This window comes from Hemibagrus wyckioides, linkage group LG13 (assembly GCF_019097595.1).
Source record: "Hemibagrus wyckioides isolate EC202008001 linkage group LG13, SWU_Hwy_1.0, whole genome shotgun sequence".
NCBI lineage: Eukaryota > Metazoa > Chordata > Actinopteri > Siluriformes > Bagridae > Hemibagrus > Hemibagrus wyckioides.
The window spans coordinates 24449804-24521892 of NC_080722.1; the positions used below are offsets into that span (position 1 = coordinate 24449804).

Genomic DNA, 72089 nt, shown 5'->3' on the forward strand with positions numbered 1-72089 from the left:
CAGGGTGAGTCTATAATAATGGGAACTACTTGAAATATTGGAAACCGTACACATAATTACCCTCTCAGATACACATATTCTTACATAAGGTCATGCGATTGGACAAAATATTATCAGTTGTATTCTTCTTCTTCTTCTTCTTCTTCTTCTTCTTATTATTATTATTATTATTATTATTAAGGAACCTACACATTTTTACATCCCCACATTCTAGGCACATGCATACACACCATAAACACTATGCTGTAGCACTATACCTAATGGATTAGTAAGGATGTTAATTATTAAATTGTCAAATTGTTAAATATTCATTTAGAATTATTCTTCACCATCCCCATTTTATCTTTTTTCCACTGCAAACTCTCCATTATCTCTCGTCTTTCCATTGCTCCTCTTTCTCTTCCCTTCCTCCCCTCTGTGACATTAAGTTTAAACTTGACACTGATGTTGACTCACTGTGTCACCTACTCTCTCTCTCTCTCTCTCTCTCTCTCTCTCTCTCTCTATCCTACTCTTGCTGCGAGGACATAAGTGCCCGCAGACGCAATTCTCTCTGGAGCCCCCCCCTCCATCTCACTCTCTTCCACTCCGTCTAACTCTCTCCATCTCTCTCTCTCTCTCTCTCTCTACCGTTTTTTACCCTGCTATCCACCCTCTATCTTACAAACATACAGTCCATTGTCAACAAACAGAAGAAGCGGGATAAAACTCCTGTGTTCTATGAAGAGCAATGACTTTGGCATCAGGTTACATGACGTCCTGTGCATAAATTGACATTTGGTGAGTTTGTTTTAACTTCATTTGTATTTTTTTCTGTCATCGAAGGAGCGTGTAGAATTTTGTATCCGTATCGTCAGAGAAAACCGAAAGTGGAGACACAAAAGCAGAACAATTTTAAAGAAGACCTTTGGACCTGGGTTAAAGACCATAATGGCATGCACACCCTTATTTTTACAATTAGTTGCTTCCAGGATTTTTGTGTTTATTCCCATAATGATAATAATTTATAATTACTTTAAAACAAGCATTAGATAGATGAATAAGGTTACATTTTTTCAGTCTTCTAAAATCTACTTAAATAACTACTCTCTATTAAAAAACTTAAATCTTTTTTTAATAGATTTAGACACATATTCACATTTGACTTATATTTAAGCTCCTAAATGTGGCCGAGCCCTACAGTTGTGCCCTACATTATCACTTTGTCTTTCTAATGCAGTGCACTTAACAACACTAGTGTTTGCACTGTGTATAAGCGTACAACACTCGAGGATTCTTTCTGTTCATGTCACACACTCCAGCTTTCGCTGTCAGGATGATGCTAATTCTTTTTAATGCCAAACGTGTAGATTCGTGCCTCTCTCTCTCTCTCTCTCTCTCTCTCTCTCTCTCTCTCTTTCTCTCACGATCCTCAATAGTTAGAGGTCAAGAGTTGCTTATATGTTTATCTCTATTTCTTTCTAGATTAAAAAGCCTAGTGTATGATGTTTGAGAAGTTAACCATGCTGAATTTACAAAGTAGTTCGAACTGGAACATGCCTAGTGACTGGTACCATCAGCAAAACACTGCTGCCAGCCATCACAGCACAGGTGACTTTACTTGCCATATTTGAGTCTGAATGTATTGTAGCACAAGGTGCAATGTTTGCACAACCATGAACAAGAGCTTTTATGTAATACATTATACTGGCTAATTTTGCGCATCCATCATCTGGGTATGTATTATTTTCTGGTTTGCAGTGGTTCAATTCTTCTTCTTCTTCTTCTTCTTCTTCTTCTTCTTCCTAATAGTAGTAGTACAAGTTTATTTTAATTTAAAACTTTCTCAAACACAATGTGACTCAAGAAATTCACCATACAGTTTACGATTTCTTAAATGATCTGAATTTAATAAGAAGAGTATATTTTCCGTATATTTAAGGCCTCTTTCACCTTAAACGATGTATAACTAATTGAGACTGTCCTATGAAATAAAATAAACAATACTAATTATGCATCATTTCATTTGATGAATTTGGTGATACAAACTAAATCTCTTGCTGGTAGTGTCTGATGGCTGCATGGTGGACACAGACCCCGGGATGGGGACAGGAGGAGGAAGAGTACAGATGGAGAGGGACGACGGTGAAGAATCGCAGCTGCGGCTGCAGCTGAAGAGGAAACTGCAGAGGAACAGGACCAGCTTTACTCAGGAGCAGATTGAGGCTCTGGAGAAAGGTACTGTAGATATACTGTGGGTCAAGTTAATATTCTGTTCACTACTTGATTTTAATTTTAATACACATATTATTCTCATATAAATGATCAGTACAGACAAAACCTGGAACTATAGAAGTATATGATTTTATATGTATGGACTTTTTGAGGTGTCTTTATAATAGCTGACATTATTTCAACGTTGGTGTGGTGTACTGCAATGGCCTTTCAGTGTAGAATGATCTCTGTAGAAAGATCAGGCTACTGATACACTGGATCTACTAAAGGGCATATGCATATGCATAAGACCCATGTGCTTGGGGAACTTGCATTCAGAACAGTTTCCTAGACTGTTAGATTCCAGTTCTCATTTGGGAATTCAGGCTGATGGGTCAGACCCACAGGCATAGATGTCCTGGCCAGTGCCAAATGTTGTCATCTGAGAGTGTTTCACTGACTACTAGTGAAAACAGCAATGGAAACCAAGGTCTTGTTGGCCATTGTGCAACCAAAAACAGGATTCTGGAGAAAAAGCAGACTGAGAGCCACAAGTAACAGTGAGTTGACTTGGCACTGGTGAAAAACTCTACTTTGTCTCGTCAAACCTGTCCAAGATCTGGTGCAGGTGCCAGACGAGTAGGTCTCAGACATGAATGGGCTTATTTGAGGAAAGGTGGAACTGCTTGTCCATATTCTACTGTGATGGCTGAAATAGTTCACTTTCTTATCTTTAGCTGAATGGATTAGCATTTAAGGGGCATCTGTGATATCTGAAAACTGGCTAAAAGAATTTAGAGCCGAATGCACCACCTACATGTCTGCAATGTCTACATTGCCAGCATGGTTTGGGTTCCTGTCCCTGAGGCTCAAGTCCACAGTGTTTGGGGTCCAGCCATAGACTTATAATCTACTTCTGGAATGCATCTGAAACTCCAGAAGCTATAGAGCATTCACCAGTCCTAGCATCCTCAATGCCATTGCACATGGCTGAAAATTATTGAGAAGCATAATAATATCCACCATACTTTATGGGTAAAGAAGTGGCTACCATTTTTAGTGAATCTAGCCACATGGTGTTCATGGTGTTAGACCCAGTGCTGTAACATGCACAAAAGGGACACAATCCAAACATTGTAATATTCTGAATCTAAATATAACAATATACTGATACCAATCACCATCAACGGCACCATGAAATCACCTGTGTTGTTAGGGTGAGGCTGAAGAGCAGGATTTTGATTTGATTGCCTCCTCTTGGAGCAGCATGGATGCATCAGTGATGTAATTGAAAGCCAGGGAGTGGTGTTTGCAGCTGTGTCTCATCACCAGCCTATGCCCTTCAAGTGAGGCATAGCGCACTGTGCCATAGTGCAAATCAGGTGCTGTGCAAAGGAATGTGTTTTTGTCATGGCCACAGTCTAGACGTAGCATCCTCACAGTCCTCTGATAAGGGACGAGAAAGATTCCTGAGCACTGAACTATTTAAAAATACATGATCCAGTATCAACTCCGGGATCTTTGATTTTAGCAGAGCAATACCTGCTGCCATGTTTCAGTTCCTGCAGAATGCTGTTCCTAGTTTAAACACCCAGTGAAATGGACATCCTTCGTAAGGGCATTCATTTCAAAAGTTTAACAAGTTTTGGCTAGACATGTCAAGTCAAGAAGTTTTTTTTTTTAAATTGTAATTTCGATCATATATAGCTGGTGAAGTACACAATGAAATAAAAACACTGATCATCCAGGATCTCCAGTGCTACATAAAGACATAAAGCTACCTAAAACAACAAGGAGCTATAGACTAGTATGGAGTAGAATCCACGTCAAGTGCATGTTTTCAGAAGCAAAGGAAAAGAAACTAGAAAGCAGAATTCAGAAGGAATATTTTTCTCACAATTTAGAAGAAAGTGTCTCTTTAATTGGACAAGAATCACTTGTTTTAATAAAGATAAAAAGAGTCTGCCTTTTAAGTCATGTCCTGGTGCTGAATGTGACTCAAGGTTGGTGCTGAATGTGAGCATACTATAGAGGAACCTCGTCATAGTAGAAAGCATTGAAAGATTACATGCAGCTTTGTAGGGCACCAGGGCATAACGGCTACATGTATAGCTCCATATCGAGTTCATGTAGTCTGACGTGTACAGACAAGAAGGAAGAGTAAAAGATTGCTACCTTACATGACTGTTGTTGATTTTGTGGGAAGATCATATGGCATGTTTGCACATGTGCATGAGGAGGTTACCAGATGTTTCACATCACTGAGGAAATATCCACCCAAATCACACCTAGTGAGTGTGTCAAAAGATTATTGAAACTCTTTGATAGATTGACCCAAACAGCGATAAGGGATGAGGTAAGCAGAGACATCTCTAATGGTCAGTCTGATCTAGTGTGGTCTCAGTGCCTTTATGTGCTTTAAAAGGCAAATCTACAGAGGTAGAGCGACATCTAGTGACGATAAAGAGAGTTTGAACCAGTAAGTTCTAAATATTAGACAAGAGGTGGCAAATCTGTCCCTCCCATGGGCATGTTCTTCAGTGTTCTTGGCTTTACCTTTATAATAAAGTTCTTGCTGATACTAAGAAGTTTGATTCCTTGTTTATCCTCAGACCTACTTAGGAGACAAGATATTAGAAACTATTAAATAGAAATGCTCATGTCATGCTCACTTGACTTAGTGATATATAATATCAGGGCTCATATGTAAATTCTGCAAGAAAGAAATCAACCAGCATGATAACCTCATAATATTATTAGCTTACGAATACAATAGAACAATTTGCGATGCTAAAATCAGATTTTTTCAAATTACAAACGATCATCCATGCATAACATAATACAACTAGCTTGTGAACATGTGCAGGAAGTAAGGTTCTTCAGCTTTCTTGGTCAACTTGTTCATCAATTTTGACCAGAAATGTTCTCAGCTACCAGAAACATGAAACACGAAAAGTTTTCACAGATATAATTCATTATTCATAGTTCATGTTTGAACATCAGAAACTTGACATGTTTATCAGACAAATATGGAATCGTGGCCTTCTGACAGTTTAATATGTTTAATACCTGGATAGCATTTATAACTTTTGTAATGTGGGATTTATTTCTATTTATTTTTATTCATGGGATTTTTATTTATTTATTTATTTATTTATTTATTTATTTATTTATTTAAATAGATACACAATTTATTCATTTTAAGATAAATTCAAGTTAATGTGATTTTTGTAGCTTTCGTTCTCCACTCATGGTCTACACGTCTCTCATCACTGGATCATGATGTTCTCACTCTGCACATGTTTTTTCCGAGTTGAACTCTTCCTTTTCTGGCTGCAAACACACATTAGTATAAAAGCTGTCTTTGTTTAAAATATAGATTTTTATAGAAATATAGAAGTATTTTTTTATTATTATAACCTGGCTTTCACTCTCTTGATGTTACTTCTGATAAAAATGCAGTATTTTGATGATCATCCAGGAAGATTTACAGCAACTCTCAGTAATGGATAACTGTGGCTTTGGTCTTTGTAGCGTACCTTAGGTCTGTTCTTAAGTTCAACAATGTTAGACTAGAAGTGTTTTTAGAAAGTCATTTTTAAATCCACTAGATGCCTGAGGGTGTGCTGTGGTATCTGGCACCAGGATGTTAGCAGCAGATCCTTTAAATCCTGTAAGTTGTGACGTGGGGCCTCCATGGATCGGACTTGTTTGTCCTGCACATCCCACAGATCCTGGATTGGATTGAGATCTGGGGAATTTGGAGGCCAAGTCAACACCTCAAACTGGTTGTTGTGGTCAACAAACTATTCCTGAACCGTTTCTGCTTTGTGTCATGGCACATTATTCTGCTGAAAGAGGCCACAGCCATCAGGGAATACCGTTTCCACAAAAGGGTGTACATGGTCTGCAACAATGCTTAGGTATGTGGTACGTGTCAAAGTAACATCCACATGGATGGCAGGACCCAAGGTTTCCGAGCAGAACATTGACCAAAGCCTGACACTGCCTCTGCCAACTCGCCTTCTTCCCATAGTGCATCCTGGTGCCATGTGTTCCCCAGGTAAGAGACGCACAAGCACCCGGCCATCTGATCCAGTGGTCTAGCCATCACAATTTGGCCCTTCGTCAAACTCACTCAAATCCTTACACTTGTCCATTTTTCCTGCTTCTAACATCAACTTTGAGGACAAAATGTTGACTTGCTGTCTAATATATCCCCCCCACTAACAGGTGCCATGATGAGGAGATCATCAGTCTTATTCACTTCACCTCTCACTGCTCAGGATGTTATTCCTGATCAGTGTATTACTCTCATATGTGTTTTAATCTGGATTTTGTCAGCTCTTCTGTCTGACCTTATTTCAATCTTTAATATCTTTCCTTCTGCAGAATTCGAGAGAACACACTACCCTGACGTCTTTGCACGAGAACGTCTAGCAAATAAAATCGACCTCCCAGAAGCACGGATCCAAGTATGAACTTGCATTAACCCTGGTCTTTATGATCATTTCTGTGTTATGGTAATGAAATCAGGCTTTAACAATGCATAAATGTTAAAGGCTGAAGTAAAACTGGAACCATTGTAGAATTAAGTAGAATAATGATATGGATGCAGTATAAATATGTACCACATTTAGAGATCAATAAAAATAAATTTAAAATATTTAAAGGCTGCTTTGAGACACTGTCCATTGTTCAAAGTGCTATACAAATAAAGTTGAATTGAATCGAATTTAACTTTGCTTCTAAAACATAAATGATAGCTCTTAAGTCTCATGTGCCACATTTGTGTGTCTCTCCACATCATGATCGACTGACAGGTGTGGTTTTCCAATCGAAGAGCCAAATGGAGACGAGAAGAGAAGCTGCGTAACCAGAGGAAATCTGGAGGCGGGACATCGTGCTCCCAAACACACACTCCGCTTAGCACTTCCTTTAACTCAGCCCTCTATCAGCAGCACAGTAACAGTGCAGGTGTGTATTCTTACAACCTTAAATGAATCCCTTTCAGAAGGGTCAAGGTCACAGTTGGTCCAAAGCCTATCCTAGGAATATATGGGGCATGTAGCGGGAATATACCCTGGATGGGTGCACACACACACACACACACACACACACACACACACACACACACACACACACAATTTTAGGTTTTATGATGTCCATCTAGATAGATGCATATAGATGCAAAACGATGCTAGATCTAACACCTAAAAATGTTAATAATGTATTTTATTTCTTGTGTGTGTGTGTGTATGTGTGTGTATGTGTTCGTAGGCTCTATGATCAATCAAAGTGAAACAACTCTCCCTAGTTACAGTTCACTCTCTGTCTATTCTGGAGTACAGGTAATGTTTATTTTATTTTATTTTATTTTATTTTATTTTATTTTATTTTATTTTATTTTATTTTATTTTATCTAATTTTCTTTTCTTTTCTTTTATTCTATAGCACATAATGTATTTTTTTTTTATCACTATAACATGTTCAAACATATCAAATTCCAAAAATGATTAAGTTTGGGAATAATAATATAGTGAAGAGTCCCTGCCACATTTAAACATCTTTACAAGAGAAGAAATAAATACACTGAGCATGCAGTATTGCATTTCCGTAGAGAAATGACATCTTTAATGCTTTCTCAGGATCCTAGAAAGCTCTTAGAGTTCCTATTTGATTTCTCAGAAATGTGAATTGCATTTTAAAAACAAATCGGAGCTGGAAGAGCTGTCTAGGATTTGGAGAAAAGGACATCATGTTACTCGTGTAGTTTCTGATGCACATGTGATTATTTGATTAGAGGAAGCTCACAATAACACTTGCGAAATTATTCTCGAGTGTACAAACAAATCACAACACAGAATCAGTGTTTAAGCAGATTTTGCATATGTTACTCTTTAAAAAGTAAGGATATGTGTTTACACTGTAACTGAATGTGGCATGGACTGTGCTCTCTAAATTAGTTTGAAGGCAAAATATTCTGTTTATTGAGCATGTTTTTGTTCCTACCTTTTTTTGGTGTTTAAAAATGCTGCCCTCCTGTGGTTCCAGCAACAAAAGACTCCAGACACCAAACTAACACTAAACTAATACTTTATTTACTAAAATAAATGATAAACCTATTAAAGTACTCAGTGTTCCTCTGTCAAAATGAATCTCATTCTTAAAAACAACTTTTTTCCCTCTACCCCACTCTCCTTTCCTTAATATTCACTCCGGTTATGTTTTATCGTGAATTTCTGTTTTATGGCATGAATTTGAATTGTCTGGTCAGTCGGCCCCCTCATACCCTTGCATGCTGCCCCCTTCCCCTTCTGCCCCGCAATCCTTTGAGCCTTCTTCTTACCCCTCCCCCCACCTCCCAGGCCCGCCTCCCGGAAACACCAGCACAGGTAAGATCCTCCCCACTTTTACGTATGGCTATCATATATACAAGTATTAAAATTGACTGTTTCTTTTGTTTCACCATTACATTTCTAAAACTGAATGAAACTGTCAAATTTCCATTAAAAGTGGAACAACATTAAGACTGATTCCAAAAGTATTTGGCTGTATTAATATAATTCACATAACAAACCATGTCATATCATATATAAAGTCCCCTCCAAAAGTATTGGAATAGCAAAGCCATGCATTTTGCTCATTGTTAGACATTTGGGTTTGAGATCTACCGATAGATGGGAATTTCTGCTTTGATTTCATGATATTCACATCTAGATGTGTTAAACAAATTGGAACATTACCTAGATGGTGGAAGACCCCTCCATTCTTTAGGTGAGCGAGAGTATTGGAACAGATTGTTATTTGGTTGCATTTGCCTTACTTACAGTAACTGCATCAAACTGACATCACCAGACTGTTGCATGCTTTTTTTGGGATGCTTTTCCCGCAGCTTTGTTAGGTGTTTTTCTGGGGAAGTTTCTCTCTTCGGTGGAGATGAAGGAGATGAAAGACTGTGTTGAGGTCTGGCGATTGACTTGGCCAATCTCAGACCTTCCAGCTATTCCAATCCTTGGTTGTATTGGCAGCATGTTTGACTCATCCTTGAATCAGTCTAGCTGCAAAATAAAGTTTCTCTAAATTAGACTGGATGCATTTCTCTGTAAATCATCATCTGATAAAATGAGTTCCATCATCAATAAAGATTAGCGAGTCTGTTCCAGAAGCATCCATGCCAGCCCAAGCCACCATGCGTCACTGAACAGCCTGTTTGGGATCTTGCTCAGATCCTTTCGTCCTCCACACTTTGGCATTTCCATCACTGTGGTAGAGGTTCTTGGTTCCTGACCTTTAGTGGCTCAGATCTGTACGTCTTTGTGAATTCCAGTCTGGTTTTCTGTTTCTTACTGCTGATGAGAGCTTTGCATCTTGCCTTATGTTCTCAATAATTCTTCTTGAAACGGTGGGTTGTGATTCCTTTACTACTGCTCTGTGGAGATTGTTGGTGATGTCATGGACTTGTTATGGGGATTTTCCTTTACAGCTCTCACAATATTTCATTCTGAAATCCTGAAATCCTGGGGTGAACTGTTCAGTGTCTAGTACACCAGTGTTTTTTTTTTTTTAGGACTCTCCAAATTGTTGTATTGGTTATGTCCAATGCTTGTGCAATGGCTTGGTTTTCCTCACATCTCAGCTTCAAAATGGTTTGCTTTTCTCCTATACATATTGTTTTGATGAAGTACTGAAGCAAAGAGTGTTTTGTATGTCAATATAAAGCTTTCTTAAGCTATATTCACACATACAGTGATTTTATGGCTGTGAATCTCCAGTCACTATACTTATGAAGTCTCAAGTAGGTGATCCTATTACTGGTTGCCATAGTAATAACCTTTCTCAATGGGTGACAAATTAGAAAACAAATGAGTTTTCTTGCTGCTAAAATGAAGGGAGTGAAATTTAGTGTCTGTATATACAGTTCAGCAGTGTATATCTGCATCATACTAATACAGTGGAACCTCGGCATTGGAATTTATTCTGTTCTGGAGGCGAGTTCTTAAGGTGAAAATGTGTATTGCAAAACGAATTTTCCAATAAGAATAATAATCCGTTCCAGCTGCCCCCAAAAATATGACCAATATTCCCAATACGAAGCGTATGTAAACTATATGGCTGCTTACAAAGAACTGACCCAAGCCAAGCATTCCGTGTCAAGGGTCATCACAGGAAGTCGTGCAACCAAGCTTGGGCTAAAAATAGAACAGACCGCCCACACCACCAATCTGTCCACAAAAAAGCACCCGAAAAATCACCTAGCTTTTGAACGCATCGCGAAGGCAACGTTGGTATCGTGGGTTGACTCTTCCAAACAGCTTTCACTGAATGAAAAAAAATTCGTAAACTCACTTCGCTTGGCTTTCCACTGATGCTAACCAGTTTTGAGCGGCTCCCGGACATACGCGCGACTTAGCCGGTGTTTGATTTGTTTGTATGCTGAAAATACTTTCTGATGCAAATTTCTTGCAAAATTTTAATTCTTAAGGCGAAAAATCATAAGCGAGGGCATTCGTATACCGAGGTTCCATTGTAATACTGATATTTTGCTACTGTCTTCATTCCTTTCAGAAGTCGCTGCATAGAGTCATTCCCTATTTGCATAAATTTACATTTTTCTCAGCGTTGTTGCATCACTGGACACACCCACACCTGTTCATATGGTCATTGGAAGTCACCAGCTCTCATTGACGTCTCTGGACACTTTAATGCTGTTTTTAATGCCATGGTGAATTTATATGAGGATACTGTGATCTACCAAATAGCAAGATTATTCAGTAAATCTTATTATAGAGTTGAACGCTATTTGTATGAAAGTAAATGCAGTATTCGCTTGGGCAATATGACATGCAGCTCAGCCTCTCCAGGTGAAGTGAACTGATTAATGCTGCCTTCGTTGTTGTGTGTGTTATAGGGTTGATCTCTCCAGGAATTTCAGTACCGGTCCAGGTCCCAGGGAATGAGCAGAACATGGGCCAGAACTTGGGTCAGTACTGGGCCCGACTCCAGTGAGGAACCAGCAATTCAGGAGCATGTGATGGATTCAGGAACAAAAGATTATGCATGAAAACTCAGTATAGAGATCACAGGGAGACAAATTAACATTCAAGATTAAAGTGCAGCAGGAACTTTAAGTTTTGTTAACTATATGGCATTGTCACGACGGTCGCAATGCACTGTGGGAGAATATTTCTTGCTCTGTTTAAACTTACACGACTAAATTTGCAAGAAAATGGATCACACATGAGAATTTTCAGGATTTATCTGCACACCTACTACCTTTTTTTAATTAAGCCTATTTAGAAACTGTGCTTATTATTGATATTAATAAGTTATCCATGGCCTGAAAGACTTTTAAAAAATTTTTTATTCATTATTATTTTATTTTATTTACACAATGAACCAAAAAATGAAGGAAATCCTGTAAAGTTGTTTACAAAAAGTATTTAATTCTCTTTTCAAATAGAAAATTCCTAACAGGAAAATTTCTTTGTGAAAAATTTCCATTCTCTAAACAAATACTGTGAAACTGAACTTTTAGTAAATCATGACACATTCATTTTTTAGACACGTTATTCAATCTTTTTGAGAGATTTTCACATGTAGTGCGTGTGTTTCGTTTTTGTGTGCGTGTATTTCTATTTATTTATTTATTTTTTAATGTTTAGATGATTCATTTCTTTTCAATCGAACTCTTTGTGTGTAAAAATGTAAGCAGGGGGATACCACCATACAGAAACTGTAAGAGGAAGTAAAAACAGAAAAGAAAAAAGTATTGGAACAGAGCCATTGTGTCACAAGCTGACATCCGCTGGAATACTTGCACTAGAGCGGAAGACTATCAGTGGTCATTACAAAGCCAATGACAATCACTCACAATTATGCATCATGAATTTTCCTAACACACCTGACGATCCAAAGTTTCTCATCACTGCTTTCTTTTTCTTTTTTGCCCCAAAAACATGAACTGAATATTTTGATTAGAAAATATATTTGATATTTATTCATCTTTTTTGCCGTCTTCGGTGTATCCATGTTTAAATGCTAGGATTTCTAATCTGTGTACTCCTTTTAGTATATGCTTAATAACTCTGTGAATGTGTACATATGTGCATGTGTGTGTGTGTGTGTGTGTGAGTGTGTGTGTGTCGGAGGCCACGAATGCAATGCAAGTGTGTGTTTTTGTGTAGAGAAGTGTCTTTTTCCTGCAGTCAACCTATTTTGTGTATGCACTGAACCCTTTAATAAAACTTCATGTGGAATCATCGAACCCGAGTTGTTGTTGTTGTTGTTGTTTATTCTGTAATGCATATTTATTCCTCTCAGATCTTTAATCTTGCAGTAGATTTAAAGGTGGTGTTTTTACCGATAACGTGCTGTATAATCATTTCTTTTTTCCCATTTTTACTGCATGTTTGATGTAACTAACAGATCATGATGGTGCTGTGTGAGAGGGTAGGCTGTGAGAGGATGCTCCCAGATATGTGGAGTCCTGATCTATACGCTTCAATCATGATCAACAGTCAGGAAGGAAAATCTATTTAATGATATCACTTTTCTCTTTGGTTCTATACTTTGGGATTGTAACTGAGGCAAATGATATGATATGAGGCTGGTTAATGTTTGACCATCATACACTCTCTCTCTAACACACACACACACACTTGACCATTCTCTCTCTCTCTCTCTCTCTCTCTCTCTGTCTCTCTCTTTCCCCTCTTACACAAACACATACACACATGCACTTGACCATTCTCTCTCTCTCTCTCTCTCTCTCTCTCTCTCTCTCTCTTTCCCCTCTCACACAAACACATACACACATGCACTTGACCATTCTCTCTCTCTCTCTCTCTCTCTCTCTCTCTCTTTCCCCTCTCACACAAACACATACACACATGCACTTGACCATTCTGTCTCTGTCTCTCTCTCTCTCTCTCTCTCTCTCTCTCTCTCTCTATCTCTCTCTCTCTCTCTCCCTCACACACACTCTCATTATAAATTCTCTGTCTATCTCTTGTGTGCATCTATCTCTTGTAACACACTTGAGCATCATAACCACTCCCTCCATCTCTCATATTCCCTTTCTCATTCTGTCTGCCTGTCTCTCTCTATCTCTCTCTTTCTCTCCCCCTCACTAATAACATTATTAGTCTGGATCTGAAGCCTGGACGATAGGAAGACAAGGCAGAGGATAACCAAACTTCTATCAGTAACCTTCTCAGAGCTGCATTGAGCCATGCGATTTCACATTTTTACACTTTATCCAGTTTGGTTCAAGTTAAAAACGTTACTTCTAAACATTAAGACACATCGGATTAAAGCTTCAAATCAACGAAAGAAAAGGAAAAAAATCCTGGCTCTAGCTGTACTTTTAAAGCTGGACTTTAAATGAAAATGAAAACGATCGACAACTGCATCCCGTGGCACCATATGAGTCGATCCTCAGTTCTCATCTGACTCGCACACATTCTGTTCCTGTTCTATATTGTGCAAGCGGATTGTCGTAATCATGTTTCATAATTCTGCTCAATTACTTACGTCATTCAGTCTCCAGCACATTGGTAAAATGCTTGGATAAGTGATCCCTGATTACTTTTGTGAAATAAAAGTCACTGAAGTTGTTTCTTCAGTTCTGCAGGACTGTGGAAATCTCCTGAACAGTCCAAACGGTCAGTTCACATTTTTCTTTTTTTGTATCTGGCAAAGAGTTTTCACAATACAAAGGTAAGGGTTAAAGGCTTGTTGAGAAAATGTAGGTTTGTTGCTTATGAGTGCTTACTGGCAGTCCTGGGTTTTGTATTTTCAACATCCTGGTCACTGAAGCATGACTTTAAGCGCTGACCGCAAAGAACCCACTGCTGCTGCAGTACTCGATATTGATCACAGATTGTGTTCCTTTATGTTCCTCCATCTGAACAACAACCATGCTTAAACACACCTAAAGAATAAAAACACTTCCCTAACATTATGGGGCCTGGAAATAAACTTAATTTAGTGATATATCCAAGACTTTTTTTTGTTTGTTTGTTTGTTAATTAAATATAACTGCACAATTTGCATATGTATATTTAATGAACTAACAATATGGTTGTCTAGTCAAGTGATAAAAGCTTGTAGCTCCAGATATATATACTTCCTGAACTCCTACAGCTCATTTCCTGTGCTTTCATACGGGGGTGGATGTGTGTCAAAGGCTGAGCTGTAAGGATCCTGTTTATATGAGTTTCCTGGCATGGTTATTAATATAATCCACCTTAAAAGCAGCTGTATTGCTAAACAGGAAAATTGCAGTTTTAAAAAAATGCTGGTTTAGAAGTGTGTATAAGTGCTTGAAATAAAACCCTCACTTACACTGAATTTACTTTTGAATTGTTGAACTGGTTTATTTGATTGCTATAGGATTTTTATGCACAGATTTACATGTAAAGTTTTTTCCTGAGGTCATTCTGAATGGTTTACACGCTTTACATTTTATCAGGAAAAATACTGGGACTTTCTAATTGGGGAAAATTCACTAAACTGAAGGTCTTGAAACTTGAGACCATTACAATCAATGTAGAAGATAGTGACTCAATGTCAAATAATGAGGTTTATTATAAATATTAAAATAGAAATGTTCAAGCTGAAAAGAAATGCTGAACAGAAATGTAGAATTTAAATCATATGCTAAGTGACCCCGTTTTCTTGAAGTGTGGGGAAAATCATGGGGAAAAACAACAACAACAACAACAACAAGTTTTGGAAAATCTAAATGCAGGCAACGTAAACCTACATACACTGTACAGTTCCACTTCTGTTTTCGGCAGAAATCCAGGAAGGCTGCATGCTATATTATTTCATTTTGTCTCATGCTGAATTAACAAAATGATTTCGCAATGCAAACGCTTTGATTTTCTCATCTCGAGAAAGGCGTATGTTAATGTGTATACATGTTATACAGCATGGATGAGTTTATCCATTTTAACGTTAATCAGCAGGAGGTTAGTGGTGGTGCAGTGGTTAAGGCTTTTTTTTTTTTCAATGCCCAAATCGTAGGTTCGAGCCTGTGCTAAGGTGGCGGATTCACTTTCATACACTATTATACTGCACTATTATAGCATTAACGTTTCTTTTAGTTCAGATTTCTTAGACAGATGCTCCCTTAAACTACCATACACTAATACACCAAGGCAAATTGCTTGTACATTCTTTTTTTTTTTTTGCCCCAACTTTCCTCATGGATCAATAAATAAAATCTAATTATCTAGTTGTTTATCTATCTAGCTGTATGCTCCAGATTAGTGTCCATCACTGGAGAAAGTGACAGCTATTACACTATCATGGAAATTGTGAGCACTGGTTCTGCGTGAATGAACTGAGTTGCATTTACTCTGTTTGTTTTCACACAGCCAACAAGATTTTATAGAGTCCTGCACATATTCACCCCAAGCTGTTACATGAATAAAAAAAAAAGAAAAAGAAAATTGTCATTATTTTAAAGCGCTATTATCTTAAGTGAAGCACATGACATCAATTCTAGCACCAGCTTTTATCAGAAACTTCAATGGGTATCATTTGTCTTTATTTACTGACTCACAGTAATTAGCTTTAAATTACATAGAACAATAAATATAAGAATAATTCTAGTCTCTTGAAATCCAAATAACTAGTGCTATTCACTACATATGTCCACATATATATATATATATATATAATAGTATACTGTATATAATACTGTATAATGCCCTGAAAATGACTAAATAAAACAAAAGAAATATATAGTGTACAAAATGAACAGAGACAATTGTGATTAGCCAATAGATTTTTGTCATTATATATTGACACACACTTCTTGTAATAATAATAATAATAATACATTTTATTCACAGCCTTTCTAGTCACTCAAGGTCACCATACAAATTCAAACAAGTGATAAATAATTCTTCTCTTACACGGACAGATATTTCTGTCTAAATGTTGAATTTAGTTCTCACCTCTAAGTCTGTCAGGTTAATTGTCTGCTAGCAGGTTTATCTTTAGACCAATAGGTCTGTCTCAGGATGTCGTAAGTGTGAAACTAAACAGATATACAGATATAGCCTACAGATCAGAAGAAAACCACAACCGATGTGTACTTTTTTCATACTAGCAGATGAAAAAGCCTGCAGATGTAATTGACATGCAGCTAAAAGTAACATTCATGGGGGGCAAAAATTCCTCGTATGAGGTCATTTGCATGCTGATAAATCTATAACGATAAGATGTACAGATTTAGAGCTTCACAGTGAGAAAACACCCGACGCTTTTCTTCTTTCTTTTTCATTTCTGGCACATTAAACCTAACTCACAGTGAAGATTGGTTGATTTGTTTGAAACTTAAATTTAACAAGATCCATTTCAGTGCTCAATGTGCTTCCTGTCTACAGCTTTATTAAGTAACCTTTTTAATACCTTTTTCAATCTCATGTGAAAAGATGTTCTCACTTGTCAGGAAAGATGTAGAAATGGTGTGTTTTGACATTGTCAGTTAAGTGCATCCACCCAGCTGGGTTTTTTTTTTTCTTTCACAAAAGGAAGTCAACATCCTCTGTATACAGTTTAACAGATGCAGTGTTCTACATTCTGGTCAGTATACCGAATGTTCTAAATCTGGGGCTGAATTCTGGAGTAAATGAACACAAACAAAAATGTGGACATGGTTCCCACGTGTTCAAAACTGTCAGATATTTCTGTTTTTGGCTTTGTGGTTGATCCACACTTCGATATGGTAATAATCCACTAACTCCATCCCCCTTTCACATACACGCGCACACAACCTCCACCTACCCCCCAAGCACACACACATTCGCGAGCGCACAGTGTGTGTGGCGTGTGTGTAAGAGAGAGAGAGAGAGAGAGAGCGAGAGAGAGAGAGAGCGAGAGAGAGACTGTCTTCTTATCGATCTGCCCTGCCTGGCTGCTGGAGGAAGAGCTGGAGGCAACAAACTGCGCGTATCGGGTAGGAGCACATCAATGAAATCCTGTAGCACTTTTACATAAACGTATTTCATCTCATTCGCTATTATTTCATCCTTTCTTTCTTTTCCAACTTTTCTCTTACCCGTAAGCTTTAAAAACTCAACATGTAAGTAGCTTTTAAAATGCGTAATGGAGATCAGGGCCAGCTCCAGAATGACATTGTCCACTGCTTTTGCTTCCACAGTTAGGAAAAGCAGCGAGTGTTTTCTGCTTGGAATAAGGTCCGAGCTCAGAGATGGAGAACCTGGCTGTGCTTTACCTGAGCAGCGCGGTGATGGCGCTCGCATCTCCGGGAAGTGCCGCACCCGCACCCGACCAGTACGCCCGCGGAATAGTGAGTGCCTATCTGACTTCCACACCACAGCACGGTGTTTATCTTACACACCCACTGAGATCAATGAATGAATTCGCACCTACACAACCGCTTATAAGCAGTTACTGTGATTTTTTTTTTACAAATATCTTCTTGTTGTTTATTCTGTGACAGCCTTCTGTATATTTCTGTTACTAATCAGTTGCGTAAACTTCACACGTGATTTTTAGACCCTTTCACACATTTTTCAAATGTAGATCTATGTGCTGTTATTTTTTCCTCTTTGGTTTTTACACGTGATTTATTCACAGTAGGGTGTCAGGAATCAGACACTTAACCCTTTCAGGCGTGCATTCTCTTACATCTTACAAACATTCCTCTGTATGATTTCTTAGACCCTGGCTACAGACTTAAATGAGTTGTCCATGTGTAGGAAAAGCAAAACATTACACCTGAATTTTACAAAAGACTTCCAGTGTGATTATAAACAAAAATATGAACATTCCGGGTGAAAATGATTTCAAGTTGATGACCAAAGCTATAGAAAAAAAATCTTTGAATACTGTAGGAATATTCTTGACATGCACATGTAATTAGGACCGTTTGTAGGATGCAACTAATTTCAGGTAGTTTCAAATTATGCTCTAATGAAGCTAAATAGAATTTTTCTAATGTAATTTTATTTCATTTTGATAAAACATTTCTTAAGGTATGGCATACAGTATAGCAATGTGTGTTAAATTACAGTCTAGTAAAGTGTCTTGCTTCTTAGAAACAGCATGGACAATATGCATGAAAGGGAAAGTTGCATATAAAATGTACAAATATTTTCTTTATGAAATAAATATGAACAAAAAATATATATATTCACAAATAAACCGTTCAGGCCCAACAAATGAAGAGTGTAATTATTATGTTGTAAAGCTGTTGTTGGCAGTACTACAGTAGGAAGTAAACAGCATTGTTTAAGCATTCTAGTTCACTTTTGTTGAGTTGTTTTCAGCTCCTGAAGGTTGCAGCGGTCCTTCTGATGGACTCGCAAATTTCAAAATTCTCTGTAAATCTTCAATGGGGAATCAGGGGACTGGTTATGCCATGCAAGACAGTATTTTGGTTTGCATGGTTGTGGGTGGTGTGATTTTGCAACGTCTATCATCTCCCACAGGTTCCGTTTCTTGAGACATTACCATGACATTGTGTAATCATCAAAGTATTGTTTGTACAGTTCTAATTTTGTTTCATCTGACCAGAGTATATCAATCCAAAAAAGGATCGAAAAAAAGGTCTGATTTTTCTACCAGCTGTTAGATGTGCATCAGAGGAGATTTGCATGAGGTGTGTGAACGGAGATGATGGGTGCTTATTGTGCCCAGTGTAACTGCTGCAACTCATTTCGAGTCACTTACCATCCTTGTCAGTGGATTGAGAGCGACTTGTGATATCTTGCATGGCTCACCTGTCTTGGGACCATTAGTTGTGGTTTCCTGAACTTCTCCCAGCATATAATTGAGCCAGTTTGTGCACACAGGGATGGGCAGGGCTGTCTTTTTTTTACTCGGTGCAAGTTCTTCCACTTTAACTTTGGAAAGCTCGATTTGGACCTCTTAGGTCCAGTGAAGGGAAATTTGAAGGCTACAACATACATTTACATTTCTGGCATTTGGCAGACGCCTTTATCCAGAGCGGCGTACAATTGATCACAATTTATACAATTGAGTGTTAAGGGCCTTGCTCAGGGGTCCAGCGGTGGCAGCTTGGTGGACCTGGGATTCGAACTGACAACCTTTCAAAGTATGACAATCATATACAATTGTCTGCTCCCTTCTGTTGGGAAAGAACCCTATATGGGAATGGTGGTCAGGGCACTACATCCTTTTGACTATATGGTGAAATTTATTTGTAATTCTAAACTATGTCGTTTAAATTGGTTTCATAAAACATGATGATCCATTACGCATATTATCAGCTAGCCAAGTGACTCTTCAGCAACCAGAGGCTGAACCACACAGGGCTGTACGTTGCTTGTTTTATATTATTACACACTTTATACAGGGGAAGGATACATGCATGGGTTTTTCACATTTGCATTTTCACAGTTTCATGTTTCCGACGCATGTTTCAGCGCATTTTTGTAAAAACACAACATCAGGCAACTTAGTGATTAAAACATAAATATGATATGATTCTCTCAGCTAGATTTGGAGAACTGACAGCTGACAGACACTCACATTGTGAAAGATTTTATTATTATGTAAGCTTATGAGAAATTCACAAATTTAGCCTTTGTTAATTTCAAGGTCACTGACCATTTTAAACGTGTTTTTTTTATTTAAGATTTGGAATAAAGACTATAAAATAACATTCATAGAAATGAATAACAAGAATTGTGAAGAGTGCCATGATAAACTGTTAAGTTTTACTTCTTTACGTCCAGTGTTCCCAGGATATTTCTTGACATTTCTTCTTTCTTTGTATTTACACAACGGAAGTGGTTGCCAAAGGCTTCTTGTTAAGTGCATTAAAAAAGATGGTTTCTATTTGGCTAATACCACTGCCACAAAATCATGATGTTAGCAGGCTTGTTGAAGCAGATTCAAAAATTGAGCCATTTTAAAAAAAAAATACAAACCAAAAATGCAATACGGTATAATTTTCCTGAACATTTTTTTTTTTTTTGGCTGTAATACGAACCCCTTTTATAAAAGCAGGTATAAAATGCACACTCAGTTCTAATTTCAAGAAGATTTTATCGTGGCAGTACGTCTAACCAAAGGACGCCTGCTACACACAGGGTTAGGAAAAATACATAGAAAACACATAACTATTTTTTTATTTTTATTTTTGTTAACCTGGTTAAAGACCCGGTTAAAGACCCCAGGCTTGTGCTCAAGCTTCTAAAAGAAGATATTTAAAAATGCTGCATGTGTAAATGGTTTCAGCTTCATTAAAAATTAAAAGGCTGAGTGCCATTATCTTTGCACAGTAAAAACAAATATAGTGTTTATTACTGTATCATATAAATGCATATAATTGTGTCTTATGTTTTATAAATATTTAGGTCACTAGGTTGTGTTCATGTTAATATTTTTTTAATGAATGCTGGCAATATTTCAGGGTCTGTAGTTCTGGTACTGTTCTATTAATGTTCAGTATTCAATAATCTGATTACAAATCTGCAGATAAGCTCAAGTCCAGTTAGGATGTATTGGAAATTCAGTCCCTCCAGGATTTTTTCGTGATTGTTGCAGCCAAAAATGTTTAATTTTCCAGCATATTTATTTTATATTTTTTATATTATTTATATTTTCCAATCTACTTGGATTGGAGATACTGCAAGCACAGGATTCTTCTTTTTAACCCCTATTAAGGAAAACATGAACATAATTACTATTTATGGTATTTCTACTCATGTTCGACGTGAATCGAAGAAAGCTTTGCCTGAAGATGTGTTGTGATGAAGTATCATGGTCCAGATTTGCAAATGATGTGGTCATTTTGAATATTTTAATGTCCTTTAGAATATCGCAGAGTTTGCTTGATCTTGGGTTAATCCCAAACTCATGAATTCCTGGAGGAACTGGATATTAGATCAGGTTTAATTCATTTTCCTACTTGTTTTTCCTCAGGATTGGCTGAGCAGATATGGATACCTTCCTCCTCCTGATCCACGAACCGGGAGACTGCAGACCAAAGAAGGGATTGAGAATGCTATCAAACAGATGCAGAGGTTCGCAGGCCTGAAGGAAACAGGAAAACTTGGTAAACTAGGCACTGAGACAAAATCTCTTTCTAATAATACACAAGATTTCTCATGGAATAATATTTAAACATACACGTATTGCTGGATTCTTTAAGTTACATTTTGCACACCACTTTAAGAAATGCTTCTACATATATCATAAGATTATTAATGGAAAAACATGTTATGTTTTTATTCCAAGGAGTGAGAACTATAACCGGGATGAAAGATTCCTGGCATCGGATTATTTCCCGGAGCTGTCTAAGATGTTTTTTTTAAACACATTGCGGTTTATACAGAATTGCACTGTTAGTGGAAATTCTTCATTCATAATCTGTTAGTCTAGCTCCATGCTTTTAGTGTAGTATGTCAGCAGTGCATTAGGAGTTTCCATTACTCTAATCCATATATTGATCTGTAGTCTTCAGTTTCTGCTTTCTCTCTCTCTCTCTCTCTCTCTCTCTCTCTCTCTGTGTCTGTCTCCAGATGCGGACACGCTAAAACAGATGTCAATGCCGAGATGCTCGCTGCCGGACATTGTAGGCACAGAAGACATGCTGAGGAAGAGGAGGAGGAAGAAGCGCTATGCTCTCGCTGGCTCCAGCTGGGAAACAAGTAATCTGCGATGGAGGTTTGTATGTTCATGTCGAGTCACATTCTCAGTCACACATACAGTCCATGGACATTTCACTGATATAATTTCTTTTCTTCTCTCGCCTTCTTAGTGTCCTGAGTTATCCCAGGCTTTATTCCTCACTCTCACCGGATCTTGTGGATATGCTGATGTTATATGCTCTCAAAGTCTGGAGTGACAACACCAACCTCCAGTTCACCAAAGATCAGGCTGCTAATGCCGAAATCCGAATTTCCTTCGCACGCTCCCTCCATGATGATGGCTACCCTTTTGATGGGAAGGGAGGCACACTGGCTCACGCGTTCTTCCCCGGCACGTCCGACATCAACGGGGACACTCACTTCGATGATGAGGAGACATGGACATATGGGCAGCCGGACGGAGTCGGAACGGACCTCTTCACCGTGGCCGTCCACGAGTTCGGTCATGCACTAGGTCTCTCACACTCGTCCGTTGATCCATCTATCATGCGCCCATACTACCAAGGCCCAGTGGGAGACATTAGCCAATACACCCTTCCTATGGACGACAAGCTAGCCATTCAGACGCTGTATGGTGAGAGATTTTTTAACTTTTCTGTGCATAATTATGCAAAATTCAGTAAAGTATTTCATTTACTAGAAATAGTAACATAATGGAACACCATAATGAAAATGGGCAGAAATTATTTTATAAAAAAAATTATAATTACTGTTTTACACTCAAACAATAAAATCTTATTAGAACTTTTTTTTAATTGTTCTTATTATTTTTCTGATTAAAAAAAAGAATTTCATTTTGGTCTTTAAATTTATCTGCCAGAAATCCTGCCCCAAAATAAAATTACACATATAAAAGCAATGTTTTACCCTGGGGGGGAAAAAAAGAAAAAACATCAACGCAAAAGAGGCTGTCAGTGGTTGACCTACACATATGATGTAATAGGTATAAAAATGATTGAAAAACACTATTAATTATCATAAAGGAGGAAGAGCTTAGAAATTTGGTTTGATTGTCATTTTATTTTGTCATGACTCTAAACTTGATCCAGCACCATCAGTCATTGTCTTGAGATCAGATTGTAATTTTTTGGTCATCCACATGATCGGCATGTTTGGCAACAAAATGTTGACTGCATGCGAGTAAATGCCTCAGTGTTAAATATGGAACTGGATGACTAATGGGGCTTTGGGGCTGTTTTGTGGTTCTGCTAAAGTAGAAGGATATTTCAGCCTAAAACCTTCTGCCAGGAGACTTAACTTTAGATAGAATTTTCTACAAGAAACCTTCTAAATCAGCACAGAAAATACTAAGGAAATACAACAAAAAACAGGTTAGTCTCTGAATATAAGCCCTCCTGAAACCCTGGGGCTTGAATTGAGGAGGAAAATCCACATGCACAAACCTAAGTATATAAAATGTTCTAAATCCCTCTACATGGGTCTTTAAGACTCATTAAGGTGCCAGTAATGTTGAAGGTTATTGCCTCATGTCTGTCTTGAAAAAATATTGTGTAAAATATGTAAATACAATGTCTTTGCGTATCTGAGCGAGTAGATGTGTTTTTCTTTTTATATTAATATAAAATTAATTTTAAATATTAATTCTCCAGCGTGCCATTAATTTTGAAAGGTACTGTGAAATTCTAAATTTCTGAATTTCTTTTTATTTAACATTAGCACGTGTTAGCGATCTTTTGGGACGCAGTCGTTTAAACGGTCTACTTCTAATTCCAGAAACTTATGAAGGAACTGAAACATTATTGATGTGACGTTATTATTCCGATAAAATTGTTTTCATTCAAGTGTTCATTTTCATTTACGGTTCATCCATGTCAGCCCGGGTTAGCAAAGGGGAACGCGATTGTTAAAACGTGTAAATATTTAGTTTTAACAAACTATAAGTCGCCAGTTTGCTAGTTTCAGACCAATCTAGCATACTTCACCAAGGCATTTTTAAAACCATTAATTCTTAATAAGCATATCAGTTTTACTCTGTTATCCCATATTAGCATTTCTGAAACCATTTGATGATGCTTCGAGCAACATATCACATTAAAAAATCTATTTATAATTGTATTTAAGAGTTACAATGTCAGATTAGCTCCTACAAAATCACCACAAGCCATTAGTGTGTGTGTTGATAATGTGTGTGTGTGTGTGTGTAGGTTTCAAAGTGAAAGAAACAACTCCCCCTAGTGGTGATTCTACACCGCATTTGCCAAAACTTCCCACTACTACACCATCACGAAGAAGGACTATACCGTGAGTGAATCATATAAACCTTTTTTTGTTGTTTTGTTAAAGACAAATTAAAAATGAATACAGATTCGACCGGTCCTGTAGAGATTTAAAAATCTAACACTGCACCAGTCTTGAAACCGACAGACAGGGTGGAGACTTCCTGTGCTTCTGTGAAAGACAGTTGAAAAGGGGAGGATGCGAATAACTGTCATAAAACAGTGTGAAGCAGGTGGTTTCCACACCTTTTCTTTGTGGTCTCTCATAAGTGTAAGCCTACTGGTGACATTTCTCATGCTCTAGCACACATCTACTCTGACTAGAGCTTAAAGAGCTTCATGATCTCAGGTACCACTTTTGTGGTGAAAACAATCATATGTGCAGAGATCTGATTCTCAAGACCTAATCATAGTCACAAACTACATTGCTTTATTGCATTAAAGCACATGATTCTAGTAATACAAGGCACATCTGTTCTGTTATGAAGCACCATGAGGTCAATCAATCAATCAATCAATCAATCAATCAATCAAACAACCAAACAATCAATCAATACAATATCAGAAGTCATCTTAAAAGTATACAAGAATTCATCAAGAATACATCAATTACAGCTTGACCACGACGTATCATGCTGTTCACTAGTCGACTTATTGTCTGCTGAGGCATGGCATTCCACTCTTCTTGAAGGGCGGCCCTCAGGTCATTGAGGTTCTGGGGTGCAGGGTTACGAGCCTCTACACGGCGACTCGGTCTGGAGAAAGTGCAGGCCACTCCATTTGAGCTGGAGCATTGTCGTCCATGAAGATGAAATTGGGCCTGTGTTGTTCATGCAGGGTCAAAGTCAAAGTCAAAGAAGCTTTTATTGTCACTTCAACCATATATCGCTGATGCAGTTCACAGTGAAGTGAAACAACGTTCCTCCTAGACCAGAGGTGCTACACAGAACACAGACAAAGTACAGTGATGCAGACAAACATAGAGCTAAACATAGAGATAAAACTAAACTATACTTAAGGTGCAATCTTTAAACTAGACATACAACAGAAGTGCACAGGAAGACAAGACAAGACAGTGCAGACAAACAACATATAGACCGACTTTGTGCAAGACAGTGAGTGCAAATATTAAAGTGACACATGTAAACAGGATCACAGGATCAATATAAAAAATGTAGTGAAATGTAAAGTGACATGTGCGTGCAAACAGGACAATTAGTGTGTGTGTGTGTGTGTGTGTCTGTGTCCAGCACAGTTCAGTTCTCGTTTGGAACACAGTACTCAGATTTTGTGCGTGTGTGTTATGTATGTGTGTCCAGCACAGTTCAGTTTCCCCTGTTGAGATCAGATCTCGGTTGTGTGTGTGTGTGTGTGTGTGTGTCCAGCTCAGCTCAGTTCTCTGTTGAGATACCTGATTGCCTGAGGGAAGAAACTGTTTAACAGTCTGGTTGTACGGGTCTGAATGCTTCGGTACCTCTTTAGGGGGGTTCTGTATTGTGTAGACACACCTGCCCAGACTGTAACACCACCACAACAGTGGCTGATGCATAGCGCTCTCCTTGACGTCTCCAACATTGTTGGGTCCATCATTTCTACTCAATGTGAATCGACTTTCATCAAAGAACAGCAGTGAGGCCCACTGGTCCCTCCTCCAGCGTAAATACTCCCTGGCCCGATGCCTGTGCCTGGTGGTGTGGTCAGGTACTCCTGCAGGTCATCTAGCACGCAGACCACGTTGATATAAACGGTTTCGAATGGTCTGACGTGACACTTGGGTTCCTCTCACCTCCCTTAAATGTGCCTGGAGTTGAGTGGCATTCATCATCCGGTTCCGCAGGGCACTGTTCACAATGAAGCGGTCATCAATGTGGCATGTGGCCAAAGGACGTCCACTTCTATGCCTTTCTGTGACTCTTCCAGTCTCTCTGTATCTCTGTCACAACCTGCTGATGACACTCTGTGACACTCTAAGCTCAGTGGCCACTTCCCTCTGAGAACATCCTGTTTGAAGCCTCACAATGGCGAGGTACTGTTGATCAATTGTTAGGTGCGGTCTTGGTCTCATGATGTCAAAATGTGAACAGCATGATGAAGAGTTTAAATACCAATTCTAACTGAACCAGAAAATTTATTGGTCGATTCATGGATCAAACACCAGTTGTGAATTTTGCCGTTAAGCACCTTGTTAGAGAACCGCAAGTTATGCAAAAAGTACTGAAACACTGAACAGTTGGACATGTGCATTCAAAAGTGTAGAGAAGGTCAAATTAAGTTCACCTGTAAAGGTTGTAGTGCATTTTAGGTGCATCCTGAAATTTCAGCCGGAAGCCAAATATCCTTAACTTTTTGTGAGTAGTGTGTACATATATGTCGTACTTTGCATAACTATTTGCCCCCTTGAACTTTTCTGTATTTTCCAGTGCTGCAACCTGGTAAATAAATTGAAAGATTATGTTATGAATAGACACAGATACTAATACAGGGTTGTGGTGGATATGGAGCCCATATCAGGATCCCTGAGCGTGAGGCGGGATGGGATGCCAGGCCATTGCAAGTGCACTATGCACCTACACATTATCTGGCAAATTATCTTCAGGCCAGTTCACCTACTAGCATGTTTTCTTGGAGGTGTGAGGAAAGCAGAGAATGTGCAGACTCAGAGAACATGAGGACAGTAATCTCAGCTCAGGATTGAACACAGGACATCAATGCTAGCCAAGAAGATTCTGAACCACTTAGGATATCATTCAATTTTTATCTTGTAGTGATGCTTTCACATTTAATATTTTATCTGTAATACACCAACCGAGGCATGGACTCCACTAGATCCCTGAAGGTTTGCTGTGGCATCTGGCACCAAGATGTTAGCAGCAGATACTTTAAGTCCTGTAAGTTGTGAGGTGGGGCCTCCATGGATCGGACTTGTTTGTCCAGGACATCCCACAGATGCTTGATTGGATCTGGGGAATTTGGAGGCCATCACCTCAAACTGGTTGTTGTGCTCATCAAGCCATTCCTGAACCATTTCTGCTTTGTGGCACGGCGCAGCAGTAGCTTGTCTGTTGAATCAGACCACACGGGTCAGCCTTCGCTCCCCACGTGCATCAATGAGCCTTTGCCACCCATGACCCTGTCGCCGGTTCACCACTGTTCCTTCCTTGGACCACTTTTGATAGATACTGACCACTGCAGACCGGGAACACCCCACAAGAGCTGCAGTTTTGGAGATGCTCTGATCCAGTGGTCTAGCCATTACAATCTGACCCTTGTCAAATCCTTACGCTTGTCCATTTTTCCTGCTTCTAACATCAACTTTGAGGACAAAATGTTGACTTGCTGCCTAATATATCCCCCCCACTAACAGGTGCCATGATGAGGAGATCATCAGTCTTATTCACTTCACCTCTCACTGGTCATAATGTTATGCCTGACCAGTGCATACATAAATACAAACTCCTCATTTTGACAGTTTTAGCTCTCACATTCAACAATCCATATATGGGAGGTAAAGGCAGTTCATGTGAAAACATTCTGAGCATGTGAGGGAATTTTTTTTGAGACAAAATGGTGAATATGAATGCGCTCATATTCTATATGAGTATCTATACGAAAAGTACAGTGATGAATGTAATTTTCCGTTTTTTTTCCAGACCCAACCCTGGCTCCCAGGATCGCTGTAATGGAGGATTTGATGCTGTGGCTAACATCAGAGGAGAGATCTTCTTTTTTAAAGGTGTGATTTAGGATTACATACTGCTTTGTTTTTGAAATAATGAATAATCTGTCCTCCTGAAATTCTAAATTCTAAATTTTATATTTGGTTTCGGTTGATGTCAGGACCGTATTTCTGGCGAATGCAGCGATCTGGATCTTTGGTGTCGCTTTCTCCTGCTCTCATTAAAAACTTCTGGATGGGACTGCCGCCTGGTACGGAAAAGATAGATGCTGTTTATGAAAGGAAGTCAGACAGTCGCATCATCTTCTTTATAGGTCAGTAACAGTAGTACACTGATAATGGGTTTTTTGTTGTTTTTTTTTGTGTTTGTCTCAAGTAGATCAATTTTCCAGTCAATTTTCAAATATTTATTTATTTGTTTGTTTGTTCATTTGTTCTTTCTTTCTTTCTTTCGTTTGTTCGTTTGTTCATTCTTCTTTTTTTCTTTCTTTTTCATTTATTTATTTGCTTGTTTGTTTGTTCATTTTTTTCTTTCTTTTACATTTATTTATTTGTTTGTTTGTTTGATTGTTCTTTCTTTCTTTCTTTTCATTTATTTATTTATTTATTTATTTATTTATTTATTTATGAGAGGTCAGAGGAAATTCTCCAGTTTCAAGCTGCTAGGAATGATACAGTACCTCACATAATCACTCTTTATAACGGTGTAGAGTAGAAAAGCATGTTTGCATACACACAAAACATCGGAACCTGTGGTGGACGAGCTACAGCAGCAAAAGACCACATCAGGTTCCCCTCCTATCATGAACACAGTGTCACCCAAAATGGACAGATGAAGTGTAGGCATATCAGGATTGTGGACAATAAAGAAGAACCCTTTTATGTATATTGTCACATATCTACATTACAGCACAGAGAAATTCTTTCTTTGCATACTTTAGAAATTGGGATCAGAGCAGAGGGTCAGCCAGGAAGCATCCCTGGAGTGAAGAGGATTAAGGACCTCACTTAGGGGGCCAATGGTGGCCGCTTAGCAGTTGACCAACCCAGACCCTTAACCACTTGAGCTAGCATTACCTCCAGTATAGATTCTGGACACTAGATGGAGACTTTGCCTGTATTTCCTCATTTGTGTTGACCTTTAGATGAAGCTGGAAATGGAAACATTCTGGCTTTTTTGACCTGCCTTGGTAAACTTTGTTATTGCTTACACCTGTCTCTAATTTGCTATAACAACTCTCTTATAGTTGTTCATTGCCAACATTCATGTGTTCTATAGTTGGATTGGATTTTTAGAGATAAAAAAAAAAAACTAAAGTAAAGATTATTTTTCTGTTTTATTTTATATTCTGTTTTCTGTTTCCCCCTCTATCTCTGTCTTGGAGAGTTTCTATGCTTATGGGTCCAGCCAAACCTTATGACCTGTGTTCATTTCCCTTACAAAGTTGCCAAACCTTAAAAGAAGAAAAATCTCATGGTCTTAGTCTGTCTAGTTTGGTCCATGATAGCCTCAGGTTCTTGCTCTTGACTGACACAAGAGGGAAATGATGTGGTTTTTCGGCTGTTGTGGTTCATCCACCACAAGGTTTGATATGTTATATCTGCTGAGGTGCGTTTCTGTTCATCACAGTTGTAAAGAGTAATTATTTAAGTTACTTCAGACTTCCTGTCAGATCAAATCGGTCTGCTCATTCTCCTTTGATTTCTTTCATCAACAAGGTGTTTCAATCTGCAGACCCTCCCCATGCAGACCCTCCATAAATTCTGCTGTGTCTGAAATTCAGCTTGTATGTTAATGCACTTATGGTTATGTGTAAATAGTTTGTCTGGATGTGTTTTATTATGCCTGTGTACAAAAACAAGCAGATTACAGATGTGTTTCTCTCTCAGGTTCACAATTCTGGGTTTTCAAGGACACCACTGCATTGCCTGGGTACCCACGCCCTTTGTCGGATTGGGGCATGAGAACTAAAGATGGAAGGATTGTGGAGCGAGTGGACGCAGCCTTTGTTTGGGTCCATAATGGTCACACATACCTGTTCAGCGGTGAAGAGTTCTGGAGGTTCACAGAGAATCCGGCGCAACAGATTCCTCATCCAGATGCAGACTACCCTCGAAGCACCGCCCTCTGGAAAGGGGTACCCAGCATTCCTGATGACATCATCAGCTGGGGAAAAGGTAATTAATACAGGCTAGTTATTTCTGTCTTTATTATCTACAAAGAATCTACCAGCTCACTGGCATTCACCCCACCCTTCATAAGCTCAGGAAGGAGTATGTCTTAAAAATACAGACTGCATCACATCCCATCAGGCTATTGTGATGTTTTAGTGTCATTTTTGTATGGGGTGCAGTTTACACCATTAATGAAACTGTTCACAAAACCCAGACATGTCTTTCTTTAGCTTCATTTACAGGCCAAATATTTCACCAGTTCTTTGACAATAGCTGCTGACAATCAGCTGTCAGTAAGGCAAGACGAGGCAGGGCAGGGCAGGTTTATATATATATATATTATATATATTAAATATATATTATATTTAATATATATATATATATATTAATAAGATTAATTACACGTGACTACTTGAGTAAGGCGTATCGACTGTACATCAGTCATACTGCTGTGTTCATGTGCACTCGAGCGTGTTTCTGCAAAACCTTATGATTCCTTTTTTTGATCAAATTTATTGGAGCATCATTTGATCTCATGCTTTAATATAAGAGATTAGAAATGAGGAAAATCTGAGATTTGTGCACAGCAGTTTTCATGATCAAAATCACATATTGCTTATACACAAAAACCTAATGAAGAAGAGTGAATATCAAATATTCAAGATATTCAGATATCAGAGCCTTGTGTTTATTTTCAGTTTGAAACCTTTTCAATGTCGTCTTAGACTTTTAGGCACTTTTATTTATATATATATATATATATATATATATATATATATATATATATATATATATATATATATATATATATATATATACATACATATATATAAAAGTGCCTAAAAGTCTAAAAATCAACATCATCAAAACCTTTTATATTATAACCTTTTATAAGTCACCTTTATATATATATATATATATATATATGTATATGTATATAAATATATGCTGAAATATGAAAGGTTTTGATGATGTTGATTCCACAAATTGATACTGAATTCATGTTCATTGTTTGTTAATTGTTTATGGGTTTTTATGGGTGCATAATAGTGTAAGATAAGTGAATATATGCATATAAAATACAGTTCACACACTTGTGGGGTTTATGGCATTAAGGTGACTGGTCAGGAACTCTGTTGCTGGTCGAGTCAAGTAATGAGTCTGATTTATTTAATTAAGACAGGAATTGTTTTAAGACAGAAATCAAGTGTTAATCAAGTCAACCTCTCATGGTTGCCGAGCACTGGAGTGTCAGCTGAGTTTATAATGGCCAATTTTCCTGTCACAGGCCAGCTTTTCTAACCACGGGGAAGTGCCCTTTTCTGCCTTCATGAGCTCACAGATGCCAGAGATTGCCTTATGACACTGTGATTGACAGGCGAGAGACTCTAATGCCATCCTTATCACCCAGAGAACATGACCAACGTTGATCTCTTGGCTCTAGCAGCATCATGATTTAAACTCATGATTTTGAATATCCTGACGATAGGGCTAGAGCATTTCTGTTGCACTTCTTAAGACAGGGGTGTCCAATTTTATCCGGAAAGTTTTGGTGTGGGTATACGTTTTCATACCAAACAAACAGAAACCACACCTGAGTCTATTGAAAGGCAAGATCAGCTGATCAGACAAGTAGAATCAGGTGTGTCTCCTGCATGACTGGTATGAAAACATAGATACACTATATTGCCAAAAGTATTCGCTCACCTGCCTTGACTCGCATATGAACTTAAGTGACATCCCATTCCTAATCCATAGGGTTCAATATGACGTCGGTCCACCCTTTGCAGCTATAACAGCTTCAACTCTTCTGGGAAGGCTGTCCACAAGGTTTAGGAGTGTGTTTATGGGAATTTTTGACCATTCTTCCAGAAGCGCATTTGTGAGGTCACACACTGATGTTGGACGAGAAGGCCTGGCTCTCAGTCTCCGCTCTAATTCATCCCAAAGGTGTTCTATCAGGTTGAGGTCAGGACTCTGTGCAGGCCAGTCAAGTTCCTCCACACCAGACTCTGTCATCCATGTCTTTATGGACCTTGCTTTGGTCACTGGTGCACAGTCATGTTGGAAGAGGAAGGGGCCAGCTCCAAACTGTTCCCACAAAGTTGGGAGCATGGAATTGTCCAAAGTGTCTTGGTATGCTGAAGCATTCAGAGTTCCTTTCACTGGAACTAAGGGGCCAAGCCCAGCTCCTGAAAAACAACCCCACACCATAATCCCCCCTCCACCAAACTTTACACTTGGCACAATGCAGTCAGACAAGTACCGTTCTCCTGGCAACCGCCAAACCCAGACTCGTCCATCAGATTGCCAGATGGAGAAGCGCGATTCGTCCCTCCAGAGAACGCGTCTCCACTGCTCTAGAGTCCAGTGGCGGCGTGCTTTACACGACTGCATCCGACGCTTTGCATTGCACTTGGTGATGTATGGCTTGGATGCAGCTGCTCGGCCATGGAAACCCATTCCATGAAGCTCTCTGCGCACTGTTCTTGAGCTCATCTGAAGGCCACATGAAGTTTGGAGGTCTGTAGCGATTGACTCTGCAGAAAGTTGGCGACCTCTTCGCACTATGCGCCTCAGCATCCGCTGACCCCGCTCCGTCAGTTTACGTGGCCTACCACTTCGTGGCTGAGTTGCTGTCGTTCCCAAACACTTCCACGTTCTTATAATACAGCTGACAGTTGACTGTGGAATATTTAGGAGCGAGGAAATTTCACGACTGGATTTGTTGCACAGGTGGCATCCTATCACAGTTCCACGCTGGAATTCACTGAGCTCCTGAGAGCGACCCATTCTTTCACAAATGTTTGTAAAAACAGTCTGCATGCCTAGGTGCTTGATTTTATACACCTGTGGCCATGGAAGTGATTGGAACACCTGATTCTGATTATTTGGATGGGTGAGCGAATACTTTTGGCAATATAGTGTAGATAGATCAAGATTCAAGATGCACCCACACTGGTACTTTGTGGATAAGATTGGACAGCCCTGACCTCAGAATTATCTAAATTTACAAAACAAAAAAAATTACTTATTAGTTAACGGCTATCTAGCTTGTTTACCAACCTCAACATCTTTTTGGGTCAGTTACTTAACTTCAGCAGTATACCGCCTGTCTCAGTACACATACCTCATGTACTAATGAGGTCATTTAATCCTGCTCTAGACTTTACTTTGATGAGTAATACAATCAGAGCTTTAACACCCAGTGCCTAGAACTTTCTCCTGTTGCACATACCGGACACCAATACACCAGAAAAACAATATAATTTACGCAGTTCAGTGCAGTGAAGAAAGTTCCGAGCTCTACATTGGAGAGACAAAACAACCATTACCCACACAGAAGCAGCTCCTTAATCCATCTCCAAGAAGATCAAGATCTCTTCACAGGTCCACCAGGAAAGCCACACCTAAGGACTCCCTCATCCACTCTGACATTCTCTGATTGTTACCCCTATACACTTTTTTTTGTTACTCTCCTTCTCTGGGGTCATTACATCCTATCGACCTCCCTTACTCCTAATTCCTCCTCTCATTCTCACCTTCCCCTTGTTCTCTTAACGAGACTATCCAGGGCGGGCAAGATCCTTGACCCTGGAGGATACAAACTCGTGGAATCCATCAGACTGAAGAAGCTGCTCAGATGTGTTGTAAAACAACTAAGTGAAGAATCTAACTAGAAAAAAATTTCATCTACGTTATAATAAGTATCACCCATTCATGGCTGCTTGGTGCGCACACTTTTGTTGTTTCAGGGTATGGCCACAGGGTATGGCTTTGGCTTTAAGGTATTGGTATCTCACCTTATGATTCATTTCATACAAAGTTTATTTCATTCCCAAGTCAATAAAAAGGCTAATTGGAACATTAGATACTGTTAGCGTATCATTTAGCATGCTCCATAGCGACACATCTTTCTGCTGTGCTAAGAATGTTGGTTTTGACTTCAAACAAATTCCATGTGACAAAAACACTTTGGCTTTACAGGCATGTAAATAATTAGTGCAAGATTTCACTGTATCTGTATGCAGCTGCTGTTACACTACTGCATTAATTCTACTGTATAAACATTACTAGGCTAATTCAAACGTATGTTGTGCCCTCAAACCTTCTAGAGGAGTTTTAAAAATATGATCATTTGCATTAGGCACAAAAAGATTAATCTTAGGTTTCCTTTATTTCTCCTACAGCAGGAGATACCTACTTCTTCAAGGGCAACTCCTACTGGGTCCTAAAGACTGGGGAAATGGACCAGGACACAGTAACACCTAAATCGACAGCAACTGATTGGATGTTTTGTCCGGCTCCATCTCCAACACCGGCAGTCAACCCACGCTGTGGACAATGCCGATGTGGCATTAACAAGGCTTCTACTTTGACTGGACCTTCATTGCTACTTGTTTCAGTACTTTTTCAGTGCATCAGTCTGCTGAATTAGACTGATTACTCAGTTAAATTTGAGGAAATTTGTGACATTTTTTGATCATGCATATGTTAATCTCAGACTTTTGGTTGCTTTGTCCTGTGAATTGATCTAAATTTGCGTGGTCCGAATCTGAGTGGGTTTGTTCCCTGGGTGTAGATCTCAGGCTCCAGACTCACTTAATTCTCTTGAACCTGATACATTTATTCAATTCAATTCTATTCAATTTTATTTGTGTAGCGCTTTTAACAAAGAGCATTGTCTCATAGCAGCTTTACATAAGAGGAAGAAATATATTTTTGTTCACATGAAGAACATAAAGTGATCATATTTATTGTTTTTTTGTGGTTGTTGTTTTTTTGGCATTATTTTGGTGTTATTATGTGAGGCATCCACTAAGGCATCCCAAAATGTCCCCCTGTCACTCATGGTACATGTATCTTTTCTCTTTACTTCCTGAACAAGTCCCTTGTTCATGGGAATCGTGGCACAGTTCCAGTGTGCACACTCACACCACCTCTGACAGGAAGTCTCAGGTTCGGTACCACAGTGCGCTTCCTGCTCCACATGGCAGCTTTCACGTGAAAAATAATAAACTGCCAGAGTGAAAGCCTCCTTTAATCAAAAATGTGAGTGTTCCAACCTGCCACTTTTATGAGTCTATCACATTTCAATCATATAAAGTGTCTCAGTTTGCATTTGGATTGAATTTGGACCTTTTCATAAGGAAGTGTAGTACCTTTTTTTCTGGTTTTTCTATTACATTTATTTTGTGCAACTCCTATGCAATGAAATTGTTATAATAAAATTATTTCAGGTGACAAAGTATTCAAGATGTGTAAATATGCTAGTATATGTGAATATTGATTCTGCCATTCAACCCTTTGCCAGTGCTTTCTTTAAAATCTTAGTGTTTTGTTATGAAATGCTGTAAATGATATCCAGGATGGTCAGTTTTTATCTCAGAGATGTTCAGAGACTGAGAGACTTGTTCATTTCTTTACTCAAAGATTTTTACAGGTTTATTCTGTCGATCAACATGAAGACAATTAGCAGTTTGATTAAAATTTTAAAGCTTCAGCCTAGCAGTCAGACATCCAGGGGAGATTTGCAGGTCAGAATCCCCACAGCTGAGCTGTTTCCACAAAGACCAGAACAGTGTTACGTTTGGTTTAATTATGTTTTATTAATTATGTTACTTTGTTTTGCCTTCTTCCTATTTGCTATTAAACTGTGAGAGAAAACTGTGTGTAAATTCTTTAAATATTTAGTAATCCAGGTGACTGAATAAGTAGCTTAAATAGCAACTTATGTCGATAAATATAAAGTAAAAATCTTCTGTATTCAGGTTTAGACTAAGCTGTCGCTAAAGCTCAAATTCTTGGCAAAAATATATCTGATTCAATTAAGTAGCCTTTTTTATACATTATTAAATAGTACCCTTATATATACATTATTGAAATTCTTTCTTCACATATCCCATCCTTGGAGGTTGGGGTCAGAGCACAGGACCACTGGAGGAGGGGGGTTGGGGGCCTTTCTCAAGGGCTCCAAAGTGGCAGCTTGGGCTTGAACCTCAATCCTCCAATCAACAACCCAGAGCCTTAACTACTTGAGCTACCACTTCCCTGTTCAGCTTTAGTTCTATAACAACCCTGGTTTTTGCATGTCCCAGCTTATTAGGAAAGCCATGATAAGGTGCCCCCGGAGCATGGAGGTTTAAGGGCCTGGCTCAGGGGCCCATCAACAGTGCTGGGACTTGAACCATCGAACTTCCAATCAACAACCCAGAGCCTTAACTGCTTGAACCACCACTTACCTGTTCAGCTTTAGTTCTATAACAATTTAAACATTCTTAACATATGGACATTGTCACAAAGCAGCTTTACAGAAATATCTAAATTCAATTTTAAATGATAAATTTATTCATTTATAAATTCTAAGCAAGCCAAAAGTGAGGGTAGAGGAAAAAAAGATGATTCAGACTCTAAAGGGAATCTGGGTGACACTGGAGAGTGCTATTATAAATCAGTTCCCATTTATAAGTGTGGTTAAAAATGTGCAGGCTGGAAATTCGTTCTAGTTTTAACATCAAGGCACATATTTTCATTGACGGTATCAGCTGTTCACTGATGGTTTAGATTGCAGTCCTAATCCGTCATCATGGTTTCAAAGTGATATATTGTATATTGAGGCTGTCCATGAGGGTCATCCTCAGAAGCAGCGGGGGATTTCCCAGTGACGAGTTTATTGTGTAAGAAAAAGAAAAGAAAAATGAACAATAATCTGGTTGGATAATTGTGCAAAACTTCACCACAGGGCAGTGGCTCAGATTTCTGCAAAATATCCACTATAAATCTTCCTCAAAGTCCCATTTGCTTATAATAGAAGACCCAATCTTTTGGGGTAAGACTTAATTTTGCAGTAATGCTAATATTAATCTCCTGTGTACAATCCTCTTCAAGTCATTCCACAGGTTTTTGACATGATTTACTGTAAACCATTGCTCTGATTGACCCATTCCAAAATCTTGTTTTGCTCTGTGGGTCATTATCTCACTGGAAGGTGAATTTTGTCTTAATCTTTAGTTACCTGATGGAGGTCTGGAGGTTTTGTGCAAAAATAGATGTGTATTTGAAACTGTCAATGAATCCATCCTAATTAATCTTAATTAGAGACACAGTCCTTGCTGAAGAGAAGCAGTTTAAGTGTGATGCTGCCACCGCTGTGCTTCACTGTGTACTCTTGTTTTTCTTAAAGAATTATAAATCACGCACAAAATATTCCACCTTTTGGCTAAAATTTAGGCAGAATTTGTTTTTTTGGGTGGGTATTTTGGAAGAAAGGGCTTCCATCTAGCCACCCTACCTCACAAGCCAGACATGTGAAGGTTGACCTTTAATGTTTCTGAAGGTCTCTATTTTAAGATTTATTCTTGTCTTCATTTCCTCCACATGTTGATTCAAGTCATTCCAGTATTCATGTGTAGTCCTGTGTGTAACGTTATTTGTAGCACAGTTTCTCCATCTCCTTCACATCCACAGCTAATCGTACCTAATAATTAACAGCTCAACCCTGGTCTTTACGTAAAAGTAGGAAGCCAGAAGAGCAAAACTTTCCAGTTTGTTTTGTGGTGAAGATGAATGCCCCAGAAATTCCCCTTCAGTTAATTTGCTGGGTGGTGTTTTGCCTAAGGCTTGGGTACAGCTTGGGTTTTTTGATGATTCGTTTGCTTCTGGGTTTGACCTTTTTTTATTCCAGGGTTAAGTCTTTTATTATTTTATTAATCCCTGTAAGCTTTTTGTTTTTGTTTTCATTGCTGTTGGTGTCATGGTGTCCTACTTGTACATATTTTTCCTCAAAAATACTAATCATAGTCTAATCGTGGAGAAGCCATGCTGGCAGGGTGTTGGCGACGCCGGAGAGCTCCCTTCCTATCATTTAAATATAATGTGGTTTAATTAAACCTATCCTTTTCTTGCTTACATTTTTGGATGTGGATGATGTTAAGACACAGAAGATGATCTTATAACATTTTCTTTTCTTTCTTCTCATAGCAGTTCTTCTCATTGTGTTTGTACTTCACTAGATTGTAATAATAACATTTGGTTTCTTACATCTCTTCTTTTATCAAGTTCTTGTGCTTCTCTTTGTACAACATACTGGAATGTTTGGTGTTTATGTGCTCCAACTTACCCTTCTACCTACACAAGGTACTCAGAGTCATTTATACTCATATGTCATTTATCTTTTGCCTCAAGAACTTACCCAAGATCTGAATTAAGATGTGAAACCAACTGGCTCTGCCTCACCTGTCATCATAAAAAAAATAATAATAAAGATTAAATGAAATAAATATTAACTTTTATTCACTGATCTGTGCTATAAATATACACAGACCAGACATAACGTTATGACCACCTGCCTAATATTGTGTTGGTCCCCCTTTTGCTGCCAAAACAGCCCTGACCCATCCTGCACTGTGTATTGTGACCCCTTTCAGAACCAGCATTAACTTCAGAACCAGATCAGAACCAGCATTAACTTCTTCAGCATTCTGAGCAACAGTAGCTCGTCTGTTGGATCGGATCACACGGGCCAGCCTTCACTCCCCACGTGCATCAATGAGCCTTGACCACCCATGACCCTGTCGCCGGTTCACCACTGTTCCTTCCTTGGACCACTTTTGATAGATACTGACCACTGCAGACCAGGAACACCCCACAAGAGCTGCAGTTTTGGAGATGCTCTGATCCAGTGGTCTAGCCATCACAGTTTGGCCCTTTTGGTCAAACTCACTCAAATCCTTACGCTTGTCCATTTTTCCTGCTTCTAACATCAACTTTGAGGACAAAATGCTGACTTGCTGCCTAATATATCCCACCCACTAACAGGTGCCATGATGAGGAGATCAGTCTTATTCACTTCACCTCTCACTGCTCATGATGTTATGCCTGATCGTGGTACTTCTGAAAGACTGCCATTTTATATTCAAAATCTGTGTTTTTCCTGTTCAAATACAAATGAGAGACGCGATGTGAGGCAGTGACGAGTTTAACCTTACCTCGGATTGCACAACCCCTCACAAACTGGATTGAGTGCATGTAATTGGCGTGTGCCTGTTGCAATTTCACTGTATGTCAGTAATGTAATATATTTGTAGGCACTTGTCCAATCTTATCCTCAAAGCTCCAGTGTGGGTGCAGATTTTCATTCTAACCGAGCAGAAGCCACGTCCGAGTCTATTACAAGCCAGGATCAGCTGATTACACAGTCAGAAACAGGTGTGTCTTCTGCTTGATTGGAATGAAAACCTGCAACCACACCAGCCCTTTTGTGGAAAAGATTGGACATCCCTGGTCTAGGTATTGTATTTCATACATGTGTATAAAATATCTTGCTGTTCTGAAACCAAGAGGTGAGGCAGCCAGTACCTCTGCCTCACTGAAGGGGGCGAGTGTGAGGCCACGGGTTTGATTGTTCTGCTGTTACGCTTCTTCTTGAGACTTCTTTTACTTTACCAAGTAAAATAAACTGATTTAAAAGAGCAGAGTTCAATTCAATTTTATTTGTATAGTACTTTTAACATTGACCATTGCTTCAAAGCAGGTTTACATAACATGATCATTTATATTCATCCCTAATGAGCAAGCCTAAGGCAACAGTAGCAAGGCAAAACTCCCTGAGAGGAAATGATGGGCTTTTGAGTAAATCAGAGTAATATTACAAGCTCATTATTGAGTTAACACTAATTCCTTCTTGCCAAAGCCATAAAACGTTTAATGATGGAGACCCGAGTGCAAAACTGACCACTGCAAGAGCAGTAAAAAAGCCAGGATCGTAGTCCAAGTGGTTCATTCCAATGGATCTCACATAGTTGTTGGGCTACGACAGGTTGGGCAACAGGGACAGAATATTTAATAAATCAAAACAGCCATAGAAGTGCCAAATGAAAACCCACACACACAGCCAATAATTTAAATTAGATGTGTGATTAAGGTAGGGCTAGAGTCACTGTGCTGGGACTAGGGTGATAAGTGGGGCGGTGGTGGCTCAAGAGGTTAAGGCTCTGGTTCAAGCCACCTCACCGCCAAGATGCCACTGTTGGGTCCTTGAGAAAGGCCCTTAACCCTCTCTGCTCCAGAGGTGCTGTATCATGGCTGACCCTGTGCTCTGACCCCAACCTCCAAGACTGGGATATGCGAAGAAAGAATTTCACTGTGCTGTAATGTATGTGTGACAAATAAAGGCTATTTCTAAATCTGTGTCTGGACAACTTCGGGTGCAGAAAAACACCACACCTCACATGACAATAGGACACCAACCTAAAGACTATAGAAGTATAAGAAATGATCCCTAATTAGAGGACTATCATTTCCCTTTAACAACATTAAGGCACAAGACAATGATTCTTTAATCTTTATTAATGTTTTAAGCATCAGAAAATGGACAAATACGTCAACTAAGTGAACAATAAATATCTAGGATTTCTAGTGGAGTTAAAAAAAACAAAAAACAAATGAACCTTATGCCTAAAAATAAAAATGTTCATTAATTCTTCATTCAGGTAAGAAGTTCAGAAGCATCCTGGTTGCCACTCCAAATCTGTAATGCTTTAATTCTGCATGAAAGTAAAAATTAAGTCATTAAACCCAACAAATTTCAAAACCTGGCCTTATATTTACTTTATAAATATTATCTAAAGGACATTTCATGAACACACTGACTTTACAGATAAAGAGTGCTTAATGGCACTCTAAGGCACCTTCCCACTATTAGGAAAACCTGTACATCCATGCACTTATCTTCAAGTAATGTTCACATGAAAATGAAGTGTAGAACATGGCACATGTTTGCACATTTCAGAAACTGCTGATCTCTTTGGAATCACACACACACACCCACACACCAGTTCCTACAGTTTACAAAGAGTGAGTTACAATAAGCTTCCTGGCAGCATAAACCATTCTGGTCATTTTCTTCCGACTTGCTCAAGGTGGTTCAGCCAGCAGACCCTCTGCTCACAAAGTTTGGTTTGTCTGTGTAACTTCTAGAGATTTTCATGTGTAAAAACCCCAGATAGTCAGCAGTACCCGATTTACTCAAACCAACCCACCTGGCAGCAACAGCCATGCCTCAATTCTGATGATTAACTGAAGCCCTTGACCTGTATCTGCAGGATTTTTATGGGTGCACTGCTGCTACATGATTGGCTGATTAGTAAACTCCATGAAATTTGTGGATGGGTAAAAACTGTATATACATTTTCGTATTTTGTATGTACATGCCACCTTCCATCTAGCAGATGATGCCTGCAAGAGAACGAGTGCTAATCACAAATAAAACTGTATATACAAATGTGGTGTTACTCACCATGTGGCTAGAACCAACCATGACGTACAGGAGTGCTGCAGTAAATGAGTATACATTCCAGATCTGGATGTCTGCCGAATTTGAAAGCCAATTTGCTCTGGTGCTTCTGTCCTGAGAGGTCACAACCCTGTCGTTTATGTCCTGAGTGTGCCTGAAGTTATCAACCATCGGTTGAGGTGTCATGCTCTTGTTGAACACACTCGTGCTGAAAAGATCAATCTAGTGTTTGGAGAGCAACGATATCATCAGTAGCCATATTCAAAGACTCAAACATGTATTGCATTTGGTTCCATTTAGAATCACTCATTCAATGAAATTATAAAGAAAGTGTCTCCAAGGGTTCCTTCTACTCAAGCAGGATCCTCAGCTGATTCCTCTCATTTTGTTAGTTGCCCTATAAATCAGCCATTAATTGTAACCTCGTGTTCAACTGAATGAAATGGAAACCCGATAAGATAATCTTATCTTATGGCAGATAAGATTAGACATGGATGCAATGTGCACATACTTACCAAATCTTGGCTGACTTTAATGGGGTCTTTGAAGATGGTCCACACAACAGCTTCGTTACAGGGTGGTGTGGTCAGAGAGCCTAGGTAGCGGTAATATTTAGTCCGATCTACTCCTTCAAGCAGGCTGTCCATGGTAATATGCTCCATGATTGCTACTTGATCACCTGAAATCATCAAATCAAAAGTGAATTTCAAGTTTGACCATGGTATATTCTGAATACATCATGGCACGCTCTGAGGTCTTTGCCTTGGAAATTCTTTGTTGTGGTAAATCACCACAACGTCCATTTCTGGCACCTTTTCTTTATCAATGTTCATCAATCCAACACTAAATCTACACCTTTCTTCTGTATAAAACACTTCCTATTGGTCTCAGTAAATTTCGAAGAGTTTTCCTATTCAATCACCATTTCTGTGAGGTTCTTTTGGCATTCTCTTCAGCTCAGAGGTAGTGGCAGCAGTGCAACTCAGACTACTAGAGTGAACCCGAAATATTTCATCAAGAAACCCGAATCATTTCTGGCATTTGGCAGATGCCCTTATCCAGAGTGACTTACATTTATATCCTTTTTTTTTTTATATAACCGTGCAACTGAGGGTGAAGGGTCTTGCTCAGGGGCCCAGCAGTGGCAGCTTGGTGGACCAGGAATTCAAACTCAACATTTACATGTCTTGCATTTGGCAGACGCCCTTATCCAGAGAGACGTACAAGACTGCTTTGAAGTCTAGTGACTACATTAACACTGGTTTAATAGATCACACACTTAGGATACCAATCAGCCTAAATACTTGGGAGAGTCTAAGTGCTTCAGGAAGAGTTAGGTCTTCACACATCGTTTGAAGACAGCCAGTGACTCAGCTGTACAGACATTAGTGACTCGGCTGTTTACCTACCTCTTACTCCGAGATGATGGGATTGAGCCTTCAAATCAGTAGCCCAACACCTCAACTCAGGGATTTACAATCTGCAGTGGTGGCTCAAGTGGTTAAGGCTCTGGGTCGTTGACCAGAAGATCAGGGGTTCAAGCCCCAGCACCAAGTTGCCACTGTTGGGCCCTTGAGCAAGGCCCTTAACCCTCTCTGCTCCAGGGGCGCTGTATCATGGCTGACCCTGCGCTCTGACCCCAACCTCCAAGGATGGGATATGCGAAGAAAGAATTTCACTGTGCTGTAATGTATGTGAGACAAATAAAGGCTGTTTCATTATCCACAAAAGGGCTGGTGTTTTCATTCCGATCAAGCAGAAGCCACACCAGATTCCACCTGTTTAAACAGTTGATCCTGGCTTTTAATAGACTCAGATGTGGCGTCTGCTCAGTTGGAATGAAAACCTGCACCCACACCGGCCCTTTGTGGAAAAGATCCCTAGTCATCCCTGCCCTAACCACTAAGCTACCACATTCCTAATCCCTCATACTTTGGCATAAATACATGACTGTAGCTACATAACTACTTTGGGGCCAACACATACAGAAGAAACCAATCTTAAATCCAACTGTCATTACCTGCATTTGAGATATTTACTAGAGAGGAGGTTAGGGTCTTCCAGCTCTTGGGTTTACCGGCATCATTGGTTGCCTACACATGAGTGACAATTAACATCTTTGCAACAATAAATTATAAATAAACATGACAGTGAAGGTCATAATCTGCCTTGTCTTGTACCCATGACAAGCATTGAACTCCTAACATTAACAGCATTGAAACTATTCTACTGTTAATCCAGTGACGTTTATCTTACATGCCAACATGTTTAAACCCCAAAATAAAATACATTAACACATTTTCCAGCTTTACAACTTTGCATGTCTGTGCTATTCCTATACCAACAATACCGTAACCACACACCTCCATAAACAATGATTGATCATTTACATGATATAATATTGCTATTTAGCAAACAAAAAGATCAAACTTCTGAGCTTTTCCACACTCACCATTACAAATCAGCTAAATGTCCATTAAAATAGGTACAGATAAAGCTACTGTACCTCAAGAAAGAAACCAAGAACAGCAATCCCTGTTGGATCTTTAAGGGCACTTAAAGTAGAATTGTGTCCAGCTTTAACATTCACAATGTGCAGCTGTTTGGAGGGAAAAAGTGAGGGGGGAAAAAAAAAAAAAAGGTAAGGGCAAGGGCGGTTTGATGCATAACAGTGTGCTTAAGGTGCATGTGAGCATCTCTAAAAACCTCCATGGAGAATCTTTTGCTATTTATGGTGTGCTCAGATCCAGGCATGGAGCTGCCATTGCCCCAGTGTAAGTGGAACTGCTTGCTGTAATAAATGCCAGGAAGAGCGCCACCTTCAACCACCATCTTTTTTTGGTCCAAGGTGATCTTAACTAAAGGACACAAGTCAAAGTGAGTGGACAAAAATGACCATGCTTACAACACGACTCTGTTGGTGGTGTATGTGGTGGGGTCAGGAGGTTATGGGGGTATTAAAAAAAAATAAAGGGATTTTCAAATGTGATCATTTCAATTGAATCTGAGGTGATGCCAAATGTGCTGCATGTCCAAGTTTCAGAGACTGATCAAGAAATTTTTAAAAGCTACTGTGTAAAAAGTGTCATTTAGCAATCCTGTAAAACAGGGACTCTTAAATCAGCAGTACAGTCTTTACAGAGAACATGTTAAAGGTTGGAAAAATGTTATAGGAAACCGCTGGACTACTTGTGAACACATTAAAAAGAACAGAACAGGATAGTGGGCACAAACCGTCCCTGCCAGTGTTGGTCATTTCAGTCATGACTGTGCCATCATCATAACCAGTGAAGCTGAACGATGTTAAGTTCACATCAGCCTGGACGTTTGCGCTCACAATGTTAATAGGAGATTGGCGGCTTCCACTGCAGTGTACACCAGGGATTGAAGGCCAGGTAGATTCACCTGAAACACGAATGCATTTTTTAACATTACATGTATTTAAAATATCTTTAATAAGGCAACAGGCAGACCTCTTCCAATATATATTAATGATTAAGTAACCAACGATCCATAAAGGACATTTGAGATGTCACTTTTTTAATGGAGAGACAGCAAATTCACTTCAGACACTAATCCTTCATTACCCATTTCTATGTCTAAAATACCCCTAAGCTATTCTTTAAACAAGTAATCAATTAAAGGAAAAAGTATTTTGAACATCTGACCTTGTTGTGACCCTGACTGGATCAATTCCAAAATCAAGTAAGCTCAAATTAATGTGGAATAAATTCAACTTCAAAAATTTAATTTGCTTTGAGGAACCAAGTTAACAAGAACACAGGTGAACAAACCAAGTGGTGTTAGCCTAAAAAGAATTTAATATTTAAGCTAATCACTGGGATGAGTAAAAGGTAGGTTTGTTGCAAAACAGAATAGAAATTCCATGCAACAAGTTTCACACAGAAATATTGTTCTAATGATACACTGAGGGAAAAAAAAAAAAGGATACTCACTGCAGGATGGAAAGCTATAGCACCAACCTAGAAAGAGAAAAACAGTTCTAGCATTCTGTAAATGTGAAAAGAATCCAACATGGAAGCCATTCACAGATTCACAGAAATGGCATGTATTTCTTTGGACCTACAAAAAAAAAACAACAACACTTGCCTAATGAGAGATCAGCGCTACTGGCAAAAGGCAACAAACCAACAAGGTGGATAAGAAGAAACAGGACCTAGAGGGAAAGTCATTTTAAAAATATGTTGTTACTTCAGAGGATAAACATAGATCTTTGAATATATCTTTATATATAAATATAGAGCATATGATAAATTTGCAAAATGGAGAACTGGCTAGAAGACCACCGAAAGCCTATGCTGAAGAGTTACTAGAGTTCAGTTTAACAAGAACTACATTAGGAATTAGGAAAATTGAGAAGAGGGCACAGAGACCCTTTAGAAGATCTAAGGGTGTATATGCAAGTAATGTTTCTTAAACAGTTGAAACCAATTACCATTTTCTAACTTGGCCTTCCCCAGTCTCCTTTACGTTACATTGCCAACTTTTAAACTCCAGCTTAAACTCAGCCCCACCCCTTTAATTAGCTCCTGCTGTTTCCCTATTAACACGGTGCATGTAGCAGGCTGCAGGCTGGTCTGTACACCATTATGCTAAACTCTAGGCCACAATCATTAAAGAGTCATTTGGGAAAAGGAGTTGATTCTTTCAGCTGGATTGATATTTTAAAGTTCTGCACAGATCCAACAGTACAATGAGTAGTGATGTAGACATGTTCAATGTGTTTGGTAATGTTTACAGTTAGGGTAATGTATTTAAAGAGGTTTTATAACAAGGTCACTATGTTAAACATGTAAAGATTGACTGGAACTACTTATCAAGGTCCTGAAAAATTGCTTGCATGGATCCTTTTGGAAGTTCAACAAACCACTACTATACACTATGCACCAGATGTATGTATAGATGTATAGTGGGCATACAGTGTTTGGTGTACTGGGATGTTTGGATGCTGTCAGCTTACCACCCTTGCAAGTCGCTCAGGTTTGCTCCTGGATCTCCTGGGAAGTCTTCATGTCTGTCATCTTCTGGATCTTCTTTTTATTTATTCTGTCATAGCTAGTCTTGCTGGAGTCCCTGCCTGTACTTTGCACATAATTTACATTGTCTTTAAACATCACATGAGCACAAGCATAACTAATATTTTTTCATATCTCTGTCGAGCTATCCATCCCACTCCTGAGCTCCCATTGTTCTGAGTTCCCAGTGTGACCACTTCTTCTATCTGGACCTGCCTGATCCATCCAGACACTCTACCTCTGGTTGGAGTCTTGTCACTTGGTGGTGGTCACTGCTGCTGGGGATAGAACCACTCGGAGAGTATCACACCGTCTCTGAACTGCCAGTTTTCTCTGAATCAGTCAGTTTTTGGCAGGAAGGAGTTAATGCTTAGTCTATAATTAAATCAGAAACTACACTGACCTGTTAGTTCCTCAGGAGCTCTTGGTTGCACAATTCTTTGTGACTATAAACAGTTGAAGAAAGGACATTATCAACATTTACATTATTTACTGTCCAGTGACACCCAAATGGGATGGGGTTCCCTTCTGAGCCTGGTTCCTCTCAAGGTTTCTTCCTCATATCATCTCAGGGAGTTTTTCCTTGCCACTGTGGCCTCAGGCATGCTCATTAGAGATAAATTTTAGGAATAAATAGTAACTTAACTTTAAATTTTATAATTTTTTCTGTTTCTATACTTCTGCAAAGCTGCCTTGAGACAATGTCTATTGTTAAAAGCGCTATTCAAATAAATTGAATTGAATTGAATATCACTACACTGTCAAATGATTTAAGCTTCACTCTTCACACATCACGTTTGGCAGAAGACAAATATGACAGTCTGATAACGATCTAAAGCACACAAGCTAAAAATCAAGCACAAATTTCTTAAGAAGAAAAACGGGAAACTCTGACGTGGCCAAGTATGCCAGGTATGACGTATTATATCTTTGAGTCTGTGCATCACTGGGTGGCAAACAAAAAGACAGCAGAAAAATATCAACTGCACAAATAAACAATATTATGTATGTCAATGTGTCAGTGAAATCATGCATGACAGCACTGAACTGTGAAACTGTTTGTTTCACTTTGTTTAATCTGTTCTCAGGTTGATGTTTAAAAGTTCAATATAATGACAGAATCATCTGTATATGACAGTATTCAGGAAGAAGAATTTAAGACAATGTCTGCCTCAAAATGTAGAGACCTTGAGGTCCAGCTCAACAGCAGTCAGGTAACTCATTACTTCAGAGACCTGTGGTTTCCTGTAGGCTAGTTTTAACAAATGTTTGAACAACAGTAGAGTCGCATGTTCTTAAGCTATTCACCCATTCTTAAGTGGTCTTACTTAAATAGTACATTGCATGGAATCCTGTATATAATCCTGGACAATGTGACCTCTGAAGGTGTGCTGTGGTATCTGGCACCAGACATTAGCAGCAGATCCTTTAAATCCTGTAAGTTTTTTGAGGTGAGGCTTTAATAGATCTGTGGAACATCCAGCACATCCCCCAAATGCCTGATAGGATTAAGATCTGGGGAATTTAGAAACCAAGACAACAACATGATCACTTTGTTACTAACACTTTTCCTAAACATTTTTTGCCGTTTTGCAGGGAACATCACCTTAGGGCATCATATCTCAAGGCCATTGGGTTATACCATTGCCAAGATGGGGGATACTTGGTCTGCAACAATGCTTAGGTCTGTGGTATATGTAAAAGTAAGACAAACAGTTTCCCAGCAGAACATTGCCTAGTGCATCACACTGCCTCCAAATTTGCCTTTTTTCCATAGTACATCTTGTTGTTGTCTCTTCAGGTAAGCGGCACACGTAATAAAAAAGAAAGTGTGATTCATGAGACCAGACCAGACCAGGCCGTTTTCTTCCATTACTCCATGGTCCAGTTCGGGTGCCCATGTGCCCATTGTTTTTTGTAGTGGACAGGGGTCAGTATGTCTGCAGCTAAGCAGCCCTACATGCAGCAAGCTGTGTTCTGTTTTTATCTTTCTATTATAGCCACTATTACATTTTTTCTGCCCTTCTGTGGGATCAGACCAGACAGGCTAGACAGAAGTCTTTTTTCCAAATGCCTAAGCCTTGGGTGCCCATGACCCTGTCGCCGGTCCTTTCTTGGGACACCTTTAGTAGGTACTAACTGCTGTATACCTGTATGACCTCACAAGACATTCTGTTTTGAAGATTCTCTGACCCAGTCGTCCCTGTCAGTATTGCTCAGATCCTTACCCTTGTCCATTATTTCTGCTTCTGACACAACAACTTCAGAAACTGTTCACATGCTGCTTAATATATCCCACCCCTTAACACGTGGCACTGTAACAAGATAATCAATGTTATTCACGTTATCTGTAAGTGGTTATAATGTTACAGTTGATTGTGTAGATGCGGACTGTTTTTCAGTCTGCCGTCATGATGGCAATGTCACATTTGCTTTCCATAACACACCTTTCAACTGGAAAATATTCATACTTACAAGATACTGATGCCCTTGAATGAAAATAACACCCTCATGTTTTTATCCCATAACTGAAGGTGGCTGTATTTCAAATCAGATATGTCCTAAACCAAAGCTAACATTGTAAGCCATGTTAATAGACCAGCTTGAATGGAGTAACTTTGTAGAATAGAATAAATTGATGTAATTATTTTTTCTTTCTTTGTGCTGGTAAGTGCATACTTTTTTATTCAAAGTCAGAAAATTATGTGTGTAAATTTATGAATATATGTATTGGAAGTATCTTAAGTAACAAAAACAACACTCTCTGTAACACATGATCTCACTTATTATAGTCTATCCCACCTGAAAAATATTATAGTAATATCCCACCTGGAGAGGCTGGTTCTTGTTCATCTCCACAATCAATCAATCAATGGACCCAGTCCAGTTCGCATACTAGCCAGCCAATGGGGTGGATGATGCAATCACCTTCCTCCTACACAGGGGTCTCCATCACCTGGACAGGCCTGGGAGCATTCTGAGAATCATGTATTTTGGTTTTTCAAGTGCTTTCAACACTATACAGCCTGTGCTTATGAGAGTAATCCTGGATTTACTTACTAACCATCCACAGTATGTGAGGGCTCAGAACTGTGTCTGACATGGTAGTCAGCTGTTCTGGGACCAGGAGAGACAAGCTGGAGCACACAGGCTTGGATGACCACCTTGCATCCTGGATCCTGGACTGTCTTAGTAATTGTCCACAGTATGTGAGGGCTCAGAACTGTGTCTGACATAGGAGTTAGCAGTACAGGGGCCGACACTCAAATGAGCAATTGAGGGTTAAGGGTCTTGCTCAAGGGCCTAGCAATGGCAGCTTGGTGGACCTCGGATTCAAACTTTCCAATCTGTAGTTCAACACCTTAACCAGTAAGCTATCACACTCCATATGAGTACCTGGGTGCTCATCTCAACAATAAACTGGACTGGACAGACAATTCCACTGCACTATACAAGAAAAGACAGAGCAGATTGTACCTGCTGAGAAGACACAGGTCCTTCAGAATGCAGGGGGCACTCCTCAAGACCTTTTTTTTAACTCTGAGGTAGCATCTGCCATTTTTTTATGGTGTTATCTGCTGGGAAGGGACTGGATAAAATCATAAAGAATGTCAGCTCTGTCCTAGGATGCACTCTTGACCCAGTGCAGGGGGGTGGGAGAAAGGAGGATGAAAGCCAAGCTATCAGATATATTACAGAACAACTCTCAACCCATGCATGAGACTCTGATGACATTGGGCAGCTCCGATAGTGGCAGGTTACTTCAGCCCTAAGTATGTGAGGTATAGGTATAGGTCCTTCATCCCTGCTGCTGTGGGACTGTACAACCAGCACTGTTCCCAGTAGTACCCTCACCAATACATCTTTGAAAATTCTCCTATATCAATTTCAACAATGCAAAATCTCTCCACATGCCCAAACCATGACCCTGTCACTGGTTAACCAGTTGTCCTTCCTTTGGCCACCGCTGCATACCCATATCACCTCACAAGACATATTGTTTTGGAGATTCTCTGACCCAGTCATTCTAGTCAGAATTGTTCAGATCCTTACACTTGTCCATTATTGGTGATAGGATGTTGGCATACTGCAAAAACACTTTTTCATAATCAGATTACAATTTATTATTATTATTATTATTATTATTGTTGTTGTTGTTGTTTACTTTGTGTATATCTTTATGACAGATTGAAAATGATTATTATTACTTATTATTGTATATTTCTATACTTTGTATTTTTTGGGGTATGGTTTTTATATAGTTGATCAGCATCTTTTATGTTAAGCCCATTTAAGCCTCTCAATAATATCTCATATTTTCTTATATTTTTAAGTCACCTTGCCTTGATAATATCTTTTCCTTTAGCTGCTACCCCTTTGCCACATAACCTATGCAAACTTCCGCTGTGGGACAAATAAAGGAATCTCCCTTTCTCTCTTTCTCTCTCTCTCTCTCTTTATTTGTTATACAATACCTGCTTAAGCATGATTTACAAAATTTCCCACTGCAGAGTGGGAGGTGGAGCAAATCTTTAATAAACACATCCAGACCAAAACAAAACAAGGTCACAGTAGAAACCATTGTCAACCTCATTGTCATTGCTGTCCCCTCAAAATAACTCAACACACAGCCATTAATCAACAAACCATTGGCAACAAAAGTGATTACACATCTAGTCACTTATACAATTATTCCAGCACATGGACACTTTAATGATAAACACTGGATCACCTCAATATATGCCATATACACATACAGTACATCCCTTCATGTTCATGTCTGCATTTATGTGTATATATGTGTATATACCACTTTGTTTAGTGTGTAAACATATATATATTTATTTATCTACTTACACCTATATTTTCATATTTTTACACCTGTATTTTCAAATTTTTATTTTATTTATATTATATTTTATTTACACCTATATTTTGCATATTTTTATTTTATTTTTATTTATTTATAGTATGTTTTATTTTTACTTTATTTTCTATTCTTATACTTTTAAGATACTCTAGTTTTATTTTTATCTTTATTTCGCAGCATGGAGGTACCTCATAGCTGCCTATATCCATATATCCATAGAGCCTGAGCTTACTGTCTGTATTGTATTGTTTACTGTATTGAGCTTACTGTCTGTATTGTATTGTTTTACATGTACCTCCTCTGTCTGTGTGGGTGTCCTTTGTGTTCTTCAGTTTCCTTTCATCTCCCAGAAACATGCCACTAAGTCTACTGGCCAAGAAAAATTCTCCAAGCGGTTACTGAAAGTGCATCAGTGTGAGTTCTCTGCCGTATTTGCAGTGTGGTGAGTTTCTCCATACAAGCCAGTCTCTTAGCATGATTTGGAATCTCACATTCAGTCATGGGATAGCAACATGAGGGCATCATTTTCATTTCAACAGGTAAGCAGACACATTTTCCATAACAGCTGCAGCAAGCAAAGGAGAGCAAAGGTGACATCACCATCATGATGGTAGACTGAAAAACAAGCTCTGTGTATGTTTCACCATAGTACTAAAGCCTCTGTTCTGTGCTTTTTGACACATGTAGATTACCTCTATGACATGTCCCCCATGTTCCAGGTCAGTTTCTGTGCTTAGGTTTGCTCAAAATACCGGATATTTTGCCTCCCTCCTCAGAGTCATCAACATGCTAGGCACTATAATCTCTGGCCACACTGCCTCAATACCTTTCCACTACATTACACAAATACTCAGGAATGTTATGTACTGTGTAGTGAAATATACGAAATATGAAATATGTACTGTGAAGTTCTAGTACTGACCTAACACATGCCATCCCACACCAATCCACTATGCTGAGGATTACTATACATACTGTAGGTTCATCTGCTCACATCTGATGTATTTTGACTTGAATCTTGCACTAGATGCTGAGTTTCATTATACAACACAATTTCATTATTCTATATAATTGTATAAGCTAGAATTACAAGTAAAGTAATTCTAGTTGTTCCTCTTTAACCTGTTCCCTGTTCAGGGTCACCACAATGGATCATCTGATCTGCATATACAGTATGATCTGGCACACGGTTTTATGCTGGATGCCCTTCCTGACACAACCCTCCCATTTTGCTTCCTGCTTGGGAACCGAACCTGGGCCCAATCCAAATGAGAGCGCAGCATCCTGCCACTGGACCACCAGGGGGACACGTAAAACAATTCGAGTAAAGTACATAAAATATTTACATGCTTTATGGTCACTTTGCATCCAAATTTAATCACCTCTAATTACATGAGAGCTAGTTTCTGTGGTCTGGCTGTATGAATTTAATTGAATATACCATTCAATGAACCCATTTGAGGACCTTTGGGTAGAATTTTTTTTTCAAAACCAGGTAATAAAAAAGAACATAGTTTATTTAGAATTCCCAAATTAATAAATAATAAATAAAGGTAGTGGATACTTGACCGTCTCATGGTCCTGGAACGAGAAAGTCAATTCTATTGTTTTTGCTATAAGACATTTGGGTTTGAGATCAGAAGATGAATTTGCGATGACTGATCAAAAGTGTCATTTTCCTGATATTTAGATATCTAGATGTAACTCGGAACATGGCAGAAATAAAAGCCATTTTGAAGGGGAGAAAAGATTTAAAAGTATTCCGAGCCATTACACACGAGCACTGGGCATAGCCAGTTCAACCATTTGGAATGTCTTGAAAGAAAGAAACCACTATTGTACTTGTCAGTGGAAAAAAAAAGCCAAAACAACAGTCAGTGACATCACCGACAACCTTCACAGGGTAGAGGTAGAGCTATCACAATCCACCAAGATGCAAACAGTAGTAAGAATCAGAAGTGTGCAAAAAAATTGTAAAGAAATACAGATTTGAGCCACAAAAGTTATGGAACCAAAATTAACCTTCATTACAGTGATAGAAAGGCTAAACTTTGGAGGAAGAAAGGGTCTGCTTATGATCCACAACATAAAAGTCAAGTGCACTGGACGTAGTTTCACTGCTTTGGTTTGCAGGTTGCAAAAGTACAGACATGTTCTGTTAGGTCAGTTTATTTCAATGACCCAAACCACTGCCAACACAACAAAGGGGCAGGTTTTAGGTCAAATCAATCACAAAACTGACTGAGCAGCATTTCACCCTTTTGAAGAGAAGGCTGCAGGGAGAAAACTCCCAAAACAAATAAGAACTGAAAGAAGTTGTGGTGCAAGGCTAAAAAAACATTACAAACAAAGAATGTATCAGTCTGTTGATGTGAGTGGGTCACCACCTTGATGCAGTTATTGCGAGTAAGGGATATGTAACCACATATTAAATGCTATTTAATTTTATTTACTTTAAGACTCTCTGTTTCAGTACTTTGGCTCACCTAAAATATTGGGTGGTCTGCCACCAAAGTTTTCAACACATCTAGATATAAACATCAGGAAGTGGAAGCTGAAATTCTGATCTGTCTTCTTATATTCCTATTTTAATCTCAAAACCAAATGCCTTTAATGTTTAGCAAAAAAAAAAAGAATTGGTCTTGCCATTCCATTAATTTCGGAGGGAACTGTATCTTCTTTTTGAACATCCCATTCCAGACGTAGTCCCCATTTTGGTCTAGAGTTTGGGGTGTGTCTGAGGGGATTCTACCATTACAGTTGAACAGCATTAGTGAGGTCAGGCACGGATGTTGAGTGACAAGGTCTGGGGCTCAGTCGGTGTTCCAGTTCATCCCAAAGTTCGGTGCAGTTAAGGTCAGGGCTCTGTGAAGGACACTAAAATTTGGCAAATCATGTTTTCATGGACTTCACTTCATGCACAGCTGCATTGTCATGGTGGAAGAGGTTTGGTCCTCTTAATTTCAAGTATAGGGAAATTATAATGCTACAGATCACAAAGGCTTTATAATGACATTTCCAGATTTGCTTCCCTCATGCTACTGCTGCAGCATGGTTGTGGTGCCCTAACCAAGTAAAGCAGGAACACAGCTTGCTTTGAGCAGTAACTCTCATGGCTCCAGTTGTAGATACAAACAAAGTGGCAGTTCAGGCATTGTGGCTTAATGGTTATGACGTTTGCTTTGCACCTCCAGGGTTGGGGGTTTGATTTGGAGTTTCCTCTAGGTACTGAAGTTGGAGGTTTCCTCTAGTTTCTTCCCCAGTTAAACTTGCATTATAGGCTGATTTCCATTTCTAAATTGTCTGTAGTATCTAACCCCATCTAAGGTGTCCCTTGCCTTGTGCCCTATGTCCCCAGTACAGGCTCCAAGTTCACATGGATGGATGGAGAGATGGATGGATGGATGGATGGATGAAGTAGCCATGTCAGACTGAGACATGCAGCATAATCAAGATTATTTGGCTGGAGTAGCACGTCATCCAGCTCTCCTAATATACCTGCTCTTATGTTCCTGAGTTCTGCTTATTGATGTCAGATTGGAGGAAAGGGATGAAGTTTTAGTGTTAAAAATTGCAATAGCAATTTGTGTAAAATTTACAAACCTTTGCTTTACTTTTTTAATTTTTTTGGATAGTGTCAAAAAGAGGAGAAGAAAACAGAAATATTCCAAGAAAACTGTATTTTATTTGCTATTAATCATTTATATATATATATATATATATATATATATATATAAAACTCAATCTGAACAATATACAAAGATGTACATACAAAACATATAATTTCATTTGCGCTCCCTGACTCGCTAACAGGGCTTTTAGCGAGGGATTTTCTTCATTTTGTAGTTATTATTTGTAGTTTTTAATATCTCTCTATTAAAGAGAATAAATACAGTAATTTAATGATAATTTAAATATTCATGTGTGCGCATTAATTGATTCAGAAATGATTTATACATTCAGTAGAAAAAGTATCTAGACTAAACGAGCGCTCTCAGTATCACATCAGTGTCATGGTAGACAGGCTCCACAAACACCGAAACAATACATAATAGAGCAGCGCTGTGCTGATGGACAGAGTGTGATGTAGAGTGCCTGCTGATGAAGAGGCGCTTGTTGATGGTGTTGGTTGTGATGTCACAACTCTGTTATTCAGAGCCTGAACCGGTCTGAAGTTGCTGGTGATGAGTGGATCGGTTGTTGTGTTGATGCGCACTGTGTTGCTGAAAAGACTGATCTAGTGACAGAAAAAAATAAATAACATTGTGTTAAAAAATGGAACTACTGCATAATCCTAGCTTTAATTTTTAATATTCTGATGTATAGCTGTATTAGGCCAAGGATAAATAAATAAGCAAATGGTAAAATTATCCTGCAATATTAAGGTCTAACTCAGCATTATGATAGTTATCGTTCTGTTATAGTAACTTGACGGTACTTCCAAACTCAAATTGTCCACCAAGCAAACGAATGTAATGAAATATCAGATATATCAGCAAGGCACATAACCTAAAGACTTACCAAATCTTTGCTGACTTTGATTGGGTCTTTGAATACAGTCCAGACAACAATTTCATTACATGATGGTGTGGTCAGAGAGCCTTGGTACCGGTAATAATTCGTCAGGTTCACTCCTTGAATCAGACTGTCTACAGTAAGTTGATTCATAATGTCCAGGGAATCACCTAAAATCAAGAAAAAAGACGTTTTTAGCGTCAGTAAGCTGTTTTTCTTTCTAAATAGGACAGTTAAGAAGTGATAAAAGAAATCAGATGTTTCACTAGTGGTCATCTTTGCCTGTCACACATTATGAATCCTTTGCTGGTGCTGTAAATCCATTTCTAAGGTATTACAGCTCCTTCTAAAAGAAATCTTGTTTTTATTTCAATCCAAATGCCTTTCTCCCGTAGTGAAAATAATCAAAAACGAATGCAAGGATCTTGTCACATGAGCTTTGTTACTTCTGCTATTTTTGTGAAGAAATCCTGCAAGGATGGAATTCTGCAAGTAGCATTTTCCTTTCAATCCGTTAAAAGTATTTAGCTTTGTAGCATTGTCGTACACCATCATGTACACATTGTGTAAGTTTATGTTATTGATTTCCTTTGTTTTGCAAATAAGCGTTCATCAGTTCACTATATAAGAAATAAATCTGTACCTCCGTTAGTAATGTTTGCTAAGAATGAGGTGAGGTTCTTCCAGCTCTCTGGTTTGCCACTCTCATTGGTTGCCTAAGAATAATAAGAGCCACAATGTTATAAATACAAGTTGTCAAGACAACAATGCAACTGTATAAAGGTTTTAAAGCAATTACTTTTAAGAAAAGACTTACTTCAATAAAGAAACCCAGAACAGCATATCCCTTCGAGTTGTTGGCAGCAGCAGTCGCATTTAAATCAGTCCTAAGGTTTACTATGTGCATCTAAAAGACAAAAACACAAATTCTAAATAAAGTTGAATTAAATTGCAGGCTGGAAATGATGACAATTTTTAATTCAACAATTTCCACACCTCCATTGCGTATTGTCTGCCGTCCACAGTGTGTTCTGATCCGTTCACAGAGGAGCCGTTGCCCCAGTGAAAGTGGAACTGGGTGGAATTGTACTGGCTCCCAAGGCCTCCTCCTGACACGCTCATCTTTTGATCATCAAGGACAATCTTTACTACAGAGGCAAAGAATTTTCAAATGAGTGACTTGTTTGACGTTATTAGCAAACCCTTCTCACAAATGCCCACTACAGCATTAAATTCTTGGCTGGTTATTTGAATTACAGTAGAGTCTTCCTGTCAGACTGGTGATCATGAAAACTCCAGGAAATCAGCTTTCATTTTCTAAAACAAATACTCGAACCATCAAACCAGTCCATCTGGCATCGACAACCAGAGTGACCACATTTTTTGCATTGCTACCATTTTATTTTATGGGCATAAATAAAATCATGAATAAAAATAAATAAAAACTACATCGCATAGTTAATTTTATGGTTTATTTATCAGGGCCTAAATACACTGTTGTGTTAATTACCTCAGGTGACAACAAAAGACCATGAAGATGTAATAATTTCTTTCTCAGAAAAGGTGGGGAAAAATAAATCCATCCTATAATTCAATAACAATGACAGCATTTGACAGCAAGTACATTTATCCTATTTATACCTACAGCTTGGTGGTGCTGGAATATGAACTCAAAACCGTCCTCTCAGACACCTAGTGTCTTATAGCTTGTAGTAAATAGTCACATCACTTTTGAGAGATTTTGGCCCTCTTATCTTTGTTCAGTTAGTAGATCCTTCCCTGGAATCTCAATAGGGTTGAAGTATTGGACATTTCACTCCTCAAAAAACTTTCTATTCTTTAGTCATTCAGATGTAATTTGTTGGTAAGTTTGGGATCATTGTCCTGTTGCACAAACCAATCTCATTTTAAGCTGCTGGAGAGATATTTATCTCAAGAACATTTCCAAAATAAACTGGAGTTTATTGTTGACTAAATGGCTGTAAATTTCCCAGGTCCTGTGTCTGCAAAACAAGCCCAAATCATCACCAGCATGCTGAAAGTTGGCACGAGATGTTTGTGGACATTTGCTATGTGTGGTTGGTTTTCCTCAAACTTGGCACTGTACTTGACGTCCAAGCATCTTCACCTCGGTCTCGTCAGTCCAAAGGATATTGTTCCAGAATGTTTGGGGTTTGTTCAGATGCAAGTTTTCGAACTGAAATATGACTACATGTTGATGTTTCATTCTGTTGTCACCTGAGGTTATTTATTTGGTTATAGAAGTTGCTGAGGACAATACAATTGCTATATACACCCTGATAAATAAAAACACAGCATTGAGGGTGAGGGTGTGCTTTCTTTTTCCGTGACTGTACCTATATGAAATAAGACAGGTGGCAGGAAAGTTTCAAGTGTGGACATTAAAAGAATCAACAACACAGTGTTTATAAAAGGTCAGCCTGGACCAGGAAGGAAGATTCTAATCACATTGTACTTTATATAGTGTCAGTGCATCTCCTGAATCATGTCACCTCACCTGCCTTTCCAGTGTTTTCGATGTTTAAGAGAGCGGAGCTGTCATTAAAGCCTCTGAAGCTGAAGGCTGTCAGGTTGCTATCAGGCTTCACATCAGCAGTCACAATATTGATGGGGGACTGATTAGTGCCATTGCATTCGTGTGGTGCTATTGTAGACCATGTGCTTGCGTCTGAAAAGAAATCCAACATATAAAAAATTGTAAAACAACAAAATTCAAATTAAATCTAACGCAAATACACTTTATGCTCTTAATAAACAACTCATGTGAACATAAGCCGTGTCTCAAATCGCTCTCTTGCTCACTTCCACACTTCACTATATCGATTATACTGTGGTACGTAACTGCGCAAGGCAACAATAGCTACATACGCATGTCTGATTATTTTCACTACCAGGAGCTTTACGCATGCGTGTTTGATTCAATTGTGCAAAAAGATACGTTCCTGTGAGAAAATACAGTTCAGGTTACAGATTTTGATCTATTTAAAATAATACCTATGTTAGCTCAGCATTTAGTGTTCACGAGGTTAAAAAAAACTGGGAAAATCCTAAACTGGTCTCATATTTTATTGTTTATTATTACGTAGCACAGATCTGTGAGAATTAATCGAGCAGCTTGTGGAGAGGGTTGGGATGTGTTCGGGATTTTTACGGGGTTTGTTTCGGAGAGGACTTGAATTTTTTAATATGCTTATTTTGTTTGAATGCTAAGATATTTTCTTTTAGAATACAGAGTGATTGTACACAAACACCTCAGCTTTAACCTGTGGGTGAGAGAAATCAGGCCATTGGGGGGGAAATAATAATAATAATTAATAACTTCTAAAAAGTTATAATAATATAATTATAATATTTCTAATAATATAATATAATAATGAACATAATATAATTATAATATTTAAAATAAACATTTATTTTAAAAAAGGAAATTAAAAAGCTGCATCTTAGCCATGCTTCATAATCTCTTAATACATATAACATATACATATAACATACATGTAACATAGCCACTTTAACAGATTCTATTTTTTTTATTTTATATTATGACTTACACAAGTATGCATATTCTGATACACAGAAATCATACAACACAATCAGAAAAGAATTAGCAATTTGGTAGACAAAAAGGAATACTTACTGCATTTTGGCAAGTTATAGCAGTACTCTGAAAAAAAAAGGAACAACGTTATCAGCATTTTGAGGAAAACAACAAGAACTGGAAAAAGAAGAAGAAGAAGAAGAAGAAGAAGAAAAATGACATGGTCAGTCCTGAGAATAGTGCAGTCGATTATCACTCACCTACAGAGCCGTCACTATAAACAGTAGAAAGCAGACAGGAGATGAGAAATGCCCCGAGTTGTGTCTTCATCTGCATATGTAAGACAGTGTTATGGAAATATTACATAACATCTTAAAGCATTAAAGCAAAAATGTCTTAGTTATCCGCTAACAATCTAAAAGGAACTGCTAAATAGGGCATTGAGATTTGTCGTTTTTTGTTTTTCTCAGTCTGCTGAATGAAATTAAGTTTGCAGTTATAACGTTAACGCTGATGACTCTTCTCTTGTGAATAGCAATCAAAAATGCAATTTATAATGATAAATACTATTCAAATTTCTGTCTTGGACAATTGTAGGACAGTTGTAGTCTTACCTTTTAGCGGTGAAGTTTAACACTGCACTTGAGCTGAATTCTTGCAGTCACCCTTGTTCCCTCTTTAAATATATCTCTCTGTCTGGGCGTGTCGATTGAGTCTGCTGTCAACACACACATGGAATTTCACACACATTATCAGATCTGATAACATAAATACTATAACTACACCTTTTAGACAGCACATCCTATAATCTCAGGGATTTGAAGTTCCTGTACGTTGCCCTAACACACCTATTAAAACTGGCAATGAGGTCAATTAGCTCTATTAGAGGGTGTATTTTCTTTTTGATTTTCCACCTAGCTGAGGTCAATCTTACTTTAACATGCCTTTAAGACACGCCGGCATGTAGATGCAGCCAGTGGTATAAGGTTTCAATTGAAAGTAAAGTGTGCCAGGAAGTAGACCTTCGACAGCAGATAACAACTCTGCACAGTGTTACAGACGTTCCAAAGATGTGCATGTTCCTTTTTCTTTCAAATAAAAGCATTCAAATAGGTGGCCTCTCCACATCACAGCATTCTCCGCTGACATGCCTCACCCTCCAGCCAGTGAAAGGTCAATTCTGTGTCACACTGTAAAGCAAAACATTCTCGGGATTGTTGTTGATGTCTTTAATGAAAAGCAGCCATCAGCTACTGTCTACATGTCTGGCATTTGGCACACACCCTTATCCAGAGCAACTGATTTATCCCATTTTCACAACTAGTTGGTTAACCACCCAGCAGTGGCAACTTGGTGGACCTGGGATTCAAACTCACAACTTAGTCTAACACCTTAATCACTGAGTTACCACACCCCGTGGTCCACACAACAACTTGGCACAACTTGTCACAACCCTCCCATTTTTATCCAGGCTTGGGACCAGCACTGCATCCAGTGGATAGGGTTTGGGCATTGGCTGGGAATCAAACCCGGGCCTTCCGCATGGTAGGCAAGAAACCTACCACTGAGCCCCCACTGTCCAATCGTGATCATAAGCCATTTTTGGTTGGCTAAATAAACATCTTTTATCATTTCATGTTGCCTCATTGTTTCTTCATTTCTAATGCATTGCATTAAAATACTTACAGGAGAAAAGAAGTACAAGTGAGAGTAATCTGTGCCGTTCCTGACATGTATTAGAGCAGCATCACAGTGTAAAGTTCTCTTAGATTGTGTGTACACTATATTGCCAATAGTATGTGGACACCTGATCACTCATATGCTTTTTGAAAATCCATTCCAATTCCTCCTTTGCAGCTATTAGCACCATTCATCTGTATGTATTTGTGATTTGCTCATTAAGCTAAGAACATTAGGGAGGTACTGATGTTTGGTGAGGAGGCCTTTTAAGCAGTCATCTTTTGTTGTGATAAATTATGTTTCTCTATCTACCAGTCTGACAGATCTGCAGATCTGGTTTGGGTGCTCCCTTTAGTTCCAATAAAGGAATTTAGCTGTACATGCATTGTACAAAATGTTTCCTTAGAAAACCTAGACAGTAATAAAAAGTAAATAATAAAATTTTTTTAATGTCCCATTCCTGATTTCCGGTACAATAACCTCCACTCTTCAGGAAAGGCTTTCTACTAGATTTCAAAACATGGCTGTGAAGATTACTCAATTAACCACAGCAGCAGTAGTGCTGATGTTGCACCTGAAGGCCTGTGGTGCAATTCCAGTTCATCCAACACAAACACAACGGTGTTTATTAGGATTGAGGACAGGGCACTGTACAGGCCACATGAGCTTAACAGACATCATTAACAGACCATCTGTTTATGAAGCTCACTTTGTTTTATGCTGGAGGCAACAAATGGGTGTGACGGTTAAGTGTCCACATACCTTTAACCATATAGTTTGAATGTTTTAAATACTTGCTTTGTTATTTAACGCAGAATGAACCTGAGACAGTTATCATATTTATATACCAGCAGTTCACAGAAGAAAGAAATAGATCAATTATAAAACTGGGGAAATGGCAGCTCAGTGGTTAAAACATTGACCTAATGATCGGAAGGTTGTGAATTTCCCATTGCTGCGCTCCTGACCAACTCACCTAACCCTTAACAGTTGTTGTATGAGATAAATGTACATTACTCTGGATAACTGGTGTGTGCTGATTACTAAATGCTAAAGTAGATTATCTAGCAATGGAATAGCTAATGGAATGATATTCTACGAGATGAAAAGCTTTATGCTTAATACATCAATCCTATTTAAGTACTGTAGGCCAACACAAAATAGGTTCATTAATTAAGAACATTCTATGATTTGTAAACTGTTGTTAATGGATAATTCTTTTGCTTTGACTATCAAAGCCTACACTAAGCTATGCCACTGAGGCTAGGCTTAGTATTAGTAATAGACACATATCACTCTAGAAACATATTGCTTATACATGACTTTGTATTACAGATTTATTTGTACGTTGTCATCTGCGTCAAACACTGAATATGAGAATATTCTGACTGATTTGCCTTTGAAACCTTGATGGAAAGTCTTCTTAAGTCCACTCAGTATACAGATTCCTAATTGGAAAGATAATATGACATTCAGAACGACATTCAAAACGATATTAGGAAGAATCCTAAAATTTTATTTCCACTTTTAACACATTCAACACTGTTCATTTGCGACGTTTATAGTCAGACATAGAGCTTTGTAGACTATCGTGACAAATATAGTGTCAAAATGTCTCAAAGCAGGTTGTACAAAATCATTTCTCTTAGCTGTTAACAAAACCATTCTGCATACCACATGCACAAAAAAAAACACAACCTTTAAGTGAATTTAGTAAAGCATTTCACGCAAACATTCCTACAGCATGTACCAGTGATAAATGAGTGGTGGATTCCATGTGCGTCATACTGGTCTTTACAGTCATTGTCCTGTCACATGACAGTCTAATCAGGTGATTGGCATTCATGAGCATGTGCGTAAACAGTTCATGACTCGTCATGCAAATCTATATGTCAATCACACTGGCAGTGCTTGATTCACCAGTAAACTCTTGTCTGATAAGATCAACGATGGCTTACCAGATAAGATCAACAACGGCAGATTTAACATGTACGCTGTGGTAGGATTGGTGATTGCTTCGTAGACAAAGCCATGGAGCTTCTATCAGGTGTCTGAAGGGTACCTATGCACTTTCAACTCCTAACAACTAAAAACCAGCCAAGTTTGCAAAAAATAAATTTGGTATAATAAAGCAAAAAATTAAAAATAAATAAATAAATGCCCTCTGCTGAATGCAGAATCTCTGCTGCAAATCTTCTGGTCATGTGACCTGCCAGTTACATCAAAGTGTGCCTTGTTTGTTTTTTTAACCTGTGTCAGAGCCGACTTATCAGTCATTTGTGCTGATTATACTCCAAGATAATAAAAAGGTAATTTTTTGTAGGCTGATAGGCATGTGAGTGTGTGTGCCCTGCAATGGGGTGACACCCTGTATACGGCATCCACCGTCATGTGCCCTGACTCCCCTACGCTTTCCCTCGACTTTGAAAACATAAAAGTTTTGGTATGTTGTAGCTTAGTAGTTAAGGCTTTGGACGACTGATCAGAAGGTTGTGAGTTCAAGCTCCAGCTTTAACAGTTCTCTTCTTGGCTGTTGCGTAAGGCCTTAACTCTCAACTGCTCAGTCGTGTAAAAAAAAAAAATTAAGTTGCTCTGGATAAGGGCAAATACCATAAATGTAAATTTTAAAACATAAATCAGCTAAATGTTGATATGGTCCTGTGTCCTTATGGTCAGAGTGACTTACTAAACTAATCACACACATCAACCACATTGTCATATCAGTGCAATGATGTTGAGGAGCTTACAGAAACTAAAGGAAATTACATTTAGAATATCAAAAAGGCTAGAGATCACTCTGTCATGCTGATTGAGTTAGAATAACAGACTGGAAGCTTTAAAAGAAGGGTGGTGCTTGAAATCATCGATTTTCCTCTGTTAACCATGGTTACCTGCAAAGAAACGCAATGCAGTCATCATTGGTTTGCACAAAAAGGGATTCACAGGCTAGAATATTGCTGCTACTAAGACTGCACCTAAATCAACCGTTTATTGTATCATCAAGAATTTCAAGGAGAGTTTCCAAGTCCAGCAAGTGCCAGGATTTGATTGCTGCAGGATCGGCAACACCAGTGCAGACCTTGCTCAGGAATGTGCATCTGCATGTACAGTGAGGTGAAGACTTTTGTGATGGCCTGTTGTCAAGAAGGGCAGCAAAGAAGCCATTTTTCTTCAGGAAAAACATCAGGGACAGACTGATCTTCTGCAAAAGGTACAGGGATTGGACTGCTGAGGACTGGGGTAAAGTTCTCCCCTTTCCGATTGTTTGGGGCATCTGGAAAAAAGCTCCCAACAGTCCTGTGTCATGCCAACAGCAAAGCATCCTGAGACCATTCAAATGTGTGGTTGCTTCTCAGCCAAGGAAGTGGGCTCACTCACAGTTTTGTCTCATAACACAGCCATGAATAAAGAATGGTACAAAAACCTCCTCCGAGAGCAACTTCTCCTGACCATCCAAGAAGTTTGGTGACAAACAATGCTTTTTTCAGCTTGATGGCGCACCTTGCCATGAGGCAAAAGTGATAACTAAGTGGGAACAAAACATCAAAATTTTGAGTCCATGGCCAGGAAACTTCCCAGACCTTAATCCCATTGAGGTCTTCTTGTGGTCAATCTTCAAGAGGTGGGTGGACAAACAGAAACCCACAAACTCCAAGCATTGATTATGCAAGAATGGCCTGCCATCTCCTTATCATGGGACCTGCTAGTGGGTGGGATATATTAGGTAGCAAGTCAACATTTTGTCCTCAAAAGTTGGATCGAATCACAAGGGGCATCCTCTGCTCCCCACATGTATCAATGAGCCCTGGACACCTATGACCCTGTCACTGGTTCACCACTGTTCCTTCCTTGGACCACTTTTGATAGATACTGACCACTGCAGACTGGGAACACCCCACAAGAGCTGCAGTTTTGGAGATGCTCTGATCCAGTGGTCTAGCCATCACAATTTGGTCCTTTTGGTCAAACTCGCTCAAATCCTTACACTTGTCCATTTTTCCTGCTTCTAACATCAACTTTGAGGACAAAATGTTGACTTGCTGCCTAATATATCCCACCCACTAACAGGTGCCATGATGAGGAGATACTCAGTCTTATTCACTTCACCTCTCACTGCTCACAGTGTTATACCTGATCGGTGTAAACATACATATACATTTTTTATTGCCTGTAATGTACAAGAATATATGACACATAACTGAATCTTTTCTTTTCCATTGTAGTGGATGTGTTCATGTATTTTCACGGGTATCAACAATGGTGTGTATAATGTGACATTTAGCGTATGATTCTAATTCAGAGGGAGGAAATAAACTGAAATAATCCACAAAATGAAAAAACTTATTGCAACATGGTTTTGACTCAGCAAACACATTCTACTTTATTAGACAGAAAGACAATGACACATTATGCATAAACTTGCACAACACATCCTTTACTTTCAGAAAGCGTGTCAGCACATGGTGTAAATATGAGCATGTGGTCTGATCACATGCCCACTGCACTTGTTTTGAGTAAAAGACAGATATCATCTGAGATGACATGATAGCATTATACTAGAGGGCTAGATAAAACTAAGAGAAGGAAGAAATAAATGTTTCAGCTAATGGGCGTTCTGGGTCAAAAGATTTAAAAGTAACAAAAGCTTGTCTTTTCTGATTTTTCTGATTCATGCAATAATAATCAATTAGAAATATGATTTTTATTCACAGCAATTTGAAAAATGAATTTTGATCTGATAAAATTGCAGAATTTTTTAATATAAAACTGTGATATGAAAATAAATCATGTCAGATCTTTTCCCACATTTTATATCATATACCGTTTAAAATTAAAAGTGAAAACAAATAGAACTTGGAGTTGTTCTCAGTGATTCTAATTTTAACTTAATTTTAACTGGTAAACAAGCGCTTTTAAATCATGTATCATGGAATCAATATTAAAAAGAACCAATAAGGAGAGAGGTAAAAACAAATTTCCAAAATATTACACATACCATGGAACACTGTGAAGGCCATGATGTTGTTCATTCAGGTTCTCCTTGTTCGGGGTCACCACAGCGGTTCATTTGGTCCGCATATTTTAATTTTGGCACAGGTTTTACTCCAAATGACACAACCCTTGCATTTTATCCTGGCTTGGGACCAGCACTGAGAGTTAACTCTTTTCTGCCTGGGAATCAAACCGGTCAATGAGAGTGCAAGATCCTGCCCCTGGACCACCAGGAGTATAAAGGCCATGATCATGTGGAGAAAATGGGGCACAACAGTGACATGACCAAGATCATAAAATTTGTCCAAAATTTACAAAAGGATAAGACAAAAACCTATCAGGTAACTCATCACTTCCTGAATGAGGCAACAGTCTCCTGTATTCTTCACATCTGGTATATTAGGTAGGGGAATTAGCCCTTCCTTATGAAAAAAACCCACAACTGAATCACCCCAAAAACATGTGGCAAAATGCGTTGCATTCATTTTATTAAATATGTTTGATGCAACATAACAAGACAGCATATCTCTCAAAGAACAGCAACAGTGAAGCGTGGTGGTGGTGGCAGCATCGTGGTATAAGGGACTTACAGTCTTCAGCTGAGGTGGGGCTCAAGTCAAGATGGAAATCTTCATATACCATAGAATAGATATGTAATACTCCAGTTGCTCCATATACTGTACCAATCAGTTACAACCGTCAGGCCTCTGTTAGACAACTGGAGAAGAAGCAACATTACAATTTTCATCACAGCAATGATCCAAGGCACAAATGCAAGAGTCAGAAAAGTTCTGGATTCAGAAGATGATCACTATTTTGGATTTTAGACAAGTCAGAGCTTAAATCCTGTCAAAAGGTCTGTTCACAATCTGATAGATCCAGAGACATTTTTCAAGATAAAGTACAACAAAATTGTCAAATCAAGATAAGTTGGAAGACTCTTACCACAAACTCTAAATGATGTATTCCTGACATAAGGTGCTTTAACAAAGAATTAGTTCAGCAGCATGCACACTTATGCAAACACCTAATTGTAAGGATTTTCCTTTTTTCCCTCTAAAACAATTACAACAACGGGTTCACTGCTAGCGGAGCAAAGATAATAAAGCATGTGCAGGATGACTCATCCTTTGCAACATAATACCACAATAGACTAGTGTAAATCATGGATATGTTGTTTTTTTAGTTGGGCGTGAAAATTGCTGTTTCATAGTGAGAATCTTTTATACTATTCCCCAGGTGTGCCTGTTCACATTAATCATTAGTCTATCACTTTAAAGAAGTCATTGATAAAAAATTGGAATAATTATATTTCACTTACTATCTAGATTAGATTAATATTTTGTTCATATTTAGCATCCATAACCTCTGGTTTGTTCCTGATCTCATCTCTGGGTTGATCCTGGTTTGTGGCATTGTGCATCAGAGCTGGAAGTAGCAGAGCTGAAGATGTTGAGGTTCTCTTTGGGAGTGACATGGTTGGACAGGATTAGAAACGAGTACCTCAGAGGGACAGCTCATGTTGGACATTTGGGGGATGAAGTTAGGGAGACCAGATTAAGATGGTTTGGACATGTCCAGAGGAGGGAGAGTGAGTATATTGCTAGGAGAATGTTGGACATGGAGCTGCCAGGCAGGAGGCAAAGAGGAAGGCCAAAGAGGAGGTATATGGATGTAATAAATGAGAATATGAAGCTAGTGGGTGTAAGTGTTGAGGATGAAGAAGATAGGGATAGGTGGAGAGAGATGATTCGCTGTGACCACCCCTGAAGGGAAAAGCCCAAAGAAGAAGAAGAAGACTCATATTTTATTGCAATATGTACAACAGTAGCCGAGAAAATATATAGATAGTATATATATACTATCTATAGTTCATTGCTTACCCTATATATATCTGACTAATATATATATATATATATATATATATATATATATATATATATATATATATATATATATATATATATATATATATATATATATGCGTAAGAAGTAAGGATTTACCTACTTTATATATATATTATTGTTCTATAAGACAAGTCAGACTGTATAAAAACTAGATAGAAACTCTAATTACAAACCTGTACAAGTCTCTTATTGGAATCTTTTAGGATTGTTTGACAATGAAATGCTACATTTATGAAAGCAAACTGATATCAAAAAGAGGCAGGTTTTGTAAGAGGAAGACAGATGGATCATTACACAATGTTCATTAACCATTTAAAAAGCACACAATGAAACACTTGTGCATTTTGTCTAATACTCACCCTTTGGTTTGGTGTCCTGGCACATTTAAAATAACTTTAGGAGCAATACAATTAACCACTGTTTTACTTTCACAGCTCACAGCTTTCATATGCAAAAACATTTAAATGATTTAGGTATTTAGTCTCCACACACCCCATAGACAGAACAAGACTATCACCTTCTATAAAAAAAACATAAGTACAAAAAATAAAATATATATCCGGCATACAGTGTTGGAAACTAATTTATATAAATCAAACATTATGACCACTGGCATAAATTTTGTGTTTGCCACCCTTTTGCTGCCAAAACAGCCTTGACCTGTTGAGACATGGACTCCACTAGATCCCTGATGGTGTGCTGTGGTATCTAGCACCAAAATATTAGCAGCAGATCCTTTATGTCCTGTAAGTTGTGAGGTGTGGCCTCCATGGATCGGTCTTGTTTGTCCTGCACATCCCACAGATGCTGGATTGGATTGAGATCTGGGGAATAAGGAGGCCAAGTCAACACCTCAAACTGGTTGTTGTGGTCATCAAACCATTCCACAGCCATTTTTGCTTTGTGGCATGGTGCATTATCCTGCTGAATAGGTAGGGCCTCCATGGTCCCCACCTCGCAACTTACAGGACTTAAAGGGTACTTTTGATAGATACTGACCACTGCAGACTGGGAACACCCCACACGAGCTGCAGTTTTGGAGATGCTCTGATCCAGTGGTCTAGCCATCACATTTTGGCCCTTCATCAAACTCACTCAAATCCTTACGCTTGTCCATTGCTTGTTCCTGCTTCTAACACATCAACTTTGAGGGACCATGTGGTAATAAAAGTATTAACAAAACTCTTAATTAATAATCAAAACAGGGGCATAAATGCTATATTATACATACAGAATGTCAAGAGTGGAAAGTCAAAATCAAGATTAATACTGAAAGTCAAAATAAAGAGTAATACTGGACAGTCGTAATGTACAGTTTTTATATCAGTTTCAACACTATATTTCAAAAACCCTTGCATATTTTTGGCATTGTGATCACTTGGGAAAAAAGATGGAGATGGATTTATAAACACTATATATTGAGATTACAATGCTAAGTATGCGTAACCTTGTGGTTGAGCTGAGATCTTCTGAATGTCAGTAAATAAAATGTCATAACCACCTAAAATTTACTGTCCAGTGTCACCCAAATGAGGATGGGTTCATTTCTGAGCCTGGTTCCTCTCAAGGTTTCTTCCTCATATCATCTCAGGGAGTTTTTCCTTTCCCTGTCACCTCAGGCTTAACATTCTATGTTTCTATATTTCTGTAAAGCTGCTTTTAGACAATGTATATTGTTTACAGCACTATACAAATGTCTCACCATGTCAGTAGAAAGCCCGGGAACTGCTACCCTAGTGACTCTTCCTAAGGAATACTATGATCTTCAGGAGGCATTCAGTGAAGAAAGAGCTACTAGCCCCCATCTACACCGTTCATGATTGCACCTTCTGCCTAATGCCATGCCACCCAAGAACTGCATTTACCCTCTCTCCCTTCTGGAAAGCAAGGCCATGGAAGAGTATATTAAGCAAGCTCTCACCGCCGGATACATCCGGCCCTCGACCTCACCTGGAGCTGCAGGATTTTTCTTTGTGGAGAATAAAGATGGCGGCCTCTGTCCGTGCATTGACTGTAGGGGTTTGAATGCTGTCATGATCCCTTACCCCTACCCATTACCAGTAGCCAAACTCTTCACTAAATTGGATTTATGGAGTGCCTATAATCTAATCCGGATCAAGGAGGGTGATGAGTGGAAAACTACCTTTCACATTACCCGAGGTCACTGTACATGGTCATGCCATACAAACTAACCAATGCACCAGCTGTGTTTCAGTGCCTCTTAAATGAGGTGTTCAAGGATATGCTCAAACAATACATCATTGCGTATATAGACGACATCCTCATCTACTCTGCCCCCCTTGAGGACCACATATGTCATGTCCGCATGGTGCTCTCACGCCTTCTGCAACATAATCTGTACGTGAAACTCGAAAAGTTCAAATGCCATTGCAGAATTATTTAGGATATGTACTCTCACAGGAAGAAATGGAAATGGATCAAACCAAAGTACACCACTGTCAAAGAGCTACAACACTTCTTAGGCTTCGCCAATTTTTATAGACATTTCATTCACAACTATAGCATCATAGCCTCTTGGGAAACCCAAGAGATTAGCCTGAACAGACCAAGCCAGAAAAGCATTCACCATACTCAAGCACAGTTTCACCATGACCCCTATTCCCCGACACCCAGACCCCGATCTCCCATTTGTAGTGAAAGTTGTGAAATAGGTGCCGTTTTGTCTCAACATCATAGTGACAGGGCAAAGCTCCATCCCTGTGCATACTTCTCGAGGAAATTGATGGCAGCTGAGTCCAACTATGATGTGAGCAACTGAGAACTGTTATTCAAGAAGGCTGCTCTAGAGGAATAGCGAAATTAATCATCGTAACTTAGAGTACCTCTGAGGGGCCAAGCGCCTGAACCCCCGCCAAGCTCAGTGGGCCCTGTTCTTTACTCATTTTCAATTTTCTGTCACCTATCATCCTGCAATATGAAACCAGAAATCCTCTTCCTCTCCCTGAGCCCATTCTTCCACCCTCAGTCATCCTGGCTCCTGTCCAATGGAACCTGGTGGAAGAAATTCATCAAGCCCACACCAAAGAACCTCTACCAGCGACCTGCCCGCCATCCAAGCTTTATGTGCTGACCTTGCTTCCCCACCGTGTCACCGTGTTCTGGCCATCCTGGTATTCACCGTACTGCCCAGCTAATACAGCACAAGTTTTGGTGACCCAAATGATGTCAAGGAATACGTCAAAGCTTGTACATCATGTGCCCAGTTCCGTACTAGCTGCAAGCTACCAGAGGGGTTATTAGAACCTCTACCCATCCCCCGTCTACCCTGGTCTCACCTGTCTACTGATTTCCATGGACTCACCACCGTTATGGTCATTATCAACCGCTTCTCTAAGGCATGCAAATTAATTCCCCTTAAAGGATTACCCACTGCCAGGGAAACAGCCAACACACTCATCATGTATTTAGAAATTATGGTCTTCCTGAGGATATCATATCTGATCGAGGTCCCCACTCCACTTCCCGGCTTTCTGCAAGCAACTAGGCATTAATGTAAGCTTGAGTTCAGGTTATCAACCAGTCTAATGGCCAAGCAGAATGCCTGAATCAAGAGATTGGGAGGTTTCTCCGCTTGTACTGCAGCAGAGAACAACACCGCTGGAGTGAGTTCCTCCCATGAGCCGAACATTCCTCCACAAGTCTCACAGCATTTCAATGTGTTCTTGGATATCAACCTCCGCTGTTTCCATGGTCTGGGGAACCCTGGGATGTCCCCTCAGTGGAGAGGAAGTCAAGAGGTCTGGGAGCATGCTCATGTGTGCGGTGAGGAGGCAGAGGTTTCAAGCAGGTCATCACCGATGCCAACACCCCGCCTACCGGGTGGGTCAACAAGTTTGGGTCAACAAGTTTCGACTCAAAACCGGAAACTACAACTCCCATGTCAGAAGCTCAGCCCGAAGTTCATTGGCCCCTTCATTATCCTCCACCAGATTAACCCGTTCTCTTACCGTCTCCTGGTCACCTCATGTACCACATTTTGCCCACTTTCCATGTTTCTCTAGTGTTTGCTTTTCCGGGTTTTCTGATTCTTATCTACATTCTCTACCATGTTTTTGCCTGCCGATTCTGCTTAATAAAAACTGCTTATAGATTCTACATCTTCCACCTCAGGCGAGTCATTACAACACCTGGTTCACAAATTAATTCTAATGGGATGTACAGCTGTGGAATATGTTGTCCGATTAGGAAATTGTCTACAAGGAAGTAGGTAAACAGGACATTGTATATGATTGCTGGCACATGCACACTAATTAAGTGGTATATAAATCTTGAA

The 72089-nt window shown here is 38.9% G+C and overlaps 4 protein-coding genes across 5 annotated transcripts; 2 read left to right on the forward strand and 2 right to left on the reverse strand.

The window, feature by feature from the left end:
- The first annotated feature begins 267 nt into the window (after window positions 1-267).
- LOC131363946 (paired box protein Pax-6-like) lies at window positions 268-11528 on the forward strand. Its single transcript, XM_058406946.1, has 8 exons — window positions 268-780; window positions 1465-1590; window positions 2047-2217; window positions 6586-6668; window positions 7017-7170; window positions 7474-7544; window positions 8471-8588; window positions 11105-11528. Exons 2-8 carry the CDS (start codon window positions 1482-1484, stop codon window positions 11200-11202), a joined length of 804 nt encoding a protein of 267 aa, XP_058262929.1. The 5' UTR covers window positions 268-780; window positions 1465-1481; the 3' UTR covers window positions 11203-11528.
- A 5221-nt stretch (window positions 11529-16749) lies between these two features.
- Window positions 16750-35616, forward strand: mmp25b (matrix metallopeptidase 25b). The gene is made up of 10 exons (XM_058407302.1): window positions 16750-17167; window positions 17372-17521; window positions 21127-21259; window positions 21726-21870; window positions 21965-22428; window positions 24020-24116; window positions 27742-27824; window positions 27929-28081; window positions 29658-29945; window positions 34133-35616. Exons 2-10 carry the CDS (start codon window positions 17423-17425, stop codon window positions 34378-34380), a joined length of 1710 nt encoding a protein of 569 aa, XP_058263285.1. The 5' UTR covers window positions 16750-17167; window positions 17372-17422; the 3' UTR covers window positions 34381-35616.
- A 4742-nt stretch (window positions 35617-40358) lies between these two features.
- LOC131364119 (carbonic anhydrase 4-like) lies at window positions 40359-45304 on the reverse strand. Its single transcript, XM_058407204.1, has 9 exons — window positions 45294-45304; window positions 45192-45238; window positions 44470-44640; window positions 43942-44093; window positions 43742-43834; window positions 43256-43328; window positions 41751-41914; window positions 41239-41457; window positions 40359-40486 (listed from the first exon to the last, which is right to left on the reverse strand). The coding sequence occupies exons 1-9, from the start codon at window positions 45302-45304 to the stop codon at window positions 40481-40483; spliced, it is 936 nt and encodes a 311-aa protein (XP_058263187.1). The 3' UTR covers window positions 40359-40480.
- Window positions 45305-54886: 9582 nt separating this feature from the next.
- LOC131363314 (carbonic anhydrase 4-like) lies at window positions 54887-59892 on the reverse strand. Of its 2 annotated transcripts, XM_058405709.1 has the most exons (9): window positions 59830-59892; window positions 59476-59545; window positions 59315-59341; window positions 58175-58345; window positions 56653-56804; window positions 56474-56563; window positions 56300-56372; window positions 55663-55826; window positions 54887-55378 (listed from the first exon to the last, which is right to left on the reverse strand). In XM_058405709.1, exons 2-9 carry the CDS (start codon window positions 59543-59545, stop codon window positions 55142-55144), a joined length of 984 nt encoding a protein of 327 aa, XP_058261692.1. In that variant the 5' UTR covers window positions 59830-59892; the 3' UTR covers window positions 54887-55141. The 2 variants fall into 2 exon arrangements, with proteins under 2 accessions (XP_058261692.1, XP_058261691.1); XM_058405708.1 differs by lacking the exon at window positions 59830-59892 and having other exon boundaries at window positions 59476-59551.
- Between the last annotated feature and the right edge of the window lie 12197 nt (window positions 59893-72089).

Coding starts and splice junctions, on each gene's coding strand:
- LOC131363314 (XM_058405708.1), bottom strand. CDS start 59,551: ATGCAGATGAAGACACAACTCGGGGCATTTCTCATCTCCTGTCTGCTT. Junction 59,342..59,475: donor TTATAGTGACGGCTCTGTAG/GTGAGTGATAAT, acceptor TTTTTTTTTCAG/AGTACTGCTATAACTTGCCA. Junction 56,373..56,473: donor TTCTGGGTTTCTTTATTGAA/GTAAGTCTTTTC, acceptor TATTATTCTTAG/GCAACCAATGAGAGTGGCAA.
- mmp25b (XM_058407302.1), top strand. CDS start 17,423: ATGGAGAACCTGGCTGTGCTTTACCTGAGCAGCGCGGTGATGGCGCTC. Junction 24,117..27,741: donor TCACGAAGAAGGACTATACC/GTGAGTGAATCA, acceptor TTTTTTTTCCAG/ACCCAACCCTGGCTCCCAGG. Junction 27,825..27,928: donor AGAGATCTTCTTTTTTAAAG/GTGTGATTTAGG, acceptor GGTTGATGTCAG/GACCGTATTTCTGGCGAATG.
- LOC131363946 (XM_058406946.1), top strand. CDS start 1,482: ATGATGTTTGAGAAGTTAACCATGCTGAATTTACAAAGTAGTTCGAAC. Junction 2,218..6,585: donor GATTGAGGCTCTGGAGAAAG/GTACTGTAGATA, acceptor TTCCTTCTGCAG/AATTCGAGAGAACACACTAC. Junction 7,545..8,470: donor CTGTCTATTCTGGAGTACAG/GTAATGTTTATT, acceptor TTGTCTGGTCAG/TCGGCCCCCTCATACCCTTG.
- LOC131364119 (XM_058407204.1), bottom strand. Junction 41,915..43,255: donor AGTAAATATCTCAAATGCAG/GTAATGACAGTT, acceptor TGATGATTTCAG/GTGATCAAGTAGCAATCATG. Junction 41,458..41,750: donor TTAAAGTCAGCCAAGATTTG/GTAAGTATGTGC, acceptor TCCAAACACTAG/ATTGATCTTTTCAGCACGAG.